Source organism: Ixodes scapularis, unplaced genomic scaffold, assembly GCF_016920785.2.
Source record: "Ixodes scapularis isolate PalLabHiFi unplaced genomic scaffold, ASM1692078v2 PGA_scaffold1__304_contigs__length_218370807, whole genome shotgun sequence".
Lineage (NCBI taxonomy): Eukaryota > Metazoa > Arthropoda > Arachnida > Ixodida > Ixodidae > Ixodes > Ixodes scapularis.
Window position 1 is genome coordinate 62,421,177 of NW_024609846.1, and position 72,089 is coordinate 62,493,265.

The following is a 72,089-nucleotide window of genomic DNA, read 5'->3' on the forward strand; positions in this document are numbered from 1 at the left end:
ATGGGCAAACGCGGACTTGTTTGTAAACAGCGTGTATACCAAGGAATGCACGTGTAGCCAAACTACCTGCTACAGCTATTCGTCCGAGCTTGCAGGCGTCTTTGTTGTCCAGGCTATGGCGAAAAAAACTATCGGTGTTTATACAGTATTCGCGGCTCCAGCAAAACGGACGGCACCTAGTGAGAAAGCACTGAACCGAGCGAAACGGGTCCTTTCACGATTTCTGCTCGTCCCTTGTGGCTTCCGTGGTCACACGTTGTCGGCGGTTGTCGCGATGGAGCAGTGGTTCCGGTGATGCTGCCGTTACTGTCGTATGAACGTATTGTCCAGGGTCGCTCTGAACGCAACCTACGCTACCGCGTGAACCATACATTTTGCGTTCATCAACGCTCATCAGCACCGTAGTCCTTCCATCGCTTCCCCCATGAAGGCTGAGCCTCTGGAAGTTCGCTTACGCCAGCACATCGCAGCAGGTTTGAAACGTAAATAAAAATCGGGGCAAGCCTTTTTGAAAAATAATTTGTTGTTGGGCGAGTTGGTGAACGTTTGGATAAACGGTTTTGCGCAGCACAAAGCATGCCAGGCCGATTGTTGGCTGCAAAACAGAGGTCGTCTATGAAATCCCGCTCACGCGTGGAAAGACATACGTGGGGCAAACGGGAAGGTGTGCCAAAGACCATCTCAGGGAGCATGCTCAAAATTTAAAGACTAATGACGGGGTACATTTGCCCGCACACTGCAGAAACCGTAAGTGTGAGCCACATTTTTCTGACACTAATTTTGGGCGGAAGTAAGGGACAAAAAGCAAGTGAGCTGTTGGAAGCCTTCTTTATCAAAAAGAAAGGCGACCTATGTGTGAGCGATACCTCGATAAGTTTGTATAATGCTGAGAAACGCTTCCTTGAAAAGTTTCTGTGACGAGCGTGTGATAGTGACACGACGTATGCGTGGACGCATTGAAGTTGACGATATATCTGTATGTTTTCTAAAGGTTTCCTCAATACAGTTGTAAGTTGCGCTCGAGTTTGTTTCTCTCTCTTGTGTCCGTCTTTTTTGCGCAAAACCATGTATCCAAAGCCCAGCCCGCTTTCTCCTTAAGGGCTGCACTCTAATTCGGCGTTACAGGAAATTGTGAGCGTCTTTCTTTTTCTTTTTTTTTCCCCATTCGTTAGCACAACACAAACAACTCCCCTCAGTTTGATAGTTCTGGGTTGCGACCATTCTTACCGCAGAGAGGGTCTTTAAATTATAAAGCATATTTTTTTCTCGTAGTGCGTACAATGGTCTAGATGTCTGGCCTGAAACAAACACGACGTGCTTTGGGGTGACACCACCACCTGTGCTTATCAGCTGGAGACACGTTGGCGATGTTAACTTTGTACCACGGTTCATACGCCTCGCACGGTCGCACGAGCTGTCTCCTAACCATGGCTGGGCAGAGATACTCCATGACTTATTCCGGAATACAGATACTTAGATATATTTGATTTTATGCAACGGGATACCCCTGAGATACCACTGCAAAACCGGCGGAAAAGTATTCCGGAATACAGATACAGATACTTATAGAAATACATCTGTTCCCGAACGGTGCCAGGTAAGGAGGGTGTAGTACGTGGCGAATATGAATAGTAATTTATGCTTGTGCTCCTTTTTTGTGTAATTTTATGTTGTTTTCCCTACTTCGAACTCTTTATGTATCATTATAGCCGCTAAAGAAAGCACGTCACTACGTTAAATCACCCAGTGACAGAACGGTAAAGTTGCGTACCCCGCTGGACAAAAGGAGTCTGCCCGAAATGAATCCTGTTTTGCCGTGAGGACGCGTCTCAACCTCTCCTATTATACGGTTCTGAGTCACCCATAGTGTGGGGAAATTGAACAAGAGGAGCATACTTTTTCTTCACTCAACTCCCTTCCAGCGTTCTCTTTGCTTAATCGGAAAGAGTGGAGGGTTTTTGTGAGGAGCTGATTTTGTTATTCTTGCAAGTAACCTTTTTAAAACCAGTTTTTTTTTTAATGTCGGTGACTGAGATAGATTATATTATAGGGCTAGTTTATATTATAAATTACGAAGCAAATTGCACCAAATATCTGCTTTGGTCTTATAAATTTATCTTAAAAAGGACAACACATATAACGAGATGCCTAAGTCTGGCAAAGTATCGCGATACAAGCGATATACCTTAAATCTATTTCACTACTGGGATACAAATACGTTTTTCGAACGTATCTCGATAGAGGCACAGATACTCGAATGTATCTCTAAGATACTATCGCAATACATTTGTATCACGATACTGCCTAGCTTTGCCCCTAACCCGCTGGCAGCTCGCTATAGAACTAATGACGCCATTGCTGATTGCACTTCTATAGAAGTGCAATCAGCAATGGCGTCATAAGTTCTATAGTTCTATAGTTAAAATCCTAGTTGTGTTTTGACGACATATTGCGCATATCACTACACCTTATCATATCCGACACAAGTGGTATCAAGCTTCTTCTTCTCCTTCTTTTTGCTGCAGTAGTTGTTGTTTTGTTTTGTTGATTTTAATGTTGTTGCTGTTGCTGTTGTCGTTGTCGTTGTCATTGTCGTTGTCGTCGTCGTCGTCGTTGTCGTGGTCGTTGTTGTTGTTTGTTAAAAGGTTGAGTGGAATTTCCCCTTGCCTACCTGTGTCAAGAACTCACCGACATTGTGAAAAAAGGAAGCGTTAAACGTAAATCTTCAGTGTCATTTTATTTATCCGGCGCTCGTGTACGCAAGACCATTTTAATTTTTTTAATCCTGCAAGCTATCGGTTATCAGATCGATTGCAGTTCGCAGGAGCTCCATAAACTTCAAATTTAATATACGTTTTTTTTTTCTGCACTTCTGCCTGACTGACAGCCGGCACTAGCGGTTTAAAAAAGGAAGATCCAGAAGAAGAAACGTTCGCGAACTTTAAACTTATTCAATCAACAAACATGTGTTGTTATAGCGCAATTGAAATAGACGGTCTCTCTAAGAATAATTGTTTTCTTTTTTTCTTTTTGTCTGGCGGTTTATGGAATCGGTTTCTTAGAAAGGAATGTTCGACAGTTGAGATCCAGATGTGAAAATCCCGTAACTTCACAATACTCGACGCGTTTTCAGGGATAACAAAAATATCAAAGAGAGCACCGAAGATACAGCCATCTTGGAAACTTGACAGCCTTATATAATAAAAAGCAGTGATGGAAGTGCTGCGCCATCTCCGCCGAATTGCGCCATAAACAAAAATCTGCTACATCTTGCGCTAAAGTGCCATTTTTGCTAAGAAAAATGGTACAAACATGTGTTTCAGAGCGTCTCTACTCATCGTATAGTTTGTTTTATCTTAGGTCGGAGTACAGTCGAAGTCCCGGACACATATAACCAGAAACAAATACTAAAGGCGCAAGTCACGTGACACTCGCTGCAGTTGATTCATTTAGTCGATGCAAGAACATGCACAGAAAGATTGGCAAAAACCATGATGTCGTTCTTTGACGCTGGTTGGTTCCATTGGCTCGTAGGAGCGGCGGTGGTCTAAGTGAAGTTGAAACGAAGTCTTGAGATTACTCGTCAACCGCGCTGATTGGATCATGCGCTGGCGGATTGATTTCTGACATAATGTAAGTTTTCAGACGATGTCGGCGATGGGAGGATTGCGATTGCATTGCCATTGCCTTTGCATTGCAAACAATGTTAAAGTGTAGAGTGGAGGGCTACCGTAATTAGACAAAACTAGGGTCTTGTAATTCTGATTAGGTTACTTAATTCTCATGTCCGCTACATGCCCCTGTTCCGCCTCTCACAATCGAGCGCGTGTCGAGCTTCACCACTCTGCACTGGGGTGCTAGCTCCAGCGGTGAGCGCCTGGGTTAGCGCGATAGGATCAGTAATTACGCTCAGTACTAATCCAGGTCTAATTTTGCTTTAGGGGCGAAGCTCCTTAGGGTCTAACCTTGTCCGTTCGGTGTCCGTGCTCACATCGGTCTAGCTGGTGCTCGTGCTCGTGATCGTGCTCAAGAGCTCACGTGCTCACGAGCACGTGAGCACGTGAGCACGTGCTTACATGCTCGTGTAGGGCAAAAAAAAATTAATATAAAAAAAAAATGTTTGCGCGGTTGACAGGATTTGAACCTGTGCGGGGAGACCCCAATGAATTTCTAGACCATCGCCTTAACCACTCGGCCACGACTGCGGGACAAGTAAGGGGGCTCTGAGATGTGGTAGTAACTCAAGAGCTGGGGATGTCATGGATGAAACGTTGCATGTAGCCGCTCAACGTCTATACAGGAAAGGGCGCTGCGGTCAAATGTGTATATAATCGCGTTAAACTATGCATGCATTGGCTCAACGTTTATAGACGAGAGGGCGCTGCGGTCAAATGCTCAAATGCGTATATAACCACGTTCCATACCACGCATTCTCTTTCTGGCAAGGATGAAAACGAACGAAAGGCTCGGCATGTTGCGGCTCAACGTCTACGCAGACCTTTCGCCCAATCAACATCATTCACCACGTGGAGATGCGGTCATTTTTTCTTGGTGGTAGGTTGATTTTCAGTTTTAAAAATCTGCTCCGAAAATAAAAAGAGGGTCTATATTTGGATGAATGGTAATGAAGATTCTTCCCGTGCAGTTGTCGTCAAAAGCACAGAAAACAATTTGAGTTCACTCTGGTTCCAACGCCGCTAATAGCCGATTCACACGATGGACTGATCCGCGGACGGATTGATCACGTGACGACATATCCGCGGTTCGTCCGTCTCCCAAGCGCATCCACACGAGGGAGACGACGAGCAGACGCCAGTGAGAACGGACCAAACCTGTTCGCACCCCACAGTGCCGCGAAACTCCAAAATCGCACAGTAGCACTGTTGTCCAAGAGGGAAATCGACGGTTGCTACCGCGATAAAGAATCGTACGCCACTGCTACGTACAGATCGAGAACAAAACACCGGGACAGGCTTCGCGCGAAGCGCCAGTAACTTTACTAACCCAAAGCGTGACAGTGACACGGGCATGATCCTGCCCGAGAAAGCTTCGGCGTAGACGCGACGAACTTCTGGGCTCGCGGAGGGGCGTTTGGAGATGCCTTCACACACTCCGCGCTCGTGCACAACACTCAAGCACACCACATCCACAAGAGAGGGCTTGCTCGGTGAAATCCTGATTGGACGTGCAAGAATTATCGCGGCGTGCTAGACTAGTTTTGACGGGAGCTTCTTGACACAGACCCGGAGGAGCACCGGAACCAGCGTCGCGTCAGCCGGACAAAGTTTCTGGAGTTTCTCTCACGCGTGGAACTAAGAATCGTACGACAAAATGAACCAACAAACGCACAAAACGCAACGACGCGCCATTTTTGTTTTGAACGCACAGAAGCAAAATACCAAGAAAACAATGTACTGTTGCCAGACTAAATGCTTTCCAAGTCAGTCTGCCGCCAAACATCCGCGAGTGAAAAAGGCGCTCGACTTTATCAGTCCGCGCCTCCGCGGAGGAGGCGCGGATCGCAGGAATCGGTGACGTGCCGGTCACGTGGTACACGGTCCGCGGACGAAAATCGCGATTTGGTCCGTCGTGTGAATCGGCTATAAGGAGCGGTGTCACTTGGACCAGTGTAGGTTTTCATAATATCTAGGGGTGGTTTTGGGAGTTCATAATATTAAAGTCTTGAGTTTGGTAGGTTCATAGAGTTGGTTTCTGCAGGCATGTTACAAAACGTATATATACAGGCTAAATGAACTACCGCCTGTAAAAGGGCGAAGAAAAAGAAGATTTATCTAAAGTGTGGTACTATGATTTATTTTTTATCAATTTTTAGTACCCATTGTAAATAGAACGTTTTTTGACTAGAGCCTTATTTCTAAAAAGAACGCTCTGTGTTCTTTTGGCGCCCTATCTTTTATTACAAAAGGTAATAAATAATATTCTCCAGTATCAAAAAGGAATTCTCAGTCGTTATCAAAGATGAACTGATTTAGTGATCCAGTCACTTTTACAGTTTGAAGTGATATGCTAACAGATGTTGGCATCCGCTCAAAAAAGATCAGTGACTGCTCCAAACCAATTTTTGGCCTGCTACAGAACCTGCTACAAAAGGTCGAATGCAGCTCCCATAACTGCAAAAAGAAAAGAATATCTGAATCTGATGCACAAGCGACAGGCCCCTGCAGAACCGCCGCATACATGCGTGCCAGTTACGTTTAATGGAATGTCCATCACCAAGCATAAGAGCATTCTATTTTCACAAAACACATTTTGCTCCAGTTTCAAAGCGGTATTAAAGTGGTAGCTTTTTAAATCCGTATTAAAGCGGTACCTTTATACGACCACCCAACCTCAGGAGCCCCGTAAGTACGAAAAGTGTAGGTCGGTCAGACAGTAACCACTAAGCAATGTTGAAAAAAAAAAAAAAACGGCAACCGTTGCCAGGCATTAAACCCCGCGCACCGACGTTGAAGCCGAGTGCGCTCCTAACAAAGCTACGGATCCAGCACGCAGGGACGGGACGAGCACGAGGCAGTTGGTGTAATGAAGCACGCGTAGCAGAGAAAGGTGGAAAGGGCAAGAAAAAGAGGAGCAGAAACAGGTGGTATAGAAAGAGCGCGTAGAGCGAAGAGGAGTGAAAAAGGCAGGAAGGAGCTCTTCCCCTCTCTTGGCGATCCAGAAAATCCAGCGCCATCGCTTTGTATCTGGGTGGTGCTGAAGGGAAGCGTGCGTAGCGTTACAAGGAGACAATGGTGTGACGGTATCTGTTTCCATACAAAACCCTGCCCTTTGCACCACTTTACCCAGCCCAGGCACTAAAAGACTAAGTCAGGGGTCACACTGCTTATACTTCATACAAAAGACAGTCTGCAAACAGATTCGAACGTGAGTTACCGCGAGATCCGGTCTTCGAATTCCGTATGATAATCGGTTCAAGAAGGAAACTTATTGGTACACTGCATTCGAACCACGAATATTGCCGTGACTCGTGTTGACTTGTATGAGCTCGTTCTGAGCATGCGCTCTGAATAGCGATCACAAATGTGGCGTCCGGTGAATGGCCCTTAGAAAGCTACCGTATTTAAACGCGTTTGGCACAATAACCAAACATGTAGTAAATTGTTTCTATCCATAATGGTGTGAGACACTCTCCCGTGCGTGAACCCTGCTCCGAGTTGTGTGTTCTTCTTGAAGGTGCGTCTATAGGACCGTTGTTACATGACGACCGCCATGTTAAATTTTCACGTAGCTGAGTTGAGGAAATATAGAAAATCTCTTTACTTGCCGATTGGAAGGCGCTAGAATTCAAGGCGCTCGAGCCAATAGTTATACTTTTTTTTCTTTCCTCTACTTATTTATTGTAGTTATGCCTAAACTATTTCCTTTCGTTTTTGTGTCCCAACCTACCTACGTCATATTTCAACATGGCTGCCGTCACACGAAAACAGTCACTGACAGCGAAAGAAACGCAGGTTTTTTTATTTTTTTTTTACTCATAGTTCTTGTTTCGTGACTTGTAATTTGCCGCTCTTATCGGCCAGTGCTACCATCTGATAGGCTACGGAAGAATATTAACTTGCTCGCGACTTGCCACGCCCCACGTTCATTAAGTTGTCGATGATGACTATACGCCACTCTAACGCGCATTAGATGGCAGGGCGGTAGTCGCAAGATGGCAGAAGAAACGGGGATAGATTCTCGATGGATTTCCCTTGCGCCTGCTAGCTGACGCTGGTCGCTGTGCTAAAAATTAATGCTTTTGACTACAAATACGAAGCGGTCAGGGCAGGAGCATATCGCAGGTGACGGATATGTTGACATGCGTTCAGATAATGAATATGTTGAATTTTAGAAGTCGAGGAGCGGAACAAAGCAAAATTCCTATTTTAACGTGCACTCGCTTTTTTTTCTCGTTAAAACTGCATGATGCACGAACACGCTGACCAGAACTGTACGCGGTAAGAGCAGCACCGAAGCCGACATTTTCTGCCACCGTCTCCGCCGCCGTCCCCACACCTCTGGTTTTTCGTTCGTCCGCAATATGGCGAGTGACGGGCTAGAGTTGCAAATAGCAGGAACTTATAAACACACTAAGAATGAAGTCTTGTATTCTCCCAGGCTGACCGATGTTTCCTCAACCTACGCATGGTCGTCTAGACCAGTGGTCACCAAACTCCGGCCTGCGGGCCAGACGCGGCCTGCGGAGGCATTCCGACCAGCCCGTGACCCGCTTCCAGCAGGCACACTGCTGCCGGTCCGGAAATGAGAGCACACGCGAGAAAACGGCCTTGCGACGTGCACCAAACACATGTATTCCTTATGATATGTATCCCGCCGATAGTTTTGTATCTTTCTTATTGCATATTATCATTCCCAGCAGCACCATTTTCTGTTATATGTTCGCGTAACTGTGGGAACATATTTGTTTTGGCGTGCTCATGTATGCTGTACTTAGTCTCCTGTGATTACGATTGCATATTGTCACAATTATTTCTACCAGACTGGTTAAACTCCCACCCCGTCTAAATGTGCGTAAGTTCCCAAGCGTTTTAATTTATGCCCAGTGCGTTTTCCGTGTCGCAATTATTCTGTTATGCCAAAATTAGCTAAATATTCTTATTTCAAAATAACGTTGATTACTTTGTTCAAGTTTTACTCTCAATTGAATTTGCGTATTTAACGCTCATTTAGGCTTTTTTACTTAGTTTATCTTCATTTATATTTACTTATTTATTTTCTAGCCCTCTACACTGCGAGAGATCCCGAGCCATGCCCACTAGCAACAGCGTTTGAAGACAGCCGGTCCGGACAATTCAACCCCAGAAGGTGAAAACAGAAAGGGAAAAGCACGTTGATGAACGTGAGTTCGTGCACCGTTGGAGTTCATGCACCTTCGGCGCTAAGACGTGCTTTGCGCGCTTTGGAGAAAACATTTGTATAATGCGCAACTATTGGCGGTAGTCGGCTTGAGACAAAGGGACGCCTCTGATTTTACAAGGAGTTCACGTGTACAGTGCGTGTCTATCGTGTTCGTTCAATGCACCTAACAGGAGTGTCTCCTCATTGGCTAAACTAAAATCACATAAGTTTCACATCAAAACTTCTATCTAACAATACTGACGAAATGACGCGGTAAACAATGCGGTCGATTAACTGTAGTACTTGCTCATTATGTTCTCATATATGGAAAAGATCAAACCGTCCGGTGATTTTTCAGCCAATAGGTCTGGACACACTGTGAAAGTGTTGGACAAAATAATCGATAAAAATATCTAAGTTACTAATGATTAAAAATTAAAACAGCGCAAGGACACAGACAAGAACAAGAAGATAGACGAACAAGGCGCTGACTTACAACTGCCTTCTTGCTGTTGTGCGTGTCCTTGCGCTCTTTTAATTTATAATCTTGAGACACCAACTAGCGCAAACTTCTACGTTAGTTAAGTTGCTAAATACCTGTTTTATAAATTGTTTAAAATAGAACTTAATTTACTTTAACTCTAAAGTATCTTGAGTAGAGTATCAATATTTAGAAATGCAATTCAATTACTTTTGAAGTTACTTCCGCATTGCGTTATTTGTATCGACGTCAGTGACAAACACATTTATACATTTGCGCAAATCTGGTTTACCAGAATGGTTTATTAGCACGCAGATCCACAAAACGGCACAAAACAAAACAAAAAGGCATTATAGGGTTATTCTATGCAGTCAAACTATAAGGAGCCGGATATCACTGATACATTTTACAAAACATTTCTGGGACAAAAAAAAAAAAAAAAAAAAAGAGATTGCTGAATATCACGGTCCTGCGGCGCACCTTAGACGCATCGTTTAACTACAATCCATATTTCCTATACTTGGGACACGGAAATGAGTGAATGGATAACAAAGTGAGCCCACTTATGAGCCACGGCACTCGTCGCGCCTAGAGGCTCTGTATATGGCAGCCGAGCTGCCAGTGTAGCGACACGACGCAAAATTATCTAGATGCACGACGTCAGAAGCGCCGATAGTGATCTCCATTTTGGGCCTGGGAGGTTGCCATGGTAACCGTGCTGCTTGCGACGCCGGGGGGCAACTTTTTTCTAGCTGATATCTCCATTCGTTCATTGAAATTTGGTAAAAGACTCTTGGCATGGCGGTACGGCACGGGCCTTTGGAGGAACGGTGCCTGTTTCTTCTGTGAAGTAAGACAGTTTGCAGCCCGATGACTATCGGGCGACGAGAGCTGCTAAGTATCGTAGGTGCACGGAAAAGGCGAGTGGTTTTCCGCGTTTTGTTCTGGAACGGCCCAACTTTGTGTTTGACGAGTTTAGCGACCCAGGGGCGGGGATTGAACCCAAGATCCCTGGGTTCTGCAGCGCGAGCTTTTGCACAGCGTGCTCCAAGCTGGTGTCCGCTAGTGTGTGCTGTACTTCGTCTCCCTTTGTCAAGGACTAACTGCGAAGGGTGTGCAAGCGCGAGCGGCTAGCCTTGGCTGCCTTGACTAAAGCACTCGCTGCACGAGCGCTCGTGCAGCCGCCGAGGCTTCATCCAGAGCAACTAGGTCACGCTTTTAGCATGCAGCGCGGCTAACAATAGTTCATGCTAAGCTGAGAAGAATTATAGCCCACCTAGTGTTTCTGTATAAACTCCCTACGCACCATTACTAAATCAACTCAGTTCTCGAACTTCCCATACACGCTGTACATTGGAAAGGGTCTGAAACCATGTCCAACTTTTTTTGCAGCGAGGTGGCGTTTGTCTGAAAGTAATTAGTCGTTACTTGTTCACACAGTCGGAGTTTAGTCTGCCAGAAACATGGCAACATTGTTACCCACTGCAGATGAGCAATTTAGCCAGCGCAATATGACTTCTAGCCTAGGGTCTTTAACGTTTACGATGTTCATCCAGATCGAAACGAGCAGGGGTGAGAAAAAGCAAATTGTTGTGTGTATGTTTATAGAGCCGGAAGTTAGTCTGCCTCGGTGGGCCTCTGGTGTCTCAGCTGTGGATGAGCAATTTAGCCAGTGCGGTACAACCGCTAGCCTGGGGCCTTTAACGTGCACCACGCAGTAGTGATAAACGACCGCACGCCGGTACGATGGTCATCCAGGTCGAAACGGGCAGGGGTGGAGATTGAACCCAGGATCCCTGGGTCATACCGTGGCCTGGGTTCTGCAGCTCGAGCTTTCGCTCCACCTGCTCCGATCTGGTGTGCCCTAGCCCACTCGGTAACCCATCCCACGAGCATGGAGTGACTTTAGGGGAAACATGGCTTGAGTAAACCTGTCACCGCGGGAATCTGAAACCGAAACTGATCGGGCGCACGCCGTGCGCTGTTACTTTAGCCGATTACTTTCATATCGTGTTGGCCTTCACTTGCCTAATCATTGTCAGAAAATGGTAGAGCATATATGCGAATCGGGTCTGTAGGGTAGTAGTAGATGATCATGGAGGTGTTGTGTTGGAGTATGTTTGTGCCTTGCTGTACTGCTCACATGTATGTGCCAGTAAAAGTGTTCTGTATGTTGGTTAGTGTTTGTGCTGTGTATGTGCTGGTGTATGAGTGGTTGTCCCGTAAAATCTAAAATAAAAAAAGACACTTCTTTTTTCTAGCGCCATCTAGCGGTCACCACTACACTTTCTAAGTGGCACAAGGTGCCGCCTGATTCAATGAGCTGTGTTGAGCAGTCATGTATCTATTGAGTTACAAACGGCTGGCCTGTGGTCCACTCGGTCCATTGGCTTCCCTGCGTTCCTACCTCTCAGTTCCATAACAACCGTAAGAATTGTGCCACTCAGCCACCTAAATGTTCGTTCTGTATCCATAAGCCGCGAAGTGTAGGCACACACGCGCACGAATGGATAACCACGTCGGTACAGGTAACACAAGCAAAAATCGATTAAGAAAAAAAAAGAGCACTAGCATTGGTGCGAGTTGAACGCCTCTCCTCGGTGTCTACGAAGGTAGTACGGTACCCAGCGAGTCATCGCCGCACGCGACAAGCACAGGTTGTGTCCAATAAAGTCGGCATGCCCATTCCTCGCGTAACAATTTTTTTTATGAGCGTTTTCCGCCGACGGTAAAAATGGGTGCCCTGCGTCTTCTAGGAGCCTCTACCGATCGCCCCGCGAACAGCGCCGCGCACGGCCCCTTTTGAGTCAGCGTAGGGAGAGCGCTAGAGCTCCGCCGCCGCAAGCACTGCTCCCGTGCTTCCGCCAGTGTAGTAGTCCAAGCAGGCATGTTGACCTTCCAACACTCACCGGTGTACCACTGCAGTCGAGCTGTGACTGCTGAGGTCACTTCCCGATGAGTACGCGCGACGCCGCCACGTGAGACGCGCGTATCGGCACTGAGTTAGATCTGCAGGGTGCCCATACAGTCAATCTAGCGAGATGCCTTCTGAGGCAATCGCGGCAATTCCGGCATACACACTACCGTCCTTACAAGATATAGGTACGGTACCGACGTCCGGGGACGGATGTTTAAATTGTCTGATAGCGCTTGGAAGACGTCGAATAGGTGTATGCACTCTATTCTCTCACTCGGCCGAAAAGCCGTGCTGTTCGCTAGGCATTACCGAAGAATTCGAACGTAGCTAACCGGCCGCCATGTTACCTTGAAGGGGTAGTCATGTTTGAGTATCTGCTTTTTTACAACGTACGGGGTCGTCATTTTTACACTTTGGGTCGTTCTACTTGGGGCAAATTTTTACCACCTCTATGGTAGTCACATAGACTACCTTTTTTTTAGACTGTGTAATGGGGAGTGCGACCGCTAAATCCGTAGTCCCGCTGGTTCCGTCAATCACTAAGGTCACGCAGATCCCCCCCCCCCCCCCCCCCCCCTCCCCCGAAAGCTTCCCCCGTGTGAATATCCCTTTAGGCACCTCAATCGCACCTCAACGTGCTCGCGCGCATTGGCCTTCGCAGTGTCAACGACATTTAATGTTTGAGATGCTGATGCCAGCTCTGTATCTGCACCGTCTTGCGGGGCTCTGGAGAAGCTGTGCTACAGGCTCTTTCTGCTAGGCAAACGAGTTACGCGGACATATAACAGAAAATGGTGATGTTGGTGATGACAATATGCAATAAAAAGATACCAAACTATCGGCGGGATACACAGCACAACGAATACGATGTGTTTGGTGCACGTCGCAAGGTCGTTTCATTTCGTGCATTCTCATTTGTGGACCGGCAGCCGTGGGCCCCGTGGAAGTGGGTCACTGGCCGGTCAGAATGCCTCCGGGGGCCGGTGTTTGCTGACCACTGCAGTGGTCTAGGCAACCATTGAGGAAACATTGGCCAGCGTGAGAAAATATAAAACTTCATTCTTAGTGTGTTTATAAGTTCCTGCTGTTCGCAACTCCTGCCCGTTGCTGGCCATCTTACGGGCGAACGAAGAACTAGAGGAGTGGGGACCGCGGTGAAGACACTGGCGGGGAACGTCGGCCTCCGTGCTGCTCTTACCGCATGGTTCTGGTCGCCGTGTTCGTGCATCATGCAGTTTTAATTAAAAAAAGAAAGCGAGTGCCTTAAAATAGGAATTTCGTTTTGTCCCGTCTCGCTAGTTTTAAAATTCGACGTGTTCCATTTTCTTAACGCACGTCAACATATCCGTCACCTGCGATATGAGCCTACCCTAACTGCTTCGTAGTTGTGGTCAAATATATTAATTTTTAGCACACGGACCAGCATCAGCGAGCAGACGCACGGGAAATCCTCGAGAATCTATTCCCGTCTTTTCCGCCATCTTGAGACTACCGCCCTGCCATCTATGGAACGTTAGAGCGGCGAGTAGTCATCATCGACCACTTAACGAACGCGGGGTGTGGCAAGTCGCGTACAAGTTATTATTTTTCCGTAGGCCATAAGATGGCGGCACTGGCCGATAAGAGCGGCAAACTACAAGTGACGAAGCAAGAAGCATGAGCAAAATAAACAAAACCCTGCGTTTCTTTTGCTGTCAGTGACTGTTTTCGTGTGACGGCGGCCATGTTAAAATATGACGTAGATGGGCTGGGACACAAAAATGAAAGGAAATAGTTTAAGCATAACTGCAATAAATAAGTAGAGAAAAGAAAAAAAAAACTCAAACTATTGGCTCGAGCGCCTTGAAATCTAGTGCCTCCCAATCGGCATGTAAAATAATTTGCTAATTTTCCTCAACTGAGCTACGTGAAAACTCAACATGGCGGCCGGCATAAAAAAAAAACCGGTCTTATAGACGCCATCTTTAAGAGAACACAACTCGGAGCAGGGTTCACGCACGGGAGAATGTATGACACCATCACGAATAAAAATAAAAATCGGCTGCATGTTTGTTGATTGTGTTAAACGCGTTTAAATACGGTAGCTTTATAAGGGCTATTCACCACACGCCATATTTTCGGGGCGCTATTCAGAGCACATGCTCAGAACAAGCTCACATTAGTATGCAGCTAGGACAGCTAATCTCGATAGTACGGAATGCACGTTTCGAAAGAACTCTGGAAGCTCGTTGTCAGCATGTTTTCAGCGGTCACACACTCAACTCTGGTCGCCAATGAATACTCCCTAGAGGCTGGGTGGTGCTATTAGTTCGAGTGGTACCTAGGGCAAGATAACTCTTAAGCCGGCGTCACCCTGCTCATACATGATACAAAAAACTGCCTGCAAACACGAGTCACGGCAATAAACTTGGTTCGAATGCCGTGTATACCAATAAGGTTCCTCCTTGAACCAACTGCCATGCCGCATTAGAAGCACGAATCTCACGGTGACTCGCGTTCGAATCTGTTTGCAGACTGTCTTCTGTATGAAGCATAAGCAGTGTGACCGTGACTTTAGTCGTTCAGTGCCCGAGGAGGGGGGGGGGGGGGGGGGGGGGTGAAGGGTAAAGTGGTGCAAAGGGCAGGGTTTTGTATGGAAACATATAACGTTACACCATTGTCTCTTTGTGACGCTGCGCATGCTTCCCTTCAGCACAACCCGGATACAAAGTCATGGCGCTGAATTTTCTGGGTCACCAAGAGAGGGGAAGAGCTCTTTCCTGCTTTTTTCACTCCTTTTTCCGTGCGCTCTTTTTATACCACCTGTTTCTGCTCTTATCTTTCTTGCCCTTTCCACCCATCTCTGCTATGCGCTTTCTTACACCGCCTGTTTCTGCTCCTCCAATTCCTGCGTGCTGGATCCGCAGCTCAGTCAGGAGCGCACTCGGCTTCAACGCCGGTGACCGGGGTTCAATGCCTGGCACCGGTTGCCGTTTATTTCAAGATCGTTTCGCGGTTACCGACTGACCGACCTACACTTTTCGTTCTTACATGGCTCCAAAGGTTGGTTGGCGCTGCCACTTTAAAAAAATTTCGTGCGTCTACTTTCTCACACAACACTCGGAGAGCCAATCACCGCGACTTACGGAGGCAGCCTAGCGAAAGGCGGTATTAAAGCTGCCGCTTTAATGCCGCTTTCAAAAGCTGCCATTTTTATACTTTTTTAAAACTGGAGCAAAATGTGTTTCGTGAAAATCGAGTGCTCATATGTTTGATGATTTACATTCAATGGAACGTAACTGGCATCCATGTGTGCAGCGGTTCTACTGGGACCTTTCGCTTGTGCATCAAATTATGGGAATAATACGAAATAGTGCTTCACGTTGCAGCTTCAAATACGATGTAAAAAGGTACCTTCCGGCATGTCGTTCGGAATAAATTTGGAACGTCAATTTGTCTCAGCATACACTGTGCAGAGACATGTATTGTGAACTGGCATATTTAGATACTGTATAAAATATGACGTGAAATTTTCATCCTTGTGGAGGTAGTGGTACCTATGATATTGCACTGCTGTTTCTTGCCGATTTTTTGTTTTTTGCGGATTTTTTTTATTTTTTCCTTTGACTGCAGATGCAGTGTACTGAGGGGACTGGTCGTTGTCAGGCGAAGCCTATTTGCCTTTGTCCTTTCTCCTTGTGACCCTGTGTCCAAAATAAAGAAACAAACAAAATATTTTTTTTTTGTTTTAAAGGGCTGTGAAGTGTTAAAGACAGGTGCATCTTCAGTACTGTCTTTGATAGTTTTGTTATCTCTGAAAATGCGTCGAGTATTGTGAAGGTACGGGTTAGTTTCACGTGCTGATCTCTACTGTCGAACATCTCTTTCTAAGAAACCGATTGCATAGGCAATCCAGACATAAAGAAAAGAAAGAAAATAAAAAAAGATTCCTTAGAGGGACCGTCTATTCTGGCTGCGCTATGCCATAGCGACACATGTTTGTTGATTTAATGGGTTGAAATTCGCGAACGTTTCTTCTTCTGGATCTTCCTTTATTAAACCGCTAGTGCCGGCTGTCAGTCAGGCAGACGTGGAGAAAAACCAAACAAACAAGTAGTAAAAATTTGGAGTTTGTGGAGCTCCTGCAAACTGCAACCGATCTGATAACCCATAGCTTGCAGGATTAAAAATATCAAAATTGTCTTGCGAAATCTAGCGCCGGAGAAGTAAAATGACACTGAAGATTTACGTTTAACTCTTCCTTTTCTCACAATGTTGGTAAGTTCATGAGAGAGTTAGGCAAGGGAAAATTCCACTTGACCTTCTAACAAGCGATAACTACAAGAACAACAACAAGAACAACAACCACAACAACATTAAAAACAAGAAAACAGAACCAACAACAAAAACTACATAATAAAAAAAGAAGAAGGAGAAGAAGAAGCCTGATAACACCTGACTCGGGTATTATAAGGTAAAGTGATATCCACAATATATCGTCAAAACGACACTATACTTTGCTTCATCCTACAATGGACTGAAGGCCAAAGCCACAGGCCACCAGGTCCAATCACGTTACATGCTAAACTATGACATGCTTAATATTGATCAGGGGTGGACGAATAATGCTTCGAATCAAAAAGCGCTGCATCATTTCTATAGCTTCGACACTGCATAGAGTCTGTATGTCGTGGCTTTCTTTGCGATGTAAAATTAATGAGTCACTCAATGCTATTCCATTCGAGCCACTGTCGAGCCATGCACGTTAGTGGTCCTAGGCGGAGGCATCGACACGTGCATCGAAGCGAAATACCACGCAATGTCTAAGTGGCTTGTGATTGGATCTGGTGGCCCGTAGCTTTTACCTTTAGTCCATCCAAAGGGGACACTAAGTATAGGATTCTTACTAGAAGTGCTCTCAGCAATGGCGTCATTAGTTTTATAGCGAGCTGCGAGTGGGTTAGGAGGAGACAACTTGTGTGACCGTGCGAGGCGTATGAACCGTGGTACAAAGATAACGTCGCTAGCGTGTCTGCAGCTGATAAGCACAGGTGATGTGGTCACTCCCAAGCACGTAGTGTTTATTTCAGACCAGATATTTACACCATTGTACGCACTACGAGAAAAAATATGCTTCATAATTTAATGACACTCCCTGCGGTAAAAATGGTCGCCACCAAGAACTATCAAACTGAGGGGAGTTGTTTGTGTTGTGCTAGCGAATGGTAAAAGAACAAAGATGTTTGGACACGTTTATCAGCTGGGAGGGATAGTACGGGTCTCCGAAAAAGTAACAGCCAAGCGTACAATATAAACGGTTGAGTATTGCGAGCTTTCCTAACAGGCAACATTGGCAGGTACCAACTATTCGCAACTGCAGCTACCTATTGGGGTCGCCACTATCGAGCAAAGAGGGTGGTCTAGTACCGCGCCATATATGTTGCAGCTCAAAACACAGCGCTTGGGTTTTAGTAGCCGAAATTGAACTCCAAATGGCTTGCCGCGATTTTTATTTACTACGTTTCAAACCTGCCACGATGTGTTGGCCTAAGCGAAATTCTCGAGGCTCAAACATCTTCCAGGAAGCTATGGAAGGACTGCGGTGCTGATGAGCGTTGATGAACGCAAAATGTCTGGTTAACGCGGTAGCGTAGGTTGCGTTCAGAGCGGCCCTGGGAAATACGTTCATACGACAGTAACGACAGAGTCACCGAGAAAACTGTTCCAGCGCGCCAACCGCCGACAACGTGTAATCATGGAAGCCACAAGGGACGAGCGGAAATTGCGAAAGGACCCGTTTCGCTTAGTTCTGTGTTTTCCCACTAGGTGCCGTCTGCTTCGCTGGAGTCGTGAATACAGTATAGATACCGACACTCTTTCTCACGTTAGCGTGGACAACAAAGACGGCTGCAAGCCCGGGCGAATAGCTGTAGTAGGTAGTTCGGCTACACGTGCTTTCCTTGGTATACACGCCAACGGGGGCTGTTTACAGACAAGTCAGCGTTTGCCCATACCAGGTGTGAGTACTGCGCGTGCACAGAAGTCAGATTCACGTGAAGCAAAGCATCTGCGTATGCGCCGTTAAGGTCACAGTGCGACCGCAGAGGCACGGCGTCACGGCAGCGCGTTGGTGTATAGAGTCGCAGCTGCGGGAAGAATGTTTAGGCAACCTGCAATGCTGCTTGGTTTGGCGCTGTGTAGCGACTGAAGTAAGAAACATTGGGTATGCCTGGGAGTGGCGGCTGCATTGTTCAAACGTGAGCTATTACTCTGGTGGCACCGCCGCTTAGCCTAGCGTCTGAAGCAAGAAATACTGGGTAGCCCAGGAAGCCGTGACCGCATACATGCCAGTACGGCGGAGGACGGCCCCGGCGGGCCAATGGGAACGGGGCTACGTATCACCGGAGCTCGCTTTTAATGCGAAGAACTATCATGCTTTTCGCTGCGTCATGCTCCAATATGTGTGCGTTGCGCTCGTATACGTAGCGTATGTCGATGCCGGCGGCACGCAAGGTGGGGCTTATCGTTCAAGCTTTCATAAGTTACAACGAGATAGGGTATAAGGCCTGGTTCACACTTACAGCTAATCCGCTGCCGCCGAAGCGGAATCGACCGCGGCAATGCACAGTGGACGCTACGCCCGGCGGCCGAATTCTTGCAGATTCGCCCGCCGATTCGTAAGTGTGAACCAGGCCTAACTTATAACAGGGGCTCTCACTCTACTGGCGGACTTTGAAAGGCCGTCCGTAAATGATCAGGAACTGCAAACAGTCACCTTGAACCTAACAAGAAGACGAATAACATTCCTTTTGTTAATAGAAAATTGTAGTGGATCCGTTTTCTCCTCCGTTACGGTATCCCTAAAGGCCCTGTCACACTGAGTCAACGCGGGGGCAACAGCAACACAACAGATTGTCCAACAGTCGGGCAACTGGTTGCTCGCTTCCCGTGTCGTTTGAAAAACCTGTCCCATTGCAGCTCCAGGAGGACAACGTAGATGACAACTAAAATGTTGCCTCGGTATGACAGCTATCGGCAGCAAAAACATCAGCAACTTGTGTTGGACAAGGTGTGTTGCCCTGATCGCTGGCTGAGCGAATATGGGCAGGCAACACGACAACACAGATAGCTTCGATGGCAGAGCTAGCTCCCTATTAACGTAACGTCGTTTCTTAAGGGCTCCCTCAAATAAAGGTTTCATAAACGTTATGTAACGATAATTAAGGCACGCGTGCAGCTAAAATAATTTGATGAAGGATTTTTACTATGTAATTACGCCAAGCGATTGTCGAAATGGTCACAGCTACTGTAGTGAACGTTCAGGCTGGTGTACAAACTAGAACTGCCAAGAGACCAAGTCAAATTACTGCTAGTGAAATGAAATGGCATGCCTAGCCACCTGGTAAAGTACAATAAAAACAATCCAGGAAAGCAACGATTAAAAATCGAAGCATTAAAATGACCCCTCTGATCAAAATTTTTGATGTTTGCAACTCCGAAAGAGCCGCTACCAGAAATCTGATTTGTTTCAAAAACACCGAGAATGTTTTGAGGTATGCAGTGATCACACAGCAGGCGGTAGGAAAATAGACATCGTTGAGAAATATTTGTTCCATCGATTGTTATGAAGGCCGATTGTGTCGGTCTCGCACTTTTTAAGCACTGTCCGTTCAGTCTAGCACCACGCTACAAAAGACGCTTTTGGGAACTGCCGGCACTAGCTCAATTTTACAGTACAAATAGGAATTTGATAAAGGGTAGAACCGGGCAGAAACACTTCATACTGTTTACCTCGGTTAGGGCTATCTGCTTTGTCAGTGGATAAAGAACATTTTGATAAAATAGAGGGTGGAAAATACTCCCGGTGTCAATTTGTCTAATCACAGTCACTGGTTGATGTCGTCTCGTTGAAATTTCCGGCTTCCCGAACGCACTAGCACTTTGTAGAGCCACATTTCCAATGACGACGCGCCGCGCCACACGGGAGCGAAGGTAAACAATCAAAATGGCGGAGTGCTCCCCGTGTTGTCCCGCCGTCAGCGCGGTGTAACATAATGGCCGGGCGGCAGCAACACGTTGCCCGACTGTTGTTGTTGCCGCGATGTAACAGGGCCGCCGGCAACAGGATTTCCTCGTGTTGCCGGACACAGTTGCCCAACTGTTGCCTCAGTGTGACAGGGCCTTAAAGAAAACGCTGCAGCTGCGCATGAGCGCCACAAGCCTTGTCTTTAGAGTTCAAGGTCTTGTGGCGGTTTACGGGGCGCTATCTGGGTGCTTATAGCGGGCTGCGGAAACGGTCTCCTAAAACTCCCTACTAGCTTCTTCGAATATTCGTCGGTTCGTTTCGACAGAAACAAAACACCTCGTGACTGATTACACTAGCGTATTATAAAATCTCTCGTAAAGGGCGGCCTCTCTTAAAATAATAACACTAAAACCCTCAAACAGCGATAACGGCGGGAGACGACGGTCTTCGACGTACCCTGAACATGAATAAGCCGTTTGTTGACAAGTTGGGTTCGCCGACATCCGGACAAATCTGGACTCCAAAGGGTTTTGAACCTGGAGAAAAAAGAAAAAAAAAGCAGCGCAGGGTTTGCGAGAGCAATAAGTGTCCGCCCTTTTAGTTCGTGTGAATGTGAGGAGATGCTCGCTTGTGGCCCAACGGGAATTGATACATCGAGGGTGAGGTGTCCTATATAAAGCGTGAAGGCACTGAGTCGGCACTCACATCGCGCGTTTATCTCGGCGTGTGCTGCCGCTGCCTTCGCCGAGCCGGGATGCGAGTCGCCAGCTGGAACCCCGTACGTACCTCGGAAGGTTCAGATTTTCTTCGGACTTTTATTTGTTAGAATGACGAGGGAATCTGACGCGTGTTCGTTTACCGAAACGACTAGGGGATGGGTTAGTGAGATTGCGAAATTTTTTTCCTCCCCCCCCCCCCCTCCTATACTATACAATACGAATCTTTTCAATGCGGAAATAGTTTTTTGTCGGCGACATAGAAGATTAGCCGCCCTTCCTTGCAGAAAAAGAAAAAAAGTGTAGTAAATTAAAGGGTTTAAAGAACGGTTCAATTTTAATATCGGGTTTTACGTTAGATATGGCTTTGGAAGGGCTTAACCCTTTTTGTCATTTTCTTTTCATGGCGAATGATGTAGCTGATGCAAGGCACTTCCTCTCTGGAATCATAATCTTTGAATTTCTTGTCCGAAGAGCGCTGTTGATTATAAGTCTTCAAGCAATTCTATATTTGTTAACGTGTATCGTAGTTTTATTTTAGATCTGCAATAGCACGCGCACGCAATCAGCTAGTATTCTAGAAAACCTAGATCTCCGCCGCCATATTAGAGACTGATGCTTGTACTTGACCCCTACTCTGCCTTTAAAACACCAGTTAACTAGGTTTCTCTAATAAACTTAGCCAGTGAAGGAATAGACTGGTTTTGCACTCTAATGACTTATGCAATCTCATTCACACGGTCCTTCTGATAGGCTAAGTTGCTCAGGAGAAGATAATGTAATAGCCATTTTTTACATTACGAATTCCCGCATATGGGGATATATCCCAAAGAGCGAATAGTATAGACAAAATTACAACCGACACTCACCTCGCTGTACAGCGCTTATCATGTGAGCCCACGAAGAACAGCGCCACGGAGAATGATGCGCTGCCAATGACACACTGACCAGTGGTTGCGATTTGTAGTGGGGTTAGTTGTGTTGTAGGCGTCACTGAAAAATATAAAACGAAATACGTTACTCGTTACTTGCAAAAAAAAAAAGCGCAAAAAAACGCGTCACCGTAAGCGTTACCTATAAAAAGTAACGTACGTCACTTTTTGCGTTAGTTTTATTTATAAATTGACGGAAACAGATTTTTTTGGCGACAACGTTTTTTACACTAAGACAAAGGGCGTGTGCGCTTTTTTTTTTTCTAAAGTTGAACGTTTTGCGTGGGGAAAAAAGAGGCAAAATTGTGAAGGTATGCGGGATGAGTGCAATAATTAATGACTTGACGCCTGTTGTAAAAATCCAAAAGAAATTGAAGTGCACTTTTTAACGGTTATGGTAAGATGTAACGAGAAACGTAACTCCGTTACTCGCTACTTGAAATAAGTGACGTAAGTATGATACTTGTGTAGTTTTGAAAATGTGGCGACGTTACCCAAAAATGTAACGCCTTACTGTTAACGCCCTTGTAACGAGTAACCGCCAACACTTGTATTGGAGCGCGTCAGCATAGCGCTTCGCTATGCTGAGCGTCCTCAGTCTTGTCATGTGACACGAACGCGTGCCGGTAGAAAGCTCATCCAGATCGAAACGGGTCGGGGGTGCGGATCCAACCTGGGCAGCGTAACTGCAATTCCTCTTGTATTCTCACCAACTCTTCGACCAGCTGAGTGCGCAGATGTTCAAGCATTGCTTGGCCTTGCAGTCTTAGCTCTCACTATACTCCGTTTCACCATACGATGAACCGCAGAAAACCCTGCGAGCTTTCGGAGCCACGGGACCATCAGGAGTGGCGCGGTGATGCGCGGTACGCGCTGTCAGGTGGCACGTCCACAGCGTTGGATTGACTGGGATAGAGACCGGGATGGCTCATATCACCCGCTGCGGTCCATCGTAAGGTGGATTATTTTTGTTCCGAACCGGGAAGGAATGTCACCACTCTGACTGCATGAGAAGCCATGAACAACTGTTGTGACAACCATGATTGGAAATATGTGCCAACAAAATCATCTGAAAGAATTGCAGTGTGCAAGTTAAGTCTGGTCTACCCTTACTCGAAATAGCCCTTGTTCATAAAAAAAATTCGCTTCTTGAGAAGACGGAAAAGAAGAGGTGTTCCGCATTAGTTCCTACAGGCAGACCCGAGCGAAGCAGCCAAAATGACGAGGCTTGGGATACTTTTTCAGGAAGAATTAAAGCGCTGCAGAAAGTGTAGAATCACAGCCACCACACAGAGCTGCGGTGAAAGGGTGAAACAACCCCTTAGTCGAGGGCCGCAAAAGAGCGCACCTGTTGGCTCTAGTCGGCCTTGGCAACGCAGCTCCCGGGTCGCGATAACTGACCAACTGCACGGACGATTCACAAAAGACCCGATCATGAGTGGTGGTGATCACCCTCTGAAGAGGTTGGGGGCTGTGTGGCCGTATAGGAGGACGGGAGGGGGTTGAGGAGAAAAGAATCGGGCGTTCGATTCTGGACAATGCGATTCCGCGAAACTAAATTCACACCAAGTCGTCAACACAATCGACTCGCGGACCCTAAGTTCATAACACAGTCTCGCCACCCTACACACAGAAAGAGGAGCTTCAAAGACCACTGAGTTACTGCCGGCTTTGGCTTTTCTTTCACAAGTGACATCCCGCACACATGATTAAGAGCTCGCCACCTACTCCCCTTTCTTCTTGTGCCATAGGTGACCAATATGGGCTAAGCAAATAACAAAGAATATTAGGATCTCTTTCCATAGAGGACATTGAAGGCGGCACTCTATCTAGTGGGAAGAAGAAAAAAAGTAACCCCTTACGTTTTTTTTTTTATTGGGGCAACTCCTCTCCCTGTAGTCATAAGCAACCTCCGGCTTTAAAAATTCAGCTTGTCAGCCCATCCGCTCTCAACTGATATCTTACATATAAGCCAGTTTTTAAATGACGATGGATGTTTCCGGGTAAAACTAAATTTGATTGGGTGAATGCATGTCCCAGGTAGAGTTAGGGGACAGCACGCTAAACCTGATTTTTAGTGAACTCTGTAAAGCATCGTTCACACACTTGCAACCGAGTAAGACCGAGAGAGACAAGGCCGGTCTTTAAGCGTCTTGCGACAACGTACGACCAGATGTGCTGCTGCGGAGCAGGTCCTACTCCGTCGCAAAATGTTTAAAGAGGCTGTGCAACAATATTTGGTGGGAACGTTTCTCCTTTTATAACATCTTACAGGCACTGGCGGGCCCTAAGAATACTCAAACGCAACGCCACTGACCAAGAAGCGTCTTCGTTGCGTTGCAATTCCAAGGATAAAACCGAATCCTTTCTTTCAGTCTCTCCTTGGAAAAACTTGATGAGGAGCTGCGGGCACAATGCAAAATTTGATGACGTAAAGTGGGGATTGAAGTACACCCAAATGACGATGTTTGAATGCGATCCATAGATTAAACCCGAGCACTGCGTGAGCACTCTATTTAGGCTCGTGATAATTACTAGCTCGAGAAGCATTCGGGTAGTGGCCCGGGTCCAATCGCTGCAACGACGACAGTTGCCCAGCCATAACAATGCCTGGAACTCAGCGCATGTCCTGCGCTTTGCCAACCCCAGCGCGGGGCTATGATCAACATTGGCGGCATATAATCGGCTCCAGATCACGTGGCCGCTTGTTCTGGCTGCGAGTTGAGGGGGTAAACGCTGCTCGTTTTTCTTAAATTTTTTTCTGGGACTCCTATTGTTTGGGTGAAGAACGAACGCGTGATTGACGCCATTGGTGAAGGAGATCGCAGGCTAAGCTGAGGACTTACCCTGTTTACCTGTGAACGGAGACTGCAGCCAAAGCTACAAGATCGAGCAGCCCGCGCTCTTGGCTTTGAGACATGCATTTCTATCACGAGCGCTCGTTCTGGAGCAGAATGCTTCAAAGCATCGACCTCGAGCTATCGTGCTTGTTGCATCGGCTGTAGTGTCTCAGCATAGGGATAAACGAAGTATATCAACGCAAATATTTTGGTACGATCTACAAAACTTTTGTATTTTTAAAAGACCCCGCATAGTAACGAGCCCTCTAACTGTACACCTTACCCTCATTTATGGAGTGCATGGTATTTATAGTAAAGGCTGGTTCACACAGGAGTGTTTCCTTCCGCTTTCTTACGTTTCGTACAAGTCACCGGAGCATCAGTGCTTCGAATGTCGCGTGAAAGTCTTCTTCTTAAACTGGTTATTGCGTTTCATGCCCAGCACAGATGTCTCGGTGACTGTTGACGGACGCCGACGTAAGCTTTCGTAACAAGGCGCAACGTAATATAACGGTGCTCTGTGGACCGACCTTAAATGTGGTATTTTATGTTTTTGTCTTAAAGGTTTTACCTTAAAGGTTTGTATTCAGAACGTGTTTTTTTTTTTCTAATTACCGTTTTCATGCATTAAATAATAGACTAATTCGATAAATCCGACCTCGCGCCCGTTCTATTCTGGGAACCTGTGGGGCACCGTTATATTACGGTGCCCCAAAATACATAAGCGGAGCGCTTATGTATTTTGCTGCCTACTGATTCCCACAATGCATAACGTGGAATTACGCCGTAATGAGGTGCTTTGAGTTTTGGAATAAGTCTATTGCTCTTTCGTGCTCGTACAACAGGTAAAAACAGCGTTCCGGATCAGTAACGCGCCAGACATAAAAGGCTAGGTGTACAAGTTCTTAAATTTCGAGGTTGGTTGCAATGCTCAAACTATTGTTCAGAATAACCCTTACCGCTGTACTGCATAGACGTCGACTTGAAGCTTTTATTATGCTCTTAGATAGGTAAAAGGAAGCGTAAATTAACGTTCTTTTACTAAAGAATCTCGTCAAATGTCATAAACCTAATTAGTAAAGTGATGTGAAAGTTTTAAAAAAATTGTGCTTTATGCCAGGAAAACCAAGATGTGCCGGCCACGAACAACAAGGCGGGCGACTCGCGAGCACCAGGGCAGGACGCGGCTAAGGCAATGCCGGGACCCGATGGTGTCCTCAGCTGGTTCATGGCGGCGCTTTGCTTCATCGTGACCACGCTCTTCATGTGCATATTCCGCACCTCCAGTCTCCTCTACACCTCGTTCATGACGACTTTCCAAGTGTCGAGAGGGGAAGCATCGCTGCCCATCTGCATCTTCGTGGGCTTCACGAATCTTTCCGGTGAGGAAAATTCCAACTGGTACTCACTGTGGTAAAGAAGAAAGAAACAACTAAGAAAGAAAAAAAAGAAGATATAGTTACTGCCAGCGTAAGAACGACAAAGCCCGTCTTTTGAACGCCAGGCCCCAGACCGAGCTCCATGCCTTCCGCCGTTTTTCGACTGCGCGCGCTCGTGCTCGAGGTGCAGCAGACACTCAAGCGTTGTTGAAGAAAGAAAGCTCGTCCTCAATACCGTTGTTACCTTGCCAGTTACTAAACTCTGTTTCATACTTAGCGTGCAACGCTGTCAAGGCTACTGGCGCGAGCGCGTGGCTTCATCTATGGTTTTGTTTGCGCGAGAACGCGTGCAAATGATCAACGAGATCAAGCCCCACGCTCGCGCCAGTAGCTCTGACAGCGTTGCACGCTAAGTATACCGCTGTTTTCTTCTGTTGGCCACCGTGTTGAAGTTTGTCGTAGCTGAGTTGGGAGGAAATAGAAAATCACTTTATTGGCCGATTAGGAGGAGCTAGAATTCAAGGGGTTCGTGCCAATGGTTGTACTTTTTTCTCAGCTATATTATTTCACTGCAGTTATACTTAAACACGGGGTAAAATATACCACAAGTAAAACAAAAATGTTTTTTTTTTTAGCAATTCTTTTTTAAATTTTGTTTATGTTATTTTCTCGACACTCAAGTCTGCATTGTTGTCGTAGGTTGTTTCCCGGTCTGCGTTGCGCCTCAGTGTGGCAATCCTAACTTCCGTAAAACCACCCCTTTTGTTCGAGGATTTTTCGGAAGAAACTTTAGGAAACAAAAGGCGCCTTTGGGAAGGCGAGGGGAAAACCTTCATTTTACGAACTTTGGGGTGAAATATGAGTCACAATCAAGAAAAAAGCGATGTTTTCCTCATGAGCTCAACCAAAGCCACCATAACTAATCGGAGCTAGCAACAGGATTTGGGTGCTCGAAAGAATGTTCACGTTTGCTCGTGTCATGAACACGACTTCATACCGAAAAACTCGGAAAATGGCGGCATGTCAAGAATGTATTTGAGATAATGAGTACAAGATACTCAGAAATGTAATTAAAATAGAGTGTCAAATACTCTCGATCAGAAGTATTTGCAAGATACCAAGATACTTCAAAATGTATTTGAAATATAGTATCTTGAGTAGAGTATTTGAGATAGGCACAATCTGAGTGAACGCCTTCTGCAACCTCACTTTAGTGAGGAACATACTATAAACGCCAAAAGTTGTACACAATGACAAAGAGTTTTTAAAACTGCAGTACAGAAGTCTAAATACAAGGGTCAATGATGTGGTTGGATGGGCCAGTTGGTACATGCAAAGGGTGTCAAGCGCCGAAAAAACAAGGACCGAGACACGAAGAAAACGACGACACAGGGCGCAAGGGTCAATGTTTAGGTAAAAGAGTCCTCTTCTTCATGACGCTCGTGGATGCAAGATTGTAGATCCATCTTGAACCTGTCACTACGCTTAATTTAAAAGAACCTGTCTGCATATATGCGGTTTAATTACCCACCAGCCGTCGTTTCTGAACCGCTGCTTGTCAGTAATGAAGGTATAGTACCTGTTCTTAAAAGGAATGCGAACGCTTAAATAACAAGCTAATTGATGATCTACTTTAGGGCAATGTGTTATACCTGGCCTCACTATCACGCTATGGCGTCATTTTTTATGCCAAACTGCAATATAATTTGTCGTGGGCTGGTAAACGTTTTTTTTTTAGAGGGCGGCGTGGGGGTTGCCATGGTACAGAATGTGACAAAGTGCGGTGATATCGGCTTCCGATATACCGCAAGATAAACTGCAATTAATAAGGTTGTCTTGCACCGGAACATTATTCAGATCTGTTAATGAAGACAGAGGGCAATACGATAAACAATCCTTTGAGGTTTCTTTTTTTCAATTATTGCAGGCTTGGTATCTGGGCCAATGATTCACTCGTTTGGAATTCAAAGTGTGGCCATTTTTGGCGGACTTTTGATGTCCATTGGATGCATCGTATCATTATTCGCCACCGGGATCACGTTTCTCGTGTTTTCTCTCGGACTGATATCTGGTAAGTGATGTATATAAGTCGTGCGATGGATGTAATTAACTTATAAGGCTGCTGTCTCATGCGGCGTTTGTGACTATTATATATGAAATGTGAGATGAGCATGCCGGTAGGTATGTGACATGGTATTCAAAAGAATAAGCGAAATTTACGCGCATACGATTGTTATAAGTTTGAATTGAAGGACTTTCACATTTGGCGCTTTCGCGCCAAAAAGCGTTGTAAAATAAGAAAATACATTATGAATTTAGCTTTGGCAAAAAAAGCATACGTATTTCTTTTCCCAGCCAAGCAAAAAAATAAAGAAACAGAAAAAAAAACCAAACAACAACAACATTACAGCATCAACAACAACAACAACAAGTAAGGTATGTGTACATTCGCCTATAAAGGAGTTGATTAAACCCCTTCTTTTACGGACTTAGGAATTATTGAGGGCGAACTGCTTTAAAGAATCGTCGAACCAGCGCAGGTCGATGGGTGTGCGCTTAGCCGAGTTCTCGGGCTCATTCGAGATTTATCTCAAGGAGTTTCGTTTAAAGATTTTTGAGGTGCCCTTGAAACAGGTGTTAAATGAAGAGTAGAGTGTGTCCTCGAAGACACTTACGAGACGTTTTTCTGATACCGGAAAAAATAAACCACGCATCGGCGAAGGCTCAGCCTCCGCCAAAATGTAGCCCTAGCGGTGTTAACCCGATGCCAAAGTTTAAGAACATAATATATAAAAGTTACTAGTGATTTTCTAAGAATTCTAATGCCAAAAGGGGACCCTCTCTTGTTTACTGGGGCCATTCAAGTCCATGTATTCGAGGGCTCCGTTAGCCGCCATTTTGCCATTAGAAAGCTATGGAAATTGCTTTAAGTGTTTGATGTGACAAAGGTTAGTTTTGAAACTTTGGCCGCCGGCTTAGACCGCTAGTGCTATATTTTAGACCACTAGTGATAAAATATATCAAAACCCATCAAGGTTTTTTTCTTTTTTTTTGACGGCCTGTAGAATTAATGACCCCTTTAGAGAGACCATGCTTTGCAGGGTCTCTCTAAATTCTGTTAATTTTTTCTCCGCCGGATGACAGTAATAAGTAGTTGGGACCGTTTTTGTTTTCGTTTTTGTTTTTGTTGGAGCTAAGGCCGTCTACAGACGATGACATGTTAAGAGTAAAGAAAATTAAAGCTCCTCCAACCTCTCCGCTCCCAAAACGTTCGCGTTCGACGACGCGAAGAGGGAAAGATTGCAAAATCACGATCGCTTCGAAGTTTGGGAATAAGGATTCCCACATAGCCCCATATGTATTTACCTCTTACTTTTCACGGTAAGATGTGAATATATGTTTTATAGTAAGCTAAGTACGGATATACTAGGCACTAAGAAACTTAAATGAGCTTTGAATACCATAAATTTGTTCTGATCTCCTTTACAAGACTATGTAGTATCTGTAAATTTTTTACGCAAAAGTGGTGTTCTTAATAAAAAAATGAAAGCCGTTTACAACTCCCTGTAACGCCGAATTAGAGAGCAGCTCTTGAGGAGGAGGAGGGAAGGGTACTGAGGTTCACGTGTTTTCGGGAGGGGGGGGGGTGGGGGGGGGGGCAAGTGACCTTGAAGGGGGGGGGGGGGTCACGTGACCGTAGTGGGGTCACATGACCCCCTCCCCAAGGTCACGTGGGAGTCACGTGACCTGGGGGTGTCACGTGACCACGGGGGTCACGTGACCCCCAAAGAAATTTTTCCGCTAGATTTAGCGGGGAAATTTTTTCCGCTAGATTTAGCGGGGAAATTTCACCGCTAGATTTAGCGGGGAAATTTTTCCGCTAGATTTAGCGGGGAAATTTTACCGCTAGATTTAGCGGGGAAATTTTTTCTGCTAGATTTAGCGGAGAAATTTTTCCGCTCGATTTAGCGGGGAAATTTTTCCGCTAAACCTAGCGGAAAAAGTTTCCCGCTAAATCTAGCGGAAAAATTTCTCCACTAGATTTAGCGGGGAAATTTACCCATAATGCACCGCGCGGTTACGCCGACGCCGCTCAAACCGGAAACGGGCGCCTAAGAGCTGCGCTCTAAAAAAAGAAAACCAATTTAAAAGAAAAAAAATTTTTTTGACGCATCGGGGTTCTACCATACCACTCAATGTTTTCTGGAACTCCGTGACTCTTATACCTGTGCCCGCAAATAAATCTGCTAAACCGAAAGAAGCATTCGGAGTTTGTTTCTTTATTTTTTTCTCTAGAAAGGGAAGTGACGTCAAGAAGCACTCTTGGTTTTCGGTAGGACTTAGTGGCCGCTCAGCGCGGCTCCCGCGGTTGGCTATAATGCACGGCGGTCGGTGAGGCATCGGCCATATAATTCTCTGTTTACCCTTATGCTGAGACTGCAGCGAAAACTACAAGCGTGAGCCAACTCGGGCTGGCTTGGAGACGTGCATTTCTAGTGCCAGTACTCGTTCTGCGGAAGAACGCTTCAAAGCAGCATCCTCGAGCTCTCGTTCTTGTGGCATTAGCTGCAGTTTCAGTTTAAAGGGCCGTTGCAAAAATGTTTCATTGGAATGTTTTTCTCTTTACGCGATCTCACTGCACTAGTGGGACTCAAGGATACTCGCACGCAATGTCACTGGCCAAGAAACTTCTTTGTTGCGGTGTAATTTCAAGGACATAAGCGAGTGTTTTCTTTCAATCTCTCCTTTGCGAAACTTGATTACATAGCTGGGCGGTCGCAGTACCGCTCACTGACGATATTTAAATGCGGCTTATAGATTGGACCCGAGCATTGCGTGGGCACTCGATTTGGGCTCGTGATAATCGATAACTCGAGAAGCATTCGGGTAGTGGCCCGTGTCCAATCGCTGCAATGACGACAATAACTGAACCATATACAGTGTCTGGAACTCAGCGCGTGTCCTGTGCCTTGCCAACGCTAGCGCGTGGCTATGATCAACATTGGCGGCATATAATCGGCTCCATATCACGTGGCCGCTTGTTCTGGCTACCAATTGAGTAAGTGAACGCGGATCGTTTTTTTTTTTTTTTTCTAATTTTTTTTTTGCGATTTTTATTGCGTGTGGTGAAAACCGAACGGGTGTTTCACAGGTTAATAACGTCAGGGATTCGTTCTAAGCGGTACTTGCGCAAAGTACAAAAATCGTTGCAGCGCTCCTTTAAGGGTGAACGGAGTATGGTTGTTGTCGAACTCATCAACTTGGAAGAATTGGATGACAACTCTGTGCTTGCAAGCGAGTGAGTTCCCGTTCAGCGACCTCACACTGACGGAACGGAAGATTCTTCTCAGGAGGCGAAACTCTGGATCGGCGCTGTGCGAAGGCGCCCCAGACCTGCCCCTGAGCCACCGACTCCTCAGTCGCCGCGTCAGAACGACTCTCCTCTCCGCCCGACTCGCCGACGCCGCCGCAACACCAAGAGCGCGTCATTCGTTTGAACCAGTCGCCTGACGAGGAGCCCGTTGTCGTCACGCTTCGACGTCACGCAATTCAGTTTAGTTTACGTTTCTGCCATCGCCTCGAGGTAGTCTGAGGCATCGTTCCAGGCGCGATTATTACCACAATTTTTTAATTGATTGGTGCGGCACCCAAACGTCTGTTCAGGTATATAACTGGACCAAAAGTGTCTAAAACGTGCCTGACACCCACTTACATCATCAAGTAAAACTTCTAAATCACCTTCGTGGTCAATTTAAACACCAAATTTGGCCCGACTTGGCGTCCTTACTAAAACTGTGCTTCTATTGTGTTGACGCGATTTATTATTCTTATTATTACTATAATTATTATTACTACTTTATTAATATTATTTTTCTTAATAATATTATTGTTACTACTTTAATATTATTATTTATATTACTAATATTCTCATATGTAATCGTTTCTTCCTGTTTGATATCGTCATCTGGTATTTGTGCTTTTGGTATAAATATCTACGTCTGTTATTTCCTTAGTTTAACACTGTAACTTATTTTTGTACTTTTGCACCTCGCAGGAACAGGCCAGGGTATACTCTTCAGCTGCACCATCGTTTGTATCAACGAATACTTCGACAAGCGCAGAGGCTTTGCGCTTGGCTTGAACCTCGCGGGAGCCACCATGGCGTCGTTCGTCTTCCCCAAAATACTCGAGTTCGTGCTGTTGGAGTACGGATTAAAGGGAGCGTTGCTCCTCCTCGGAGGAATGCTTCTCAACATTCCTGCGATTAGTTTTCTTTTTCGTCCACCCCCGTGGATCAAGAACGAAAACAAAACCGTAGTCGAGGTGACAGACTCATCCGAGGATCCGTATGACGTCCTGGGGAAAATGTCCATCGTGTGCACCATGAACGCCGACCAGGACAAGCTGTACCTCAAGATTGAACCGTCGAACGCAGGACGACGAGGAACTCTGATTACCCTCGGCGACCGCGAGGCGGTTCGCAGAGGAAGGGTCATCAGCTTTGGTGAGGGACCACATCGGATCAGTACAGAGGCGGACACGAGCCACACGGAACAGGGGTCCTTGCACTCGAGGCGAGGAACCATAATCAGGTCGACCGAGACCGACACGGTGTTCAGGAGCGTTGCGCCCAGCCCTGCCGACGTGCAGAACCAGAACATGTCCAGAAGAGGCACGTTGCTCAGCGTCGCTGGATCCCTCGCTCGTGAGTCGGTGCTCGGGTTCGTGGACGCCCAGCCGACGAGGCGGGGAACTGTTATCAGCATGGGCAACCGATGCCAAATAGAACTTTCGACGGTGCCAAAAGAGACGCTGAAAATCCCCCTTCACAGCATCCAGGCGGCTCGCCCGCGCACCGCCATGGACAGTGTCAGAGACGTGCTCTTGATGCCACGCTTCTACTTCTACACGATGAGTTACTTTTCGTTCTCATTCTTTTTGGACGGATTCCTCACCATCATCGTTGACTATGGAGTGGATATTGGACTGGACATGGCGGATGCAGTATACGTCTTAACCTTCTTCTCGGCGACCGACACCATAGGGAGAATCTTTGTTCCCATTCTCACGGATTGCAAGGTGTTCACCAACACGGGACTCATGACCGTCTGCTATTTTGTGATGGCATTCCTCGCTCAAGCGATTCCGTTCGCACAGACTAAAGTAACATTTTGGGTGGTAACGATATCACTAGGTGTGCCCATAGGTTATCTCATGGTGGGAATCTCGGACGTGCTAGCTACAGAAGTGGGCATGAGAAACCTTCCTATTGCATACGGCATTCTGGCTAGTGTGACGGCCATCGGTTCCTTTTCAATACCTGTGGTGATTAGTAAGTATAAATTCGCGGCACTTATTCTGTGAATGTTATGTGTGCTATGTAGAATGATGCCCTAAATTGTGGACACCGCGGAGGGGGACATACGAAGGGGGGCGACAAGCGATGATCATCCGGCAGGCAAAATAGCTGTGGTGCCCCCGGCTCAGCCACAAGATCGGCCTTGTACGAGCGCCCTCCCCTGCTCGGGCTGTTTCACTGAGGGCTACATCATAACGCTGATCTTCGCCTGCCGCCAGTTTAGCACTCGTATGAGATGGCATAAGTTGCGTGTTTCGTGTAAGTTTGGTGAGTGCTGTGCGTGTTGTTCTTGGTAATTACTGATAGATCTTCTTTTGTGTTTTCCTTTTTTTACTTTAAACAATGAGGGTGGGGGGGGCAGTCATAAGCTGGGATCCCAGCTCCCGTGACTTTGAATTTGCTTCAGATAACTAAGGGCCATTGTAAGCTTTTATTTACAATAAAATAAAACGGCACGTCAATAGTTCTCGAAGACAATTGACCGCTTTCTAAAGGCAGAATCTGTATTGTCTGATTGGTTTAATATAAATATTACTAACAAATATACATATCAGATCTGCCCTATGAAATTACAAACCAGGAAACTTTGTAGTCTCGTTTTTCTTTTCTCATCTTTTAATCTTTTTTTTTTTTTGCTGTGGGAAGTGACGTTTCTGTAGAGATATTCCATTGCCCTTGAGAAATTGCGAGAAAAAGTTCAACCAGAGTGTGGATAAATCTTGTGCTTGTTTGTGCTATGCTGCATGCGTCAAAGTAGTACTTTCTTGTTGGCACTAGCCAAAGTTTTTTCTGCGGTTTTGAGCTGTCTAACTTATGTCCACTTTCCTTTCAGGTTTTTTCAGGGACACGTATGGTTCGTACGACGGACTCATGAGGTTCATGGGAGGAATGATACTCATGTCTTTCTTGTTTACGGCCGGTCTATGGCTCAGCGACCCTATCAAGAAACGGAAACCCAAGCTGGACACTGCGGGCACTGCGGTTGACAACAACAACGTTTCACAGGCGGTCAAGATGTAGAACACTCATACAATTTACTTTTTCAATTCCATTTCGTTCTACTGCAGTTATTTGTAAAAAAAAAAAAAAAGAAAAAAAGAAATGAAAGCCGTTTACAACTCCGTGGAACGCCGGATTAGAGCGCAGCGCTTGAGGAGGAGGATCGAAGGGTACTGAGGGATAGGTGACTGCCTTAGGTCACGTGACCTCAGGGGGGGGGGGGGGGGGGGGAGTCACGCGACCTCAGGGGGGGTTACGTGAGGGTAACTCTTATAACCCTCGTGACCCTCGTGAGGGTAACCTTCGTGACTCTCGTGAGAGCAACCCTCCTGACCCTCGTTAGGGTAACCCTTTTGAGGGTAACTAACCGTCGCAACCCTCGTGAGGGTAACGCTCATGACCCTCCTGATCTTCGTGAGGCTAACCCTCGTAAACCTCGTGAGAGCAGACCTCGTAACCCTCTTAACCCTCACAAGGGTAACCCTCGTGACGTCATTATGAAGACTACCGATAACGCAACGCGCGGTTACGCCGCTGGCATGCAATGCGTTGCATGCAAGCTTCGCATGCGCGTTGCATGCAACGCGCGGCTACGCCGACGCGGACGGCAATGGCGACGGCGACGCCGCTCAAGCCGGAAATGGGCGCCTAGGAGCTGCGCCAGCCGAGTGCAGCTCCAGCTTTCACCGTGGTAAGGAAAAACTAGCGCCAGAAGGCGCCAGTGGCAGAAAGGCGAACATACGTACGGTGTGAGACGGAAGTTTCTCGATCACGAAAGATAGCCAGATGGCGGCACCACTGTCGTTGGCGTACGCCGTGCGCCCTCCTCGCCTCCTCCCCCCCCCCCCCCCCCCCCCCCCGTTTTTTTTTCTTTTCGGTTTTTGTCTTGTCGCTCGACCGGTGCCGTGCCGTCAGCTGCGAGCGGCCAGCACAGCAGCGGTTGAGCAGACGAGCGCGCGCGCTACACTTTACAACAATTGCGCTTCGCGTTATATTACCAGTGCAATAAAAACAGAAACAGCAGGTTCATTGAAATGCATTTTTTATTGAACACCATTCAAATGAGTTGCGGTATTTGAAGCACGTATTTACAAACTCAGTTGACAGTCCACCGCCCTCCAAGGGGAACCAAGAACTAGTAGGCAGTAAACGTTGTCAAATATGTAAAAAGAAATTAATTACTTTAATGTACAAACTAACAGAACAACACACATTATCGTATTATCTAAATGGCTCTATAAGCAATTCCTACAAACAAAAATGCTGAATACCCAGACATACAAATCAACACCGAAATAAAGCAAAAGGCTTGCTTTTTAAGTTAATTAATGCAGGGTTACAGGCGAGCTGCATAAAAATAAACGATAAATAGACCTAAAACAAACTCGCTAATTGGCACCCGCAAAAAAGAAAAAAGAAACTAATGTTTTGGTGTGACTATATATCTGACAGTAGCTAGGTGCTTTTAGGTACTCTACCCTAAGATGTAAACACGAAGCTGTAAAATTAACTGAAGATTGCTCTGACAGCAACTCACCTTTGCGTTTTTCCGCAAACAAATCTTCCTACAGCTTGCAAACGCTGCACAAACGACGCTGGAGCAGCTTGCTCATCGGCAGGATTCCAAAGTCCTGGCGATTTGCATACGTAATCCATTTCGATGCTGTAATAGAAAGGTTGAGAAAAATCATATATTTCAAAGCTTCTACTTTCGAACGCTGACAAAAAAGTTTCATATAGAGGCTCACTTGTCGTTTGTTGGAAACCGGAAGAATGAGCACTCCGAGTTCTTTTAAAGAATTGTTACACCACTTCGCCGCGCAGTAGACTCCGTAATACGCCGTCATGAGGCACGCAAAACACTCGGCAGAGTCTCTGTCAAACTAGAGACGGCTCTAATCATTATCTGAGTGCAGCCGCGCAGCTCCGTACTGCGGTAAATACTGCACTTTCGATTTAAACACGCGGTGGAAGGAACACGGTGGAAGGAACACATTTAGGTGATGACTCTGGCCGCTCTTCCCACGGGGAGCGAGCGAGTAGATCGTGTTCGGAGATAGCCTCAAACCAGAAGTAGTTTCTTCCGCGCCGCCGTGGAGGGCGCTGCGGTATGAGGTCCCTCCTCGGTGGTCACGGTGTCGGCGGAGCAGGGTTGTAAAAGTTACTTCAAAAATGTACCTAAGATACAGTTACAGTTACTCATACGAAAATGTACCTAGGTGCGTATCTAGCTACTCGCTGAAAAATGTACCTAGGTACAGGTACAGTTACTTCAAAGGTACATTTTATTTTCACGTCAAGTATTTTTCTCAAATTTGTCACATTAATATTGGAAGTAAATCCTTTGTATACTGGGATGTACACCAAAACAAGTTTGATAAACGTGCTTTATTGGTGTCAATGGGAGAAATAAGGCAAAACGCTCTCACCAGAGCATTCGAAGACTTTTTCTTTTTCACTTGAGTGCTCGATTTGACCTCAGAATCAGGACTTCTTCGAAATGTTCATCCGACATCTTCAATCGCAGTTTGGTAGCAATTGTTCCTCCTATGCTAAAAACGCGCTCCAGCGCCGCACTGCTTGGAAGCCCCGTGTTGAATTTTAAGAACACGCGTTTCAGAAGCGGCATGTGCTTGAGACAGTCCAGACTTCTTGTCGGAGCAAGTTCGGTGTACTGTACAAACTACTATTCCCATGAAGCAGATGAGGACGATGTTTCGAAGTTAATGAAGTGCTTACAGTCTTCTTCATCCTCACCACTTTGTTCGCCTGACGACGCTTTTTTTATAGTTGATGTTCGCATAAGTTCGTTCTTTAGATAATCCCAGGCCCGCTTCCGTTCCACTTCGTTGTCTATCCATGCAACCTACAATTTTGGATAGCATACGGCAGATATTATCAAATGTTTTCTTTTTCCATACCTGCAAACCTCTTATTGATCGCCGTGATTAAGCTCTTGACCACCAGGCGGCAGTACCTCAAGTTCTCCGTCAGCAACGCGGACATTTTTTGTGAAGTGAAGCCACTGTAGGCAGGAGATATGCCATAAACATGCTGTTTTTGCGCAAGTTATAGCTTGTGTGAGAGGTGTAAACACCTGAACATACTCATCAATAAAGTCAATGTCTGACTTCGTGAATCGCGAAATCTTAAAATTCTCACAAACTTCCTTCAACTTTCCCTCACTGTGACAAGCATTCCGTGAAGCGATTTGAGGCAATCGTATGTATAGAGTTTCACCGCGTGAGGACAGGCGTGGGCAAATATCCTTCACAGCTTGAAGAGATGGCGTCAGCAACCACATTAGACCTCGCTTGCTTCTTCCATAATGCCGAGCACTTGCTGAAAGGATTGGAGTTGAGTCCTCACGTGCCTTACTCTCACGCTTCAATTGGCTCACCGAGGACACAGCTTCCACTGTTTATACGACGTCCCGCTCAAACTCGCTTGTTGACGTGGCTTGCCCTTCAGCGCCAGCACTGGCATCGAAGCCATTGGCGGGCCCAGAAGACGTCGGCGGCATGGAGAAACGAAGAGTCGAGTGTACACGCACCTAACCTTCGCAACGCAGCGACGAGCGAAAGTCTTCAAGCTTTCACGTTTTTTCTTTCGTTTTTAGGAAGGCAGAGAATATTTTAACGGCGAGCGGGTTTGCGAGCTCGGGTCACAGAAAATCTGTCGGATGTCGGTGGCGTCGGTGGCGTGACGGGAAATTCCTGAATGGTCGATAGGGTCGTGACGTCACAGCCACATGACTTCGCGCGGGAATTTCAAACAACCCACAACGCTCATGTGAAACGTGACGTCATGCGTGGAATGAAGGTGGTTAAATACATACGAATTAATGGTCGCCGCATGCTTCAAATGATCCCACTTGATAAACTGATTCATTTGCCTTAAAGAAAAATTTGAAGAATTTACGCAGGATCGCACTCACGACCCTTTGGTTGCGAGCCAGACATGCTACCGACTAGGCAACGGAGGGCTTGGGAATGGCACTGCGATCCTGCCGTCGTTATAGAGCCTCGATGTCTGTCTGTGTCAGGGTAAAGGCATTATCGCATCGAGTGTTGTTAGCGCGTGCCGAGCAAACACATAAATAAACCTTGCGGGGTAAAATGGCATCAAAGCACTGGTAAAAGCTCCTAGATCGCGCCGGGAGTGTTGTATCATAAGAACTAGGTCGTTGTGTGACTCAAGAGCATGAGAAGCGATTGAGAAGGCCATGCGAAGGGGGCCCGATAACCCTGTCGCGTTCAACTCTTAAAGGCGAAGGTTAATCGTCCTCCCATTATTTTTTCTTCACAAACATTTTCAGTTTTGTAGAGTGCAAAATTTGAGTTCGATTTATTGCGTGGAAACACTACGTGAAGTTAAATTGCTTGACGACTGTAATTATGATTTATTTTCAGTTATATGTTATATTCTATTTTCTACGATTTTGACGAAGTGAATAGGAAAGTACCTGTAAAAAGTAACTTCACTTAGTTACAAGTTACTGGAAAATGTACCTAAGATACAGATACAGATACTGAGAAATGAAAGTACCTAGGTTTGTACCTCAGGTACAACAAAAGTACCGAGATACCGATTTACAGTTACTTGTACCTAGGTACTTTACAACCCTGCGGCGGAGTAGCGTGCTCGCGTTTTTCGCCGCTTGGGACTGTGGTGGTGGTGTGCGGCCAGTGGCTGGCCTCGTGATTTGTTTTGGTGCTGCGTCGATCACAGGTGCCACCATCGTGCACGAAGGTGAACATTAACCCGAAAAAGAAGAAGGAAGAGAACACAGATTTACGGACTCTGGCGACATGGTGGCGGCGTGACGGCGGTGAGGTACAACATGAAGCGGTGCGCGATGGAATGCAGGACCACTGCTTGGAGAAACAACCGGAGCGGTCGGTTTGGGAGGGACCCTATACTTCAGCGCCATCTGCCCCCTCGCGAGTGAAGCGTTCTTTGCGCCGAACATAATCGGGTCCCTGCGTCAGACAGAGAGTCATCACCTAAATTTGTTTCTTCCGCCGTGTCCTCTGTGCACGTTGCAGGTTCATCGCGTACTCTGGCCCGCGTCATGTGGTGCCAGCGCTGCCTAGCTTGCTCGGTTGCTAAGCAAGACTAGAGTCATTGAAGGTTTCCAGACTACCAAAATCACGACCTACTCTATACTTACTATCACTCTATCTGGAAACACTCCAGCACGCACCTCCCGGAGAGCCGATTTTCAGCGGCGCCTCGTGGCGGTTCCTGGAAGTCGGTATTTTTTCGTTTATTCCGTGCTGCACCAAGTTGAGTTGGCGGCGCGCGGGCGCAGCCAATACCATCTGGTGCTGGCTAGGCAAACTAAACAATAGCAAACTTATTAACGGATTGGGCCCTTTCAGTATCCTTTACATAGAGAAAAAAATTATAGTGTGAACGCGCTTGAAACCAGAAAGCGCGATCAGCTGGCACGCACCCACGGATAACAGAAGAACCAGACGAGGTAGGAGGACCGAGTTTTTGTGCCGCCTAGTGAGAACACCTCTCTCGCTAGGCGGCGCTAAAACTAGGCCCTCGGCCGGGAGTAGGATCTTCCATAGGATGCACTCAGGTGACGTGGTCGTAAATATAAAGCAGGTCGTGACCGAAAGTATCAAAGCTTCGTTTCAGAACCGAGTTTTTGCGAAGCAGTCGCGATCACCAATATGGCGCTGCCCTACAGGGTCGAAGTGAAACGCTTACAGTGTAGCGTTTGTTCTCATGTGAGCTCTTCAATCCACACCCCTGGCATATGGCGACACTGGATTGTTTTCATTAAAGTTCTTTCCTTCGTTCCGAGTGGTGCCTGTCTTGCTCCTCCCTGTCTCGCTTCTCTTTCTTGCCTCGAAAGACATCGAAGTCAAGTGTTAGGCTTAGCGTCTCAGGCGTAGAGTTTGAAACGAAGCACCATCGCAACCGGAGCGAGCAAACGACCCGGCAATCTTTGCCGAACCAGATTAGCGGCTACTTGAACTAAAAACTAGAGAAAATCAACGCACCTTCTGCTCGGTTCTAAAGATGCCCATCGCTCCCTTCCGCGCTTACCCCATAATGACGCGGAAACGTTTGATATACTTTTTTTTTTGTTCCGATTTACAAAATGGCTAATTGGTGACTTCCTCCACAAGCTAAACCAGCCAATCAGAATTGAATTCTGCGGAGAGGCGTAAATCCAGGAAAATATCAGGAAGGGGGGGGGGGGGGGGGGGGAGTTACGAACTTTGCCATGGCAGACCTCTTGATTATTGAAAATATGAATATCATTTTACACACAAATCAAAAGTGTACACTAAAAGAAATGCACAGATGTCCACATCTAGCGTTATTATAATATTGTTAACGATTTTCAGTGCACAACGAATTAATCTGCTCGAACAGCGTTCCCAATTCAAATATATGTAAAAAAGAGCCGACGAAATCTACACACCAGAAGCAAGACAAACGTAGATAAATAGCTTCAAAAATAAAGTTGTTTGTTTGTTTAGTGCTTTATTTGAGAAAGAACTGTAGAGAAATGTTTCAGGCGACATGGCTAGCAGTGCCTGACAGGGCTATGCAATCCGTTTGACAGCAACGGTCGGGGCAGTGTGCGATGGCGCGGCAGCTGTGTTTTCCGCCTTCCGACCATGGAATATGGACGAACAGTTTAAACAACCTACCGGAACTGTCGGACGAAACTCTCGGAGGCCTGTGCCTGCTGACGACAACCTCGTCAAAGCAGCGGAGCAAGTCCTATGCTCTCGCTGTGGAAACTTACACACTGCAGGTTGCGCCTGCATATGCACAGGGCTTCGAGAGTTTCGTCAGACAATTGCGGTAGGTCGTTTAAACTGTTCGTCAATATTTCATGGCCGGAAGGTGGAAAACGCAGCTGCCGCGCCATCGCACACAGCCCGCACGGCTGTTTCCGATGACTCCACCGTGCTCCAGCACCGACGACGCTTGCCAACAATAAAATAGCGATGCTCTCATTGTTGTCAGACCTCCACGCAATTTCGTATAGGGTCTATTGAGATCAGGCAATTTTTTTTTGTAATAGACCCTTTCATGATCCCATCAAGCAACATTGGCGATATCCACACGAAGCCTGTGATTCCATCAGAGTCCTTGCCGAACTCTGACGCAGCATTCGTTCTCGATATAAGCCCAGCCGCGTTCACTCTGAATGCTTGCACACCGCTCGTGTGTAATACATCCCCAAAGTGTGTGCTCAAACAATGGCGGTCTTCGATAATTGGTGCTGCAGCTACCATACTCTGTTCACCTCTAAGCTGAGACTGCGGGGGAAGCTACGTCCGCGTTAGACCAGTCATACGCCTCTCTTTCACCTCTTCATCATGCTCCCGGTCATACCCACGCGTGGAGAGCCGGGTCAGGTAAGAAGAGGGAAGCGGCTGATTGGTCCGTAGTCTCTTAAGGGTGAACGGAGCACAGATTTGGGGGGGGGGGGGGGGGTGCACACTTTTGAAAAGGGTCAATTCAAGGGTTGATGACAAGCTGTCGGTGGCTGCAGTACAAAGAGCAGAAGCGCATACTGCAATGTTCACTCGTCTCCTATTATTTTTATAACAACCTTAGTTCCTGCCGTGGGTACCGCTGTCACCTTGTGGTCGAGACGGGTTAACGATGACAACTGGGTTATTGCATAGAATAGGTGATCTTGTGGGCTGTCCGGCTGGTGGCATCGATTACATGATGGGCCTTGTCTGCTAACCCTATTTGGCGTCTTTCTGCTTTGTGCTTACAACATGAGCTGCTGCACTCGGCGGTGGGCTCCGGTGTTGCCGACAGCAGTTCTAAATCACCATAGAAATAAAAAAACAATAAAAAAACAGGGTGACAAGCCTGTAACAATGTAGCAAAGGGATGTTTTAGGCAGGCTTGACACAGACGTTTTTTTTCCCAACATTTTGACATCGCAGGACAAACTCAATTTTGGAAGTTTCACGGTCTAAACCAACAAGCACGCCCCACCAAATGATTGAGGATCCATTCCACCACCTGGCCATGGTCTGACGAGCAGCTGAAATCTCGTTACATCTTGAAGTCGCAATAGCTGCAATTGCAGTCTCCCGAGTTCGCAAGCAACATCCCGCTGAAATAGTGACATGCTAATTTTGCTATGATCATCATCAAAAATAGAATTAGTTCCTAATGTATAGACCCAAACATTTGAAGTGATAACATGCAGCTATACTTATGTCTTATGCTGATGCATGGAAAACCACAAATCGCAAAACCAAAAGAAAACGAAAAAAAACAAACAATAAAGTTTTGTTGTCAATTGACCTCCTAACCCTGCAGTGATAATGAAAGTAAACTACAAGCATGTACAGGTTTATTAAAACAAATGTTTAATATATATTTTGAATGAATTGCTATATATTTTATTCCAAATGTCCCATTCGTGCATGCACGTCAAACGCAGTCATTGAAATGTGACAGAGTCATCTCGGGACATTTGGGATGCGGGTAACCCCAACACGGCCATTGCTAACATGCCAGTTGACGGTGTCACCAAATACTTTACCAGAAAAATACATTCGTCTCCATTCATTTATGCCAGCACAGTGTCGAATGTTGCTCTCCAAGCAGTGTAGACACCACGCATCTGTGAGAATATAGGAGGATCACATCCTCCACGCTGTAGAGCAGTCATGCGCACCAAGGAAGAGGGCTGCCGTGGGCACACCGATATACCAGGTTTGCCGAGACAGTAGAGACAGCTGTCTTGACTAGTGCTCCGGGTGTCCGCAACCATAGATGTCAACAGTCGTCTATTGTTGCCATCAATCGTCCCAATAGACCAATCTCACTAAGCGTTTCGTGCATGCGTGACTCCGCCATAATTTAGTTCACAGGAGGCAGGCGGCAGTGCACGAGACGGCTCGTGTCGTCTCGTCATGCACATATCTCCAGCGGGGTTCTCCCACATGCAGAAAAGTAGAATTCCTTCGATGCATTGCGGCAGCGTCGGCTCAACGAAACTAGCTGGTGAGATCGGTCTGCTCAAAGGGAAAAACTCCGAGGCTGCTGCGCATCCAGTCGTTCCAACCACGTAAAGCCTATTCGTGCCAAGGCCATTGGATTTTCATGGAGTGATATATTTTCATAGTAAAGTATTTGGTGTCACCACGTCACACGGTTTTCAACACCTATGGGTTGTATAATTCCCCTTTACTTTCGAAGAATTCTGTTACATCTAAAAGATGCGAGGTTAAAAATGTGGATGAAGAAAACATTTAGAAGAAAGTAGGGGTGAAGCAGAGCGACTGACCGAATCGTCCTGGCCGAGCCAACGCAGGACACCTGTCTGTGCGGATCGCGGGCCGGGGTGGTTTGTTGCCTAACCTGACGGGCCCTTGAAGAAAATTTGCGCCCGGACTAGACTCAACTGCCGAGACCCCAGTTTCATCAAACACGGACACACCTAGCACAGCCAGTCATGCAGGGGGTCTGAACCCACGGTGGGCTCGGGGCTAATTGGAATTGGTGACACTACCCACCAAACACCCATAAGCGCACAAGTTCCCTGTGGCGACGCAACTTTGAAACGAGGCATTCAGTACATAAAGTAGATACTGATAGAGCCAAGCGAAAGATATACATTTCAACTGAAAGGGGCACTGACACATCAAAATCATATTTTTTTTTATTATCCGAAACGATTGAAAACGATGCCGGGACATTACCCTCAAAATCTGAAATTTGAGAGTTCAGTATTAGTGAAGTAAAAAAACAATTTCCAAATGCCGAATTCGAAGTTCCCGCGCGATCGGCGCCGGTGCCTTGACGTCAAAAATCGCGGAGGCCTGAGAGTCGACTTTCTTTCACCACTCCCTGCTGTTGCCATGGCGACCCAAAGCGAGGAGGAAAGGAATGAGCGGCGGCGTTACGGCGGACCGGTTTTGAGCGGTGTCGCCTGTTTTCCGTTGGAGGATACAAATCCAGGAGACGGCACCACAACGAACTCCCGATTTTTGGTATTTCAAAAAGAAGGGCCGTAGTGCGTTCGCAATTGCGTTAAAAAACATGTTTTACGATTGCCGTAATTAAATGGTATAGAGATGTCGCCTACAAAGCTTCTAAATTTCCTGATTTTTGACGTCACCGATCAAAAGAAGCGAGGAGGCGAGAGGCGGGAAAATCAAACGCCAAAAATAAAAAGGCGCGCGCGCGCGCGGGAAAATTTTTTTTCGCGATGCGGTTTTTTTTGCGTGTCTATGACTGCAACTTGCATCGTTTTAGACAATAAAAATAAATACGACCTTTGGGGTGTCAGTGCCCCTTGAAAAAAGAGAAAAAAATGAAGGCATAGCTACGACATATGATGGACGCCGAAGTGCGCTTGTCTGTCACGCCCAATTAATTTTATACGCTCCAAGTGAACTAGAGAATGTAGAGGTGTTTCAGTGAAAGCATTTTAAAATCATAGATTATATAGTCATCATAGATGAAGCCACAGCTACAAAGTAAAATGCGCCCAAAATACTGAAAGCTGAGCTAAAGTGTTCAAAGTTTTTTTTAACCCAAATACCAAAGAATTTTTTTTAACTTGTCATTCTAAGCAAGTTTGACGCCCGTTTTTTATCAAAGATGAACCCACAGCTAAAAATGGAATGCAGTCATGTGAAACATATAACTTCGTGCTAAATCTGGGTCAATCTTCCTCTGCAGCCTGCCGGCTTGCTCAAAAAAAATCAGGCGGTCTCATCTCGTTCTCAGGAAAATGAATTGTCAAGGCTAGTGAAGACTGCAAACTTTTCTTTCAGGGTTCTTTAGATAGACCAACTGACTTGCTTTCAAACAAACCAGCCAATGAATAGATTAAAAATATATTCAGTCGACAAACAGAATTAAGATTACGCAGTCCACTGAAACGAGTAGCCAAGTAAAATCATCAATTAGGTGATTTTATAGGTGGTCGTAACCTGCCAACTCCGATAGCCTCTACCAAAAACTCTTTTCATTGCATCAGTTGCCCTAGTAAACGTGAAACACATGCACGATAAAGACAGACATTATACGATCGTTCCCACATTAATCGTAGCAGGCGTCCTATGACATTGTGACATGGCACGTCCCGATGTTGCATCGTGGTGAGCTGAACGACGCAAGCTGAAATGGCAACGGTCTATTTTGGTCATTCCGCTCCAGTGTCAGCTGTATGCAATTTGAGTGTTCTCATGTTCTGCGAGGTTACTGCGAGCACCATAAGTGACAAGAAAGATGTGGTGTGGCCTTTCTAATCTACAAACGAACAGAACATTGCAAACAACGAGAATGATGACGAGAGGCGGTGCTAAAATGCTAAAGGTAGTGCATGCTTTAATTTTGCTGTATAATTGTTTTGGATTCCAAGTTCAGAAGGTGAAGATGAATTGCAACGGCCAGGCTCCTCTAGGGTAACAACCGCTACGAAGTCACTTAAGGAGTGTAGAATGTGACAGCTGTGTTGGGGCTCACGTTTCGTAATGACGACTGTGCCTGTTGTGAAGCGCCCTGCACTAGGTATATACCTCGAAGTGTGCGAGAAAGGTGTGGGGGTGGGTAAATACTGAGAGCCAGTCAAGCAGCACCAGAAAAAGGACCTTGAAGGGTACATGGGCTGGATCCAGCTTTGACACCAGTAAGGCCCGAACCAAATTAGGCAGTGAGTGAAGCCTCAGCAGAGTGCAAGAAGGGAGACCAGACAGACCTTCCCTAATGTCCGACACAAAAAGGTGCCTACCGCATACTATTGAGTAGTAGGAGGTAGAATTTGGGACGCAGTGTTTCCTCAAAATGAGCTTGAGTCACTTTTCATGATTGCGGGTGTTGCTCGGGGTCTCGTAGAATGACAGCCCCGGCACGTTCTTGCCCAGAGGTACCGCCACGACAAATGCCAAAAACAGCACTAAGGATACAAGACCGCACGAGTGACGCTTATTCACTTCGTTCGCATTTATTGCATTGTTTAGGGAAGCGGCGAAACCTTGTGGTGATAGCTGGCAACCGGAAAGTGAGCAGGCATAATCATTATATGATAGGCTATGATCCATGACACCTATCCAGGCATGTCAGTCATGAAGAGCTTGGTAAACACCATATTCTGGTACCCCGGTGTTGACCAAGACATTCAAGATGATGTAAGAAGGTGCAAAACATTTTCCCCGTCCTGTTAAATGCCTCTGGTGCTGGTTCGGCCAGCTGGTTGGATACCAAGCAACGCTGAACACGGCTTTACGTGTATCATGCCGTGCCGCTGGAGAGTGACGTAATACTAATCGTGGTCCACTCGGACACAAAGCGGATCTGAGCATCGGCCGAGACCACAGTGGAAGCCCAGTGCGACATCGTTGGTCCATTTGGACAGCCATAGACACTGGTGTTTGATAACGGACCCCAATTTAATAGTACTGTTTCAAAAAGATTTTACAACGGTCATGTACAGCACCTCGCCACCAGTCAGTATCACCCGCAGCTCAACGGGTTAGCTGAGCTTGTGATATGTAAAGTCAAGTGGGGCATTCACGAGGTTCAGCCTCGCGTCCTTGGTACCAGGCTTGCAAGCATTTCCCCACTGTTGTTGAAGTTCCGCTGCTGCAGAACTTCAGCAAAAGATAGGAAGCATTCCTCTGAACTGTTATTCGGCTACCGCATCTGATCCCAGACTGATTTTTCTCTATATGTACTTGGGCTCGTCCCTGCACCGAGAGAGGAAACCATCCTTTTAGCGCGGGACAGACTGTGTTGGCGCGCAGTTTCGGCTTATGGTGCATTTCTGAAGTTTTCTGCTCACTTCATGGTATACGAATTACAACGGTAGGCACCACAAGAGGATAGCACTAACAGCATGCGGATCAGGTCTGGGCACGGCTTCCCCTCAAGTGGACCGGCCTGCCTGTGGTATTTGCTTGACGGAGAGGCAACAATGTTTGTGGTTTGGGGGTTCAATGATCAGGCTGCTTCTTGGTTGCAGGAGGCATCCAAAAAAGCCGGTAGAGCGGCCAGGTGACGGGGTGCCCTGGCAGGAGACGAGTAGTGGCCAGGGTTCACGGTCAGCGCAGACCCTGCCGGCGACAAAGCGGAGGTGATGACTTATAGGTTTAGGCTTAAATAATTATGGAGCAGAACATCAGAACTGAAGAACAAAAACGGCAAAACAGGCGCGAGCTCGGGCTCGAGCTTGCGCTCATCATAGTACAAATAGTCTCCGTGACGATGCAACAAACAAGTAAAAGCCAATTATTACAATCTCTCTTCCCTATTTTGAATTTTAACAAAAGCCAAAGAAAGACACTAATATAATTAACAAAACAGAATTGAAACTTGAAATTTCCCCGGAACACTTCGAAATGGGTGAAATATTATTCATTTTTAAAACTTGTGGTTGGCCTAGTTGGTTCATGATGCAGCCTGGAATCTTTCGCGCGACACAAGGGACAATCACAAGGGAGTAGACACGGGGAAGCGCAACTTACGACTAGTTTATTCGTGCCCAATGAACCACGAATTTCGTATACCACAGCGGTGGTATACGAGATACAGCTCTCGTGTGGGAAGGTATATATTGGTCAAACTAAACTTTGTGTTAATGACCGCGCACGGGAACATGAATTATCTGTCAATCAGGAATAAAGGCAATGCACACTTGCCAACTAACTGCGCGGACTGTGAGTGTGAGGCGCTATTTCACGAGATCGGGATCTTGGGTACAAGCAAAGACACCACAGCCAGAGAACTGATAGAAGCGTTTTATATAAAGAAGAGACGTGCCTGTGTTAGCGATTAGAGCACTGCACGGGCCGGATTTCTAGGCCCGGCCCGACCCGCCTCGGTAGAGACACGGCCCGGGCCCGGCACGAGCCCGGCAGAATTTTTAATTTCTGAGCCCGGCCCGACCCGGCCCGGTAGAGGCCCGGACCTGACCCGAGCCCGATAAAATTTCAAAATACGAGCCCGAGCCCGGCCCAAGCTGGAAAACTGGGACCGAGATTTTTTTCCCACGAGAAATATGCCGACTTAGAATTTGTATTTTCGAGCATATGGGCGAAATACGCACATAATTTGCGACAGTCCTTGAACTCACGGCACAAGAAGGGAATTTTCTAGTTATGGATATTTTGAACAGATATTGCACTTTTCGTTGTTCTATGCAATTCGTTCCACAGAGAACTTTCTTTCGTACATGTTTTTGTGGAGAAACCATAAAATTATCCATTGACTCTTTTTTCAGGCAGGTTCGCCTTGCTTGCATGACGTAGCCCTCCGCTAACCACTTATTCACACTGGAAGCGGATCCGCATTCGAAAAGTGGTTGCGAACGCGGATGTATAAAGTTCCAGTAAAATTGCACGCGCACTCGATGACATCAAGTGCGCGTGCAATTGTACTGGATCTTTATACAACCGCGTTCGAAACCGCTTTGAGAACGCGGATCCGCTTCCAGTGTGAATGAGCGGTAAGATTCCGTTCGCGGCTAGCACTCAGGGATGCACAGGATGCGTTTGGATAAAAAGAGACAGTTTCGGAAATTCCTTCTCGTGCGCTTTCCAGAAGTCGCAAAGCTCAAACACATTTGAGCACGCGTAGTCTTTCTTCCAGGGCAGATAGTCCTCTAATTCGTCGGTGGCTACCTTGTCATCCTCTGCGTCACACTAGTCTTGAAACAAACCTAGGCACCTTATTTTCGAAGCTCGATCTCGAACGTCATCGTCAGTCCCATCTTCATCTTGGTTTATTGCTTCAATGACACGTGCAAGTAGCTCTCCGACGTGAGCGTAGACTTTAAGGCGCTCGTTTTCGGACAACATGCGGAGTTGGCGGAACTGAGACCAGAGAAATGCGGCGGTCTTGTGGAAGAGAGAAATTTTCAGCTTCGTGTCCAGGAAATGACAAGAGCGGATCTTGACCTCTTTCGAATTCCACCGCCCCTAATGCAGACACCGGAGCATATTCAAGATGGTTCTTCAACACGGAAGCGTAAAGCACAACCAGAGGAAGTGTTGGACGTCTTTCCTCCTTGAGCGCGTCGCTAGCATCTTTGAAGGGTTGCAGGAACTCGATTAACTCGTTGAGTGAAGTCTTGTTCACGCTTTCCATTACTAGATTGTTCCTTAACTCCGTCGGAGCTTCTATCTCCTCGAACTGAGAGTACACGGACTTTAGCATGGATACCTTTTGCGCACGTGGTCCTCACTTTCTCCTTTACGTCTGCGGGCACGGGAAGTTTAGGGCATTGAGGTGATGAAAAATTAGAAATACTTGCGTTGTTCTGTTCGATAAAACCTTGCACTTGTGATGACTAAGATGAGACGTCCCAGCCTTTGAACGAACGACATTCAACATGTCCCTTCGGCACCGACGTACTGCAGTCCACGGCCCTGAGATATGTCTCCCATACAGAGCTCTTAAAGTTTGTCTTCTCAACAAGTTTGTAGAAAGTAGGTCATACCAAGCTCGCTGATTGTCAATAATGGCGCACCACCTTCCACTGCTTCCACCGGGACATACGGTGGCAGTAAAAAAAAAAAATGATAACACAAAAAGTTTATCTGAAAAGATGGACTCGTCAAGCGTCTATTTCTTATTGGAGGGCTGGTAACGCGGGCACGACATAGGTCACTTCTATTGGTCATTTCGAACCTGGAAAAATTCTAGAAGAAAAGAAGAGACAACCACAACCTCGCTAGTGCATCTTCAAAAAACGTCGTAAAAGAAAATTTATTTAGAGTACGTTGACTTGTTTTTAGTGGCACAGTAGGCCCCCGCAGAAAGTAAAAAGTGGAAGTCACGTTTTTTCTTATTTTCTTTTTAAGTTTGAAAAGCAGAGAAAAAATACAGTCATGTTGCACCCTGCGACTGGAGTGCCGCTTGTTTTCTTGCCCGCACTCTCCCACTATGCTGGTAAAGTCCATACGTTTTTTTTTGTTTTTTTTTTTATCCGCTTGAAGGTTTTTTAACTGCAAGACGCCTTTTTGTTATTGTGAGCGGCGCAGTAGTGACTTTGCGCTTGGCCTTTTTTTTTTTGTTTTTAATGAACAAAAGATGAATGAGCAAGCTTTAATTTCTTAACAATTTAGAATTTGCGGCACACGACCGCCCAAGCACGACCCGGGCCGGCCCGGGCCGGCGCGGCCCGGAAACGTTTTTGTTCAAGCCCGAGCCCGACCCGGGCCCGAGAAAACACGTGCTGCCCTGCCCGAGCCCGGCCCGTGCCGTGCCGCCGGGCCTGCGGGCCGGGCCGGGCTCGGGCTTTCGGCCTCGCCCGGGCCCGTGCAGTGCTCTATTAGTGATACCTCGGTTTCTTTGTTTGAGAGTGAAGTTCAGTTTTTAGCTGGGTTGCTAGTATGATAACGACTATCGGGGAATGTGTCTTGGTGTGTGAATTTTCTATCTTTTTCTTTTTTTTTCTTTTTTTCTGTTTCCTTTTGTCCTTCTACGTAGCATGCTGCGCGTGCTCTTTCTGGATGTTCGTGGTTGATTGGGCACGAATAAACTAGTTGAAAGGTGCGCTTGTCCGTGTCTACTCCCTTGTGATTGTCCTTTGTGTTGCGCAAAAACTTCTTGAATGGTCCCTAATATCCGTAAATGATAATCACACGCCTGTATTTTAGGAGATTACCATGTTTTTCGTTCCAACCGACGGATTCTGGCGACCGCTTCAAAATCAGCCACCAAGTCGGCGCGACGCGCCTCGGGATATTTGCCCGTGACGTCAGGCTCACTACGTCACGGGCCCATGCGCGGCCAAGGGTAGCGTATTACGATCGTCGTCACTAAATGGCGCCAGCTTTATCATCAACGCGTCACGATCCCACCAAGTAGGAATGCACAAGGTATGGAGTACTAGAACTGAGAGGTGCCCGAAGCACCACTGGCTTCCGCCAGCATCGATTGGACACGCTGCGGTGTGGCGTAGCTCCTGATGAGCCCGTGACGTGAAACATTGCAACGAAGCTCGGCCGCCCAACTACGAGGTGGTAATGGAAAATCGTTTTACTTGTTCTAAAATTGCTTTTTCTTGCATTTACAAACGAGAAACTGCTGTTTGTGAGCTGCTGTCATGAAGGACATCAGGTCTACACAGAGCAATAGGTTCTAAAATCTTGCTTCCGTGCCACTTTAAAGCAGAACGAAAAAAAATACTGCTTTCCTCTTCCTAATATTTTTTTTTTAAACAATTGCTACAGGGAGACTACAATAATAATAATAAAACAAAACAAAAAAACACCAGAACACGACACTTATGTTCCGAAGCACAGAGGACGAGTCAACGACATATGATATTGAGAAATGCTGTATATGCGTGGAAAGTTCGTCATATTTGAGGTAGTTGCAGTCGGAGGAAAATGTCAGCTCAATGGCTGCTGTTGAGGTCACAGGCGTCTATGATGAAAACGTTTTCTTGAATAAAAAAACGAATCGGAGCGCAGCTCTTGAGGAGGAGGAGGAGGGAAGAGTACTGAGGGGAGGGTACACCCCCCTCCCTCCTCCTCCATCGTGATCCTGCCTGCTACACCTCCTCCCCTCATCCTCCTCCTCCACCTCGGGGGGGCGGGTCACGTGAGCAGGGGGCGGGAGTTACGTGTCCTTAGGGACCCCCGAGGTCGCATAAGGGAGTCACATGGCCTTGGGGGGCACGTGACCTTGGGGGTCACGTGACTTGGGGGGTCACGTGACCCCCCAGAGAAATTTTTCCGCTAGATTTAGTGGGGAAATCTTTCTGCTAGATTTAGCGGGTAAATTTTTCCGCTAGATTTTGCGGGAAAATTTTTCCGCTAGGTTTAGCGGGGAAAATTTTCCGCCAGATGAAGCGGGGAAATTTTTCCGCTAGATTTAGCGGGGAAATTTTTTCCGATAGATTCAGCGGGGAAATTATTCCACTAGATTTAGCGGGGAAATTTTTCCGCTAGATTTAGTGGGGAAATTTTTCGGCTAGATTTAGCGGGGAAATTTTTCCGCTAGATTTAGCGGGAAATTTTTTCGATAGATATTGCGGGGAAATTTTTCCGATAGATTTAGCGGGGAAATTTTTTCCGATAGATTTAGCGGGGAAATTATTCCACTAGATTTAGCGGGGAAATTTTTCCGCTAGATTTAGTGGGGAAACTTTTTGGCTAGATTTAGCGGAGAAATTTTTCCGCTAGATTTAGCGGGAAAATTTTTTCGATAGATATTGCGGGGAAATTTTTCCGATAGATTTTGCGGGGAAATTTTTCCGCTACATTTAGCGGAGAAATTTTTCCGCTAGACTTAGCGGGGAAATTTTACCGCTAGATTTAGCGGGGAAATTTTTCGCTAAATTTAGCGAGGAAATTTTTTTGCTACATTTAGCGGGGAAAGTTTCCCGCTAGGTTTAGCGGGGAAATTTTTTCGCTAAATTTAGCGGGGAAATTTTTTCGCTAAATTTAGAGGGGAAATTTACCCATAATGCACCGCGCGGTTACGCCGACGCCGACGCCGCTCAAGCCAGAAACGGGCGCTAAGAGCTGTGCTCTAAAAGTCAAACAGTCGAAAGAGCGGGATGGGCCGACAGGCTCGGCCGACGCACCGAAACGTGGTAGCGGCCGACGTACCAAAATGTAGTGATTCTCTGATGGAGGGGCGACGATGTTAGTGGTTCGACTATCAGGCTGCTACTTGGCAGTAGGAGACATCCAGGAAGGGTCGGTAGAGCGGCCGAGCTATGGGTTGCCCTGACGGGAGACGAGTTTGAGGTGATTCTCTTTTAGGTTTACGTTTAGGTTTAATGAATCACAGAGCAGAAAAGAAAAGCTGAAAAACACGAACAACAAAAGAGGCGCGAGTTCGGGCTCCAGCTGGCACCTGTAACACCACAAATGGCGCCCGTGATCACGGAATGATCTAAGCCAATTACTACACTGCCGCCGAACTCGAACCCGCTACTGAATTGGAAAGCTCCCTCGCTACGTAGGTACCACCAGGAGATCACCACAACGACTGGTGAAGCTCAGCAATTCAACAAAAGTCTGAGATTCAGGAAAACAGTTCGGGCGACTGAGACACATATGATTCAATGAGATCAGACATACGACTAATGATTTTCTTTAAATAACGTCCACAACAACATACGGCAAAACAATACCCTTACCTTGTTTCGGAAAACACTAACGTCAAACCAAGCACACGGTCAGCTGTTTTCACAACAGTCGAAAACCAGTACTGCAGCTAATGCTGACATTTTTTTTTTATTCCACTAACTCACGGGAATTGCGCAGCAGATGTGATCTTGGCGGATTTTGAACGATCACTAAAGCTAAAGAACATATTTTATGGTCTTTTTGTACTTAGCTATGTTACTAATATAATTTACGACTGCCTGCACAAAACACAATTTGTTTTATTAATTGGCTTAAACCTGTTATATTTCGTGTGGTACAGGTTGGAGAGAACTCTATTTTTTAATTTTGTTTTGACTCTCTCCACTTAGAATTCTGCCTGCACTTGAATATCGGATTAGAAAGTGACTATCCCCGACGTCACATGCAGAAAAGTGCTAATTCCACAGCGGCTTGGGATCGTCACTTTTCCCAAAGGCTAGTCACTCGCCGTTTGGGGTAGTCAAATCCTTCAAAACGCCATTCTGACCACTTAGGGTAGTCATTTTTGTTCATATAGTTCCGGGCTTGATGCACAATGACGAGAGTAGAATAATGGAGACGAATTTTACACGTCGATACGCGATTAGGCAACAGTGCTGTTAGATGCAGAAATCGGCGAACGGCTTCCTTCTAAAAAAAGGAAATGCTTCTTGAAGAGTCGATGCAACATAATTAATGTGGAATACATAACCAATTGTATAAGGAGCGGCTTGATGACGGTATTGATTAGTATCGACGACTTCGAAAGCCTAGGATAACGTTACTAGAACATCTCGGTTGGGAAACTGCCATAGATCCTGCTATGAAAAAGTGGCACCAATCTGTACTCGAGAAACGAGCTAATGGCAATCGCAACGCCGCCATTTCTCCTGTTATCGTATTTAGCTTGGTCTCGATGGAGGTCAGCGGCCCAGGTTTGAACGGTGAGTTTCCCAACTGAGTCCTCTAGTAACGTTAGCCTCAGGCGACATGCGCAAGCCACAATGTAGACGATCCCAGTGCCAACAATGGTATCCCGCAGAGCCCAATCTGCAAAGTTGTCAGATACGCGACCAAAATAATGCCAATTGCAAAGAGATCCCACGCCAAGACGTCGACTGTTTGTGTAGCCAGAGAAAAAGCTCCCCCATCCCCCTTGGATAGCTACATCAACGCGACTTCGCGCAAAGGCGTGACACTGTTACCACGTGATGCTCCTGCCGGGGAGCAAAAGGAGGGGTTTCTTTTCCATTTAAATACCCCTTAGAACGCGGCTACTAGCAAGCCGGGCCTGATTATCGGTAGACAGTCGAAGATAATTTCGTAGAGAATTTTACTGCAGCGAAAATGCCGAAGCCGCCAAAGCCCTGCCGATATCAAAGTCATGATGAGTCCACGCCTGAGGAATACTTGAGAGAAACGCGATAAGCGTCAGAATGGAAACGATGGGTAGAATTAAACAAACTAAGATATTACGAAAGAAACGATGTATTGTGAAATCCCAAGCAAATGACGAGACCAAGGGATCCCACTTGTCTCCTATTCGTTAACGCGATCTGCGAAGAAAATTGCATTTTGGGTTAGAGTGTTTATTGATATATGTTATTAACTTTCCTCTATCGTTTTTTTTCTTTACCCAAATGATTGGCGCGCAGTTCGTCTGAGAGCAATCAGGCGCTTGAATTTATTCTTTATCTTTTCCGGTTTTGAGGGAACACTTGCAAATCAGTCTACCGCTTCCTTCGTAGAATAATATAGTGTGGTCAGTGTTGGGAAGTACTTTGAGTACATTCCTGAACCTGAAGTGAACCGCGGGTGTGCATTAACATTGACATTATTAACTTCTCCAATGGGGATTTATTTGTCTATAAGCAACGCAGTTTCTCTTTGCACTTCATATTCGCTGTAAAAATGAGCAATTGACTAAGTTCAAATCACCGCACTGACGTTTATTACCCTGAGCCTGGGGTGTTGTATACGGCGATTGAATACGCTTGGGAGCGGCGTCTACAATCGTTAAAGAATGTTGTATCACTCATCTTGGGTCAACTTTTTAGTTTGGTGCATTTATGCGGCTTCTTTTGAGCCATATATATGTGTTGCATCGACAACATGTGGGAACCATCCTTGATTACAAACGGGGAACCGTTAGTATTACTCGATTTAACATGGCGAAGTGTGTGACGGGTGATAAGGGAGCTTTAATGTAACCTGCGAGAAGATCCAAATCATCGGTGGTACGGCTTGATAGGAACGCAAATTTTCAAGATATTCGAAAAAAAAAATGTTAAGAGCACGTACACGCAAAACTGTAGTTTTGGCCCTTGCGATGTTTCTACAGAAAACGTCAACGATAAATCGTTTAGCCTCATCTATTACCCTATTACGCTGGAAAGTTTCTATATAATCATTGCGTGACCATAATCTGGTGCGCGCAGTGTTCGGGCCGCAGAGCACTGCCCTTCACTCAACTAGGACAGGCAAAAGAGGCAGTGTTGTAGCCCACGTAATTTGCAGAAGTTGAAAGATGAGTGACACGAACTTTGACATAGATGTATGACCATGCTGAACCAAATAAAAAAAAAAGATAAAAATAGAGAAGAAACTTGTTATTGTGTAATTTTCGTAATGCAACATAACACTACATACGAGGATTTACGAAACATAGTTTATGAAGCGTAACACTGAATACGGGTATATTTTTACGATCAATATCCTTCCCAAACTAGCCAATGCTGCATGACAAATTTTGGGCATAGGTAAGGAAAAATGCCCTAAATAATAATACCCTCCAAACGACTTTTACAGCTTTTTCTCTCAAAGAAGGTTGTTTCGATATTCAGAAATAATGTAATAAATTTTATTCCTATAACATCGTTTTTTACTTAAAATCTTCAGTTTGTGATCTTTGAAACAGACTTCGGCAGCCAGATTATTTTCTTTCTCCTAATATGTTTTTGTTTTTTATGGGACTGAGATACAGACACATATCCGTACTGCTGTTTATTAACTATCCAATACTTGTATCTACTTATCTGCATTTATTTATTTAATTCGCCTTTCAGTTACCGTGACCTGGTTTGGTGTAGCGCTACGTCCGCCCGCTTGCAAAGTCGATTTATTGCAAGAGGTAACCTTGATAGTCATTTGCAATGTGCCTTATGAGTTTTATTGTTAGATTTGTTTGAAGAGTTTACGATGCTAAAGATATTTGGTCTCCTTAACTAAAGAAAATTTTCGAGATTGAAACTATAAAAAAGGAAAAACGCATCTCGTCATTGCTGATTATTCAATGAAACTGACATGCACAGATCTCCACACCAAGGTGCCTCTATGGTAATAACTCGAACGCATAAAAACGGTACGTGACTTGAAAAAAAGCCGGGCAAAATTGTAAAAAAACAAAATACCTTTCAAGGATATTCTCAACGGGAAGCATTCCTGTGTTTAGCGTCACTGGAAGAGGGAAATCATTTGCAAGAACTGAACCGATCCTTTGCATGTATCAATTGTGCGTTACTGCAATGCGTAAATATTAACATTTCTGCAGGTATTTCTGCCTGGCGTCATCCGTGCCCACCTTTTCATTGATCCCCGTTCTTGCTGTCACACGTGAATATGTGAATTTTTCCTTTAAATTTAGTGAGAAAATTGACGTCATGTCATCTGACGTCATGTGACACCGTGGCGTCACATCACGTGGGCACGTCGTGTTACGTAAGGGTATCTAGTAACACCATAATTTGACACTTTAGTGTCAATTTTCCTGCTAGACTTAGAACGGAAATTGATGTCGCGTCACTTAACGTAACGTGACGTCAGGTTACGTGACACCGTGACGTCATGTTAGGTGCTCACGTGTTGTGAGGTCGTGCAACATGACCACGTATGTAGCCTTACGTCACGTGATGTCATGGTGTCATGCGACACCACCATCTGACACTGACTTCAATTTCCCGGCTAAATTTAGCACCGAAATTGTCACGAAACCTAACGCTTTGTGATGTAAGGTCACGGGACTCCGTCACCACGTGGGGCCAGGTCTTTGCATCAGGTGATATCATCACGTCATTTTACGTAGCCACTAACATTCATTTTGCTGCTAGATTTTACGGTGAAATTAATAAACAACATGCTCTCCACATCCCGAAACCAATTGTTTGAAGTCAAGACAAATTTTGGCGAATGCTTCTCTAATATCGTAATCTATGAATTTTAAGACTTTGAAACGTAAGCGTTGCGCGAACACTCCCCCCCCCCCCTTCCCCCCCCCCCCCCCTTTCTTCCCCCCCTCTGACTGTGCTACCAACACGAGCAAACAAAGTCCATAAGAGGTTCCCAGATAAGGCTACCGCTTTAAACCCGGACTTTGGGGACTACCAGTTGTAAAGACCTTACTGGTTTTCATATTTTCCTTTAATTCTGAAACAGCTTTGGCAATTGTCTTCTGTTTTTTATTTTCCACTTTTTTCATAGGTGGTACAAACAAATGTCTATTGAGCCCTGATCACAAAAAGAGAGTAACCTTCCAGCGACAATAGTCGAACACGTCTGGCCTTCGCGGCCACCCCGATCCGGGCGTTCCAGGCGCCTATATTTATTTATTTATTTATATATTTAGTTATCGTGCTTTCAAGGCCCGGAGACATTACAGAGAGGGAGTGGTTGTAGTAGCTGAATTCCTTGTATTGTTGCTTGAATGACAAGGAAACAGCGCACCCTCAAGCAACATGTCCGTTCAAGCAACATGTCCGTTTTAACATGTTGCTTAAAGTTCGCGGCATCAAAGATTACAGCGATGGAGGAAGGGAAGTCGGATATCCAGATGTTCACTGGCATTTCCTCCGGTATCCTTTTGTTAGAGACCGACCTTGTACGCTCGCTCCCTTGCCGTAACCGCGCTGACGAGAGGGATTCAAGATTCAGTCAGGCTCTCTTCGTGCCTGCGCCCGATTGGTAGGAAGCGAAAGCTCTTCGCTAATTAAGTAAACGAATACGTTTCACTTGGTGCCTTGCACATATCTTTGTGCAACCATCGTAGCCTTTATGTCCTGCAGTTTTGCCGCGTGCCTGTTAGTACGACTAATGAAAAAGGCGCCCTCCTAACAGCTGTGTAGCGGATTTCCGATCGGCCCATCCAGCAGCAGACATATCGTCTCGAGGCAGGTGAGCGTATTTAATAACCTGCATGAACGTATTCCTGATAAACTCATGAAGATCCCGGAAGACCCAGCTTCTATTTTGGTGCGTACGCGGGTTTTTTAAGTAAAATGTCTGACAGCTGTTCTCTAGTTAGGCCAGTGACGCCGAAACGTGTTGAAAAACTCAAAATTATGTGGACGATGAGCGAACTCGCAGGAAAACGCATGTTTGAAGTAAGAACTAAATTTCGGAAGAAAAAAACCATACAATTTCCTCACACATAACCTGCCAAAAATTCAGAACCCTAAGTATAATATGAAGTACGTACAAAAAAAAATTAAAATGCTATGCACCAACATTGTAAAATAGACTTCCATTATAAATATTAAAAATCTCAACACGAAAGAATGAATCATACGTACCTAAAACATTAGTTATGTAAAAAAGGCGAGAAGCAGAAAGAAGGCAGGAGAGGGAAAAAGAGAAAACCTTACATAGAGGTCGCGTAGGCATGTATGTGAGTTTTGTGGCAAACAAAAATAAGGGATCTGTTTATTCTTTATATTATTCTTAACATGGTGAAGTGCGTTGTTGAACTAAAGGCACGTATATTATTTGATTAATTAATATTTTTTTATTTATTTACCTACCTTCATGGCCATCGGCACTATAGAGGAGAGTGGGAACAACAAAATATACTAATAAAACCAAATAGAGTAGTTTTACACTTATTTTGTGGTGGCTCAAAAGAATGAAGGGTGTTAATAGCGTTTCTAAAATGTAGTTAGATAACAACGGGTAAAATAAAAGCCGTAAAGTTGTTCCATACCAGAAGAAAGTTTTAGAGACGAATGAATGGTAATATGCGTTATTGGTACAATTAGGGACGCTAGCTTTGAACTGATGGCCAATGCGTGGTGAAATATCAATTATGAAATAGTGGTGTGAAAAGTCATTAGTAAGATAAGACTTAGCTCTGAATCAGCGTCGTGAATTATAAAATATAAAGTGACGTAGCTAAGAGTTGTTGGTAAAATGAGACTTATAGCTGACGAACATCATAACTAAAAAGGGCAAGTTTGGTAACTTTAATACTGTTAAAGAGGGAAGTTTCAAAACACGAGAAGAGGAAATGCCTTTTACCGTTTTTCGCGACGCAGCTCGTGTGCCAAAAACGCGATAGCGCACGAATGTGTTTTTGCTTACTCTGATTTCTTTACCAATGCACAGGAACGGGGAAGGGTAACTAAGTGCCAACTTTATATTCAGTGGCGACCGAGGATCTACAAGGAACACTTGCCTTCGCTCTCCTGCCAGCTTCCGAATTGCGTCTCGGGTCTAACACTATACCCTGGCTTCAGGTGAGTTTTTTTCTTTCTGTTTGTTCAACCATTCTAGAAATAGAAATTGGTTGCCAATTGCACTGCTATTGATTAAATATCTCCAGCTTGGTTTTGTAGGTTTTTGCCCATGACTTTTGAATAAATCATAAGAACGATTTTCTTTCGTGTAGTTTGTGTACACATATGTTTTTCCATTCAAGCGTTCGTCAGTCCGTGTACAGAGTGCCTGTAAAGGAAGTGTGTTATAAAAGCAGCCCGAAAGATCGAACAGACGTAGTTGCCTGCCAACTCTTCCGCGTGTGTATATTATTGGTTCAAGTGCCAAGCTAAAATGAAGAACTTCAAATTAATTCTGTCTAAGAATATGAAAATTGAAACGTATCACATACAGTTGTCCGACAGCCGACCAAGACAGCTGAATATAATTAGGGTCTTACTAGGTGTATGTGCTTATATTGCTAAACCTTTTGTCATAATCCTACGTCAAATTAGAAAACCTGTCCAAGTAGCACACTTCTTCTGCCCAGGCGTGGGCCAGACTGGCGCGAGCTAGAGCTAACTTGGCTGAGGCCTGGCCCAAGCTTGCGCCAAACTGGCCCAAGTACGAGCTGGGGAAGTTTGCTGCTTGGGTAGGGTTTATTTGTTTGACGCTGGCATTCGTGACTCACAGGATGCCCTTTCAGACATTCATTAAAGCTCCCTCACTTTGATTTCTTTTAAATGAGCTGAATGGGATTGAACGTGCTTAAGCAAATATGTGTAGTGAGTGTTTGTACTTGAAAGCGTTTGCGATCTAGTAGTCTGCTGTGTTTTAACATATATTCATATAAGACTTCATCACGGAGCTACACAAAAGCCCATAAGGTTGAAATGGGGCAAGGCGGTCAAAAAGCATTTATTCAAACGTCGGCGAGGCAAGACGACAAGCTTTCTGCTGTGCCCGTTTTGGGCCTGCGCAGATTTCAAAGCAGGCTATAGAAATTATAATTTTGTCAAAACGCTTAGCACAAAAACAATACTGTAAACAACTTAATTTTTGGGGTGAACCTAATTTCACCGAATTTCGCGAATCGCCTACAATACGTGAAAAATAGGTACCGCGAACAATTCCGGTAGAACGTAAACAGATTGGAATTTATATTGAGGTCCCATCGCGTCGCGAAAATTAGAACCAAACGAATTATTCCTAAACTTAAGCTTTAACTTTAATCGCGAAATATTGAGCCCGCGAAAAATAAGTTGTGTACAGTATTTAAAAAAAGTGCACCTTTTCATGGGCATCTAAAATCGTCTGATGACACTGTGGCTCCCGCGCGATTCGTGACCAGGCACATAGGCTAGTAATTCACCGCAGTAAAGAAAACTATCTCCCAGAGTGGTATCGGCAAAAAACGTGAAACGGCGTCTTGAAAGATTAGTTTGTTGCTACAGTTAAGCGTTTTAGAAAACGCAGTCAAAATCACACTCGGATACTCGCTTATTCTTCTGCGACTCTTCTGGTATTAGGGAATCCCTATTGAAAATTCCATCAAGGTACGTAATTTGGGACGCTGACTGCCTGTCAGCAGCCTTGGTGGAACGTGATGGACCATCAGACGTCATCTGATGGTCCATCAGATGACGTCTGACTGCCACTGCCAAGGGAATTTCATCAACAAGGGCAGCATTTATATAAGAGTAAAGCTATACGCACTCATAAATATCGCCAAATGCCTCGATAAAATAAAATGTTCGAGAAAACAAAAAGAAAAAAAAAGCAGGACTACCGCGCATCAAACCCGCGACCACTTGCGTACAAATCGCACACCTTAACCGCTACGCTACGAAACCGTTTTGGAAACTCGATTTCACTAATCGTTTTATACGAGATGCTTCGGCTGCAAATGCAGTTAAGCCGTCAGCACGTTATGCAAAGCACTCGTACATCACTCGCCGTACTTCAGTTCTACTCACCTGCCATGTAGAGTACTTTCGCGTCGTAGAACGATCCTTTTGTTCGCGCGTCACCGGCCCAGTAGACCTGGTACACCTTGTCGTCTTCAACTACACCGCTAAAGTCCCTTACATCGTCGGAACTCACAACAGGCTGGGTCTTGTCGGGTAGAAATTCTACTAAAACATAAGACATTGTAGAGCCCGGGCAGGATCGACAGGTTGGAGCAAGCGGGCAAACAAAACAAGTCGAGAGCGATCCTTAATGAAAGCTCGGCGAAGCGGCGAAGCCTCTATGGGCGAAGCGAAGTGTCGTTTTCGGCGCTTCGGCGGGCTTCTGATCAAGGTTGTCGGTCGGTTGCGTGTCATATCTCTAACGTCAGCGGTTTTATGGGCTCACGTCCCGAAATCGTTTTCTCGTGCATAGGTTACTTTTTGTATTCATAGATTGGACGAAATAGTGGTGTCCGAACGAACTTTACGTCCTTTGACCGTACGTCTGTCTGCACGTCAAAGCTTTTTGACGTACAGTCAGAGACAATCGATGTACAGTCAGAATCGCCACCAAGACATCCTGATGGAATTTCGCGGCGGCCGACTGCCACCAGGAAACCATCAGAAAGCCGACAAGCGGAGTCTGACTGGAGTTTGACTGTCGGTCAGAGTAACTTGTTGGCCAATCAGACATGCTTGACGTACAGTCAGGCACAGTCAGCGGTCCACTAGAAAACATTGACTGCCAAACAGGGTTACATTGATGGATTCTTCCTTCGGGATATTTGACTTGAAAAAGATATATCAAGGGTTGTTCCATTGCTCACTGATTCAAGATTTATTCATGTATAAGAATACAATTTCATAAAAACAAACAAAACAGCACGCGTATTACTAGCACGTAATTCTTACTTCAAGCTGGTAACTTAGCGCTGGATTTAAGGATAGCTCAAACTTAGTAGTTTCTTGGGACTGCCAAATCTTCTTTGAAGAAATAGTCATGAGATTGAGTGCCATACCCTAAGAAGTGAGTTCGATACTCATATGCGTGAAGGTCGTTCTGCGCCAGAAATAAATATGTGAATCATTAGTGACAACACACTAATAGCTCCATTCCGACCGGTACATCTTTCTTACGCATAAAGATATTGATCAAAGGCTAGATATAAATCACAAACCGTAAAAACGTCACGAAAGGTATTGCCTTTCCTTTCTAAAAACGGAAAATCAATGCTTTGATTCCGATATTAGTGTTGTGACATAAGACATACAATTTGTGTGTTTGTGACCTTCGCAGAATGATGGCTTTATAAACAGTCGCTAGTCCTCCTTTCCCGTGCTTTTATATGCTCGTGCTCCTCTCTCCAGCTATCCCAGTTCGTCGGCGCCTTAGCATAACGGCTGCAATTATTTGCCGCATGTGCTTCAACGTAAATAGCGGTAGTAGAATGCTGCAGCTTGTTCGAAGTGGACGACGAAACTTCTATAACCAGTGATGATAAAAAAAAAAAATAATAATAAAAAAATACATTTTGCTTTGTCGTATATCTCACTTATGCACACTACTAGACCATTATCTTCAAAGCAACCTGCGGGAAGCCTCAGCTTTCTACGTTTTGTTAAGAGGCTGTTCTTCCTACCAAATTCACTTCCTCGTGCCTTCGTTAAGAGTCTAGACCATTAACGTCTGTTAAGTATACTGACCTAAACTAAAAAAATACCGCTTCGTCTGTTTTCCCGCAAAGAACTCAAAGTCACTCTTTTGTCATTCCCGTAAAATGACTGTATAAGAAAAAAGTATGAAGCAGAAAATATATTTTCGAGATATACCATGCAGTCTAATATTTCTTCATATTTATTTATAAGGATATCATTGGGCTTGGTCATTCTAATTAAACGCCATGCTAACTGTGAGGGTGCGGTCTTTTACTAAATAACGCTACTCAGCTCATTGTTACTGTCGAACTTTGCTTTAGTTATATATAAGACACGTAATAAAGCCCAGGTGTTTTGGCACTTTTTTCCTTGTGACCATTCCCGAGGAACGCCGTACTCAGGCCGAAACGTCAACTCGTCCAAACTGAGAATCCTTCACACAGCCATTCAAAGTAGGTCATCCACCTTACAGAAATATCTGCCAACGACTTTCTGGTTGACGTGCTTAAAGTCGGAAGTCTTCGAGCAAACCTTTTTTATATGAAATATTTATTGCTCTTTGTAAAACTTCACGTGTGCAGTTCCTAGTCAATATCGGGATGGGTTGGGCAATATTGAAATATTTTCAACTATATCAGTTTTCGCTGTCTGTTTTTATCCCTCCTGGAGGTAGAACTTTAGCGAAACCTTTGCCATCTATATCTCTAGCCTTTTTGTTGTGTACACCAGTGTGATGTTGTAAGAGGGTAGAAGGGAAGGATCCTGCACAAACCTCCATCACGCGTTCAAGGTCCTTGGCTTAGTATCTGTATCTCTATTGAAATTGCGAGCAGAGCCTTGAAGATTAAGTGCCAATAAGATTTAGTGATTACATGCACTATCAGACTCTTTGGTGGAATTTGCACCTTCAGTTTGTATTAAGAATTTTGTAACCGCACGTTTTCTGATAGTTCAATCAAGGCTGAGCAGCGGGCACGAGTGTCTTTATTACAACACTTTGGTTCCAAGTTTTAAGATAAAATATCCATCTATGCAAATTCCACATAAAGAAGAGCTAGGGGGTCGGAATCTGCATTAATTTCCGTTCGTCTTCTGGAACCGGATGCTGAACGTCCTTCATTCACGAATAGCAGTCCTTCAGTTAGATTAGCACGTGAAATAAGTAATTTGTTGGCCAAGGAGGTTGAGCAGCTTAGTCACAAAGAAGGGTATGAACTATTTAAGGGCCTGCCTCAAACCAATAAGGGCACCTAATACACCCAAGGAAAAAAAAAGTAAAACAAATTTAGACAACCTGTTCCGTGAACGTGCTACAAGGCGTCTTCTTCCTTATAGGCCCGTAGCTCTCAGGTTTTGAGCAGCGCTCCAGGCGAGCGAAATAGAATATTTGGACCGCGTTTGGAACATGGGTCAATACGCTTCCCCATTACAGTTCTTTACGCTCCGTTCCATTCTAAGTCCCAGCGTAGCAGAGGCTACAGAAGCGAGCTGCGAGCTTTCAGCGTCCCTGCCCAGCACGCGCGCTCGTGCAGTGCGAGTATCGTTCAGGAGTACGTGCGTTTGGGGAGTAGCTTCGGCTTCGCTATCACTTAAAGTGAAATATACGTGCTCGCGGAAGCTATGAAAGAATGCAAAGATGAAAGGAATGTTTAATGAAACGCTGCGGCCCCGAGCTGCATATTTTTTTGTTTTGTTTTTTGAGACGTTTTTTTCACCGCGCATCTACAAATGCTGACAGATGCTTGTATTCGAACGTGGCACGTGCAAAATAGAGCGTTACAGAGCCACCTGGATGGTGCAGCCAGCATAACATGGTCGCGTCTTGGGTAAGTATTCCGGAGGCGCTCGTGCCCTATGCCCCAGAGCAACGGGTCAATAAGCCTCTGCAAGTAACTTATAGATACTCCCGTTAGCGTTTGCACTAAAATCTTGGGATCTCTGGGCTCCACAGATCTGGTTAATTACATTACCCCTACAATATTTCGAAGCCTGAGACCAGATTAACAAAAGTTTTTTTAGGTTACCACAACTTAGCTAAAAAGCTCTTAAGTTAAGAACATCGTTAGAAGAGGAGCAATCGGTGTTCACGGATGCGTTCTTAAGTAAGAGGAGAAAAGCGACGTTCTCGTACGGAAGAACTAGAACTTCTGGTCTAACTCAAGCTTCCAATTGAACCTGATCCCCGTGAGAGCCGGTTTTTGCTACGGCGAGGGCGTCTTCGTCAACAAGAACGACCAATCGGAGAGCTCGGCAAGGTTCGGAGCCGACCGGAGTACGTGGATTTTTAATAACGAACACAGGCGGTCTTTCCTCCACCGCTCGTCTGGGATTTGTTTCCGTGTAGTGATATGTCGACGCTAACACTATTTAAACGCGCCCGAAAGCAAAGATCGGGATAACCGCCTTCGTTGGCTGCTACGAACTCGATTGCTATGAAGTAAACAAAACTGTCATCGTTGCTAAATGAAAACGGCCAGTGCCAGTCGTTTGCAAAGCGTTGTAGATAACAACAAATCACCGCGTCGTTTTGCGCGGCATCGAAGATGCAGGAGTGAGCCGACGTTAAAGAATATACGTTTGAACTACGAGAGTGTCAGCAAGAGGCACGTAAATACCTGTTGACACTCGGAGCGGACGTGCGCGTTTGATCGAAGTGCTGGATTCGCGCTTTTGGAGCACGTCTTGGTAAGTTCTTCGGGACCGATATTTTACGATTACAACTCGATACTGATGTGACACTCGGCAAAGAAAGGTTAGACCGGCATCGATGGCATACCGTCGTGTCAGAATAAAAATCACATACTATTAACATAGTGTACATACCGTGTTGCGCAGGTAATCTATGAGGCGTTTATTTGAGCTCTATCTCACACAAAACAAGGAGATAGAATCGATGAGAGTCCGTTTTCGACAGCAGCGTTCATCACGGCTGCTTCAGAAGATAAAGAGATGACAAGGGGAAGCGATTGACCTTTTAATCTAAAATTGAGGTCACTGATTAAAGTATTAATACGGGAAGGGTCCACAAGGGTCGCGCGGGCATATTCCACGAAGGAAGCCAGCCGGTAGTGGGCAGAAGGTCTTGGCCAAGGATCGTCAGTGCAAAGCTGCGTCGGAGCAGGTCGGAGTGCCTGCTAGGCCTATATACTGCCGAGCTCGCCCTTGGCGGTCGCTTGGTCGGTGGGATCGTTACGGTTGTAGCTTTTCCCGGGTGTTTGTAGATCCAGCGTTCATGTTCGTCGTGGTGGGTTTGAATTACTTCTTTCTTTTTTATTGCTGCTTGAAGTCGGGACGCGCGAGAAGAGCACGTAGAAAAATAAATGTTCGTTTGTTGTGGCGACCAAGTAACTGAGCGACGCTGTCGGCCATGTTGATTTGATCGCAAAATGTGCGTAAGACAGCTCCGGAGCTGTCGTAAGATTCCATCGTGACGTGCGCAAAATCACGATAATTTCGTTTCGTAAACACTAATTTGCTATAACGGTTTGTCGTACGCACATTTTTGGCATAATATCGTTTTGTGAATCTGGCCTCTGATCCTTGCAGTGAGAAGAGCAAGAACGAATATTACCTGAATAACCTTTCAGCTGATCAAAATGATCCCATGTATACTTATTGCCGATATATAAAATTCTGTTCTAATTGATAACGAATGTTAAGTTCTCAAATCAAAGAGAAAATGTAATTTTTATTTATATGTACATGTTATATTATCCGTAGAAAACATCAGCTGTCTGTATTGCGTAGCCGCACGGCTATGCACCGACGTAGTTGAATAGCTGCCCAGGGAATACCTTGACATATTAATGTACTCCGAACTATATCCTGCAATATGCACTGTCGCATTGCCAAATAATGCATAAACTTAGTGTTTAAATCAGAAAACTGGAGGTTTACAAAAATATTGTGCATGTAAAAATTTGGTGTTAAAACGCATTTCTTCAGTTTAATGCAAAATATAAATAAGGACGAAGATTTTCTAAGGCTAGAAAAAATGTTATGTGTCTACGGGTTGCTTACACTGGTGGAACGGCACGCGTAACAAATTCAACTTTTTATTGCAAAACGCACCTGTGAAAAATCGTATGGAATCTGCACGAAAAGCTTATGTTTTCTTCAAATGTCGAATGTTTGCTTTGTTTTGTGGGTGAAGTATTCTAGACAGAACATTCTTCTTCTGATTACACAAAAAATAAATGGTTACATAAAGCGTGAACTTTACTGAATATCTTTGTCACATAGCGCACTGCTTAGTGCTGTTGAAATCACCAAGACTGGCTACATCCTCAGTAGAATGACGCGTGCGATGTTATCTTAAACAGCAAGGAAAAAGAATGTTCAGAAAACGACTACGTTTCTTGGCAGCAACGGTAATTTGATATGTACAGAAAGCAGCATTTATAATAACAACAGGCGATCAGGTCTTTTTTAGCCCTTCCACGACAGAAGGGCTGTGATAAAGAAAAGAAGATATATAGTGTGGTGCAATGCGCTCTTTCTGCGCTCCAACTTAATCACTTAAGCAGTCAAATTTATATATCTTTCAATGTCCTCTCTGAGCGTAGCGCACAAACACACGCACGCACACACTCACAAAAACGAAAAATGCTTTATTTCAATAGCGTTGCGCTGTCTACATTGGCTATATTGTCTTCACAACACGGGCTGCAACGTGCCGACAGCGAGGAATTCCCATTGCATAGTCGACATCGTTGATTCGTTATCTAAGTAGCTCAAAACTAAAAGCGTTAGAGATGAGACGTGAAAAACAAAAAGGGGAGAGGAAACACGGGATGTTTCGGACGACTACGTTCCTTGGCAGCAGCGACAGTACTGCATGAACATCGCATATAAATTATCTTCCTAACGCAGAGGTTGGAATCTTCTTACTTCGCATTCTCTGCATCCTACTACTGTTGCTACTGCAAGATTGTGTCGCCCTGACTGTTCTTCAGTGTCTGTGCATGCCATAAATTTTACAGTCTTTTTCGCTGTGGGAAGAATACACAACACCTGCTTATTGTGTAACGAAATAGTACAAGATAATACATGTTTGTTATGCATATGTTGCGAATATTTCTGTTACATCGATGAATGTTCAGATGTTTCGAAAACGTACTATTGGAAAAAAAAAAACGTTTTAACACTAAAGTTGGCTGCGTCTAAAGCGCCGCAGTATAAGGCGTCAGCCAGACAAAGGGAAAATAAATGAACGAACAAGAGTCCAATGTGCCCTTCTTTTGCAGGTATGTATCGAAAATTGAACAACCTTTTGGGTCTCAAAGAGTGGCTGACATTCAGAGCTCAATTCAAATGATGTCTAAACAGTAGAAATGGTTTGCTTGTGTGTGCCTAAAATCAAGATACTTCTGCTACTACTACTACTACTAATAATAATTATAATAAATTTTATTTTCACACACATTGGAATTCAAGTATTAAATACGGACATATCAAAACAAAGCCTGCAGAGGGCTTGTATGGTGACGCCCATAAAACATTCAAAAAACCGTTATTGTGATTCCACAATGTAAGACAAAAAGTCGAACGATAAAAAAAAAAAAAACACGAAGAAAGAAAAACGCACCAAGCAGAAAAGCACAAAAAGCGTTAAAAAGCATAAAACACGAAAAAAAGCACGAAGGAAAAGAAAACGCGAAGGCGTTAAGCGAAAACAAAGTAAGAGGGGGAAAAAGGCGAAACTAAGTTAAAATTAACTAAGCTAAATACAGTTCAAGCCCGAGGCATGGAGACACAGCAAAGAGATGCTAGATGAAATCAAAGTTGGTGCGCTTGAGTTCCTTCTTCAGTTGTTTCAGTGATGTAATTCCAAGTGCAATTACCGTACCTGGTCGAACAAATTGGCACTACAAAACGAGGAACGCGATGAAGTATTCGGGGAGACTGAAATAGTGTTTTAAACTCAAAAGCTACGGAGCACTACCGTTTGTATAAAAAAGAGAACGCAGATTTAGCAATTGTAGACTTCGAAAAATACCATTATTGCTAGAACAATTAGAATTATATGCGACGCTTGTCAGGATTCCTTTCAATAAAAATTTAAGTTTGGACTGCCAACGATCCGAACAGTTGCCGAACACCGTAACACCGTATCGAAGGATACTGTAAAGAAGTGCATGAACGATTATTATTCTAATACCGACTGGCATAAAATATTTAGTATTATAAAGCATACAGGATACAATTCGTAATTTGCTACAAAGATATGACATATGTGTGTTCCAAGACATATCAAAATCGAAATGTACACCTAAGTATTTCACGTGATCGACAGACTCGATTGATACAGTTGCATTGAGCGCAACTGGAAGGGTGGAGCAAAAACTTTACTTGAGCCTGGCGTCTTTTAAGAGGGTTGTGAAAATATACCAGCTTTGTTTTAGAGCGCTTTATGTCTAGGAGGTTATCGCCGAACCAATCTATTATATTAGAGGCGTTTATTTTGAGTGTGTGGAATGAGTCAGAAAAGTTGATAGGACGTGACGCAAGGAGGGTGTCATCGGCATATTGGTAAATTTTACATTCGTTGATAGCCTGGGCCATGTCGTTCACAAAAGTTTTGAAAAAAAGAGGAGAGAGAACAGAACCCTGAGGCACTTTCGCCAGTAAGGAAAGCCAAGAACTCTTAAAGTTTCCAATCAGGACAAACTGGGACGTTTTAGATAGAAAGTTTTTCAGTAAAGAATAAAACGGGCCACGAAAACCAAGGCAATATAATTTTGCTAGGAGCAACTGATGGCTGACAGTGTCGAAAGCCTTGGGCACATCAAGAAAAAGAGCTCATGCAAACATATTACTTTCGAATGTTGAATATATGTAATCAGAAAAATCATCAAGGGCCGGTTGCGTGCCTTTCCCAGTAATGAATCCGTACTGAGCAGGTGAAAATATTTCGTTCTTATCTAAAAAAAACTGCTCATCTCCAGAAAGTCGTGTTTGTCGAGAATTTGTCCTAAAATAGGTAGAATCGAAATATGGCTATAATTTGCAACATTGGATTGCTCTCCTCCTTTGAAAAGTGGCCGCACAATAGCAGCCTTGAGCTCATCAGGTATGCTGCCAGACGTAATGAACCGTTCAGCGTAGCGAGCAGAACGTTCTTAATATATGTGAAATTTCTCTGAAGATCATACGCTCGAATACCATCAATACCGGCAGATTTGCTGACTTTGAAACTAGATAAAACGGAGCGCAGATCCTTCTCGTCTAAGCAAAAAAGGAAAGCTGAAGCAAAAAATTAATTATTTAGGGTGCATGAGTTAACAACACTGGTTCTTGGCACGGCAGAGTATTTAGCAAAGAAGTAGTTAAAGTCGTCTGCTAATTCTAAGGTAAGTGACCCAAAATTGCGTTCGAGGGTTTGGTCAATAGAATTTTCAGAACCAGTGCCTCGGAAGTGATCAATCACTGACCACGTTTCGGCTGAACTAAATCTGAATTTTTCGAATTGTGATTTAAAGAACTATCCCTTCGCAGAACGAATGACAGCGTTTTACTTTATTTCTTAACTGCTTGAATTCATTTGGTAAATCTTTGTTGTTTAGAGATCGGCAACACCGACTCCACAGGACCTATTTCTCTTTAATCAACTTAAGTATATTATTGTCAGCAACAGTAACCGAGCGAAAAACATGAACAAAACTTGAGTATAGATCAGTGTTATTAACTGTACCCAAAAAGGCCCGCCAGTCGTGAGACTGACTTGTCGAAAACAACATTATCAGTAACTTGGGCTTCTCTTGAACTTTCGCATTTAAAGCTTGACTCCACTGTGTGTGTTAGTTGACGCACCACGAAGTAGTGATCTGCTAATTTTTCCTGAATCACAGCAGATTCCACAGAGACACCTGGTGCTCGTATTAAAATATGGTCAATGCAGGAAGTGACTAACTTTGTTCTTAAAATTTCTTCTCGGGTTGGGGCACCAAGAACGCATTCTAAGCCAAAGTTCGACAACATGTTAAGATAGTCGTATACGATAGAATTGACTGCGTTCATTGTGTCTATATTAAAGTCACCCACCAAACAAAGTTGCTGTATGGAAGATAATGTGAGGAGAGTTGCCTGCAGCTCATTTAAAAACATTCGAACATTTTCTGAAGGAGGCCTGTAGAGATATAACAGAGAAAGTGAGAAGGTGGAATTGTCAAGTTTGATAGATAAATTTTCGACTTGATAAAAATCTAGATAAAGGGTGAAACTTGCCACATTTGATGAACAAAAACCGCAATGCCTCCGCCGCTACGATTTGAACGCGTGAAACAAAAGTTGTTGTAGCCTTTGAGAGTGATCTGATAAAGCATAGGGTCCGAGACATTAATTTCCGTAAGTATAAATGCATCGACATGAAACATCATATTTTTTGTCATCATGAGAAAATGATCCCAATATTTTCGAAGGCTCCGGA

At 45.3% G+C, this 72,089-nt stretch overlaps 1 protein-coding gene across 1 annotated transcript; it reads left to right on the forward strand.

Annotated features, from left to right (window-relative positions):
• The first annotated feature begins 20,986 nt into the window (after positions 1–20,986).
• On the forward strand, positions 20,987–34,509 carry LOC8027267. Its single transcript, XM_029982628.2, has 5 exons — positions 20,987–21,040; positions 25,871–26,132; positions 28,057–28,200; positions 32,185–33,462; positions 34,322–34,509. The coding sequence occupies exons 1-5, from the start codon at positions 21,017–21,019 to the stop codon at positions 34,507–34,509; spliced, it is 1,896 nt and encodes a 631-aa protein (XP_029838488.2). The 5' UTR covers positions 20,987–21,016.
• Positions 34,510–72,089: the final 37,580 nt, after the last annotated feature.

Bases quoted from the DNA above. Each gene is read 5' to 3' on its own strand.
- LOC8027267 (XM_029982628.2), top strand. From the start codon at position 21,017: ATGCGAGTCGCCAGCTGGAACCCC. The intron at 21,041-25,870 runs GTACGTACCTCG...GCTTTATGCCAG, and splicing joins GAGTCGCCAGCTGGAACCCC to GAAAACCAAGATGTGCCGGC. The intron at 26,133-28,056 runs GTGAGGAAAATT...CAATTATTGCAG, and splicing joins GGGCTTCACGAATCTTTCCG to GCTTGGTATCTGGGCCAATG.